Here is a 72,089-nt window from a genome sequence, read left to right on the forward strand (position 1 = left end):
TAATCACAATGAGGGTTAATGTGGTGGGGGTTGGTTAATTGTAAATTTGGAATAAAATTTAAATTTATAAAATATTTCATATTAAATTTTTATTATGTTATTAATATTACTAATATGGTTGTTAAATAATTTTTGTAGGGTCAAAACAACATTTTTGATTATTAAATTAGATATTTTGACTTTAAATTTAATTAAAATTGTTGTTACACGGTTACAACAATAAATTTATAAAAGAGGAAACTGCCGATGGATGACCCTCGTGTGGCTGATCCGAGCGATGGATGACTCTCGTGTGGTGTATCTGAGCGATGGATGACTCCTTCGGGCCATGAGTGACGTGTGTATTGTCCAAACGATGAGTAATTATCGGGAGAGATGGGTGAGTCTCCCGGGGTGGAGTGACAGCGATGGATGATCTCTCGGGGGTTCACAGCAGTGATGGATGAGTCTCTCAAAGGTCACGGCAGCGATGGGTGAGTCCCTTGGCTAGTTTGAGAGCGATGGATGAGTCTCTCGGGGGCCACGGCAGTGATGGGTGACCTGCTAGAAAGAAAATCAATTAGGGGCACGGGTGAGAATCCTCGCGTGGACCCTCCGATACTTAAGTTAATCCCTTGTAGAAGTGAAATACTTGAAGACAAAAAGTAAGTACGAGAGTGAGAGGTTACATACCAAATAAGGGAAAATACCCCCTATTTATAGCGATGGGAGGGGCATCCATGTGTCTTGTGACCCGTTTTTCTCGGCGGGTATATTAGAGGCGGTTTTGACCAAGTCTTGCGGGTTATCGGTGAGGGTGCATGGCCAAGCGCGCACACGAGCATATCCGGGTGCGCGCGCAGAAGCATCCATTAGGCAACACCGAGTGACCTCTCTCAGGGGTGTGAAGTACCCTCGAGAGAGGTCTCTCGGGGGTGGGGGGGGTGGAGCCTTCCCTAGCCATGCTGCTGCGTGGCAGAATACCCCCGAGAGAGGTCTCTCGGGGGTGGGGGGTGAAGCCCCCCCCCCCCATATCTTTAGCCACGTTGTTGCATGGTAGAGTGGGAAGCGGCCACATATTGTGTGGCGGCTTCCGTGCAACCTGGGCGGGCCCCTCTTAGTCACATGAAGCGGCCATGCATGGGGCCCCCTCCTAATTGCATGAAGCAGCCAGCTAGGCTGCATGGAGCAGCCAGCTGGCTGCATGATCTTCTGCCACGTGGCAGCTCCTAGGGTTACCACGTGGTTCTTTTTCTTCTTAGACTTTATTAGGCATAACAAAAATAAATATTCACAAAATAAAAACTTGTGCATAAGTTTTGTTGTTAAGAATATAGCCTAATTTTTTAACTTAATTTTTTTATTAAATCTTTTATTAGAAATTAAAAGGACTTAATTTTTTAATTTTATTAATTATATATTATAAATGAAAATATTTTTTTTAATTTTTTAATAATGAATAGGTGGGGTTCAAGATTTAAGCAGAGTTTAACTGTAGGTTTAATGAAGACAAATCTTAACAAAATTATACAATAATACATAATTGAAATAAATAAATACTTTTGGTCTAGTCTAGTTTAGTTGCAATAAATGATTAGTTTAGCAATAAATAATATGTTTAAATATAACAGTTGAATATCGATAATATTGTTGTTGAGTTAGTTATTTATTTAATACAATTTAAAAATTATAACTACAAATATAATGTTATTATTTGGTTAAAACTTTTGTTTTTTGGTAAAAAATTTAAAGTAGTGTATGTCTGAAAGTGCAATTAAAAATTATGTTGGTCTATAGTACCAAAAGATGGTTTTGTGAATTTTCAGGATGGTTTTTTTCGTCATACATATTATTAAATTTAATATGAAAATTCCGTTGCATCGTAAGTGGATTGATAATAGGTGTAACCCAAGAAGGGGCGGGATTAATAGAGAATTTTATGAGGGTGTCGATGACTTTATTCAATTTGCGTCTACCCAAGAAAGTTTCATAAGACTGTAAGGAAAGTTAAAGTGCCATTGTATGAAATGTGAGTACCTAAGGTTTAAATTAGTCAATGAGATGAAAAGAGATATTTACAAACATGGATTCATGAAGGGTTATTATTATTGGACGCATCATGGTGAAAAAGTGTCTGTTATGGCTCATTTGGTTGTTGAAAATAAATATTATAGAGAATATAATTTTAGGGATCAGTTTAATTCCTATGAACAGATGGTAATGGATGCGGCTGGGCCATTGAATGTGCCATATATAATATAAGATACTGGTAGTGGAAGTGGTTATCAGACTTACAATGTAGATGAAGCACTGAATGAAAATGCACAAACATTTTATGACATGCTGTCTACTGCACAAGCTCCATTGTATCCAAACTGCGAAGTAGAAAGTGAACTTTCTGCAGCAGTTAGGATGTTGAGTATAAAGTCTAAATACAACATTCCCGAAGATGGGTATAATGAAATCATGCAGTTTATGCATCAAACAATGCCAATTGGTAATCATGTGCCAACTGATTTTTATCATACTAAGAAATTGGTTTCACAGCTTAGCCTTGGTTATCAGAAGATTAATTGTTGTTCAAATGGATATATGTTGTATTATAAGGATGACAAATCTGAGATGAGTTGTAAGTTTTGTGGTCATCCTTGTCTAAAACCTATAAGAAGTGGGAAGGGAAAATTTAAAAAAAATTCTTATAAAAAAATGTGGTATTTGCCTCTTATACCAAGACTGCAGAGAATATATACTTCTACGATTACAGCTGCGAGCATGAGATGGCATCATGAAAGTCGGAGGGAACCTGGTGTATTATCTCACCCGTCTGATGGGGAAGTATGGAAACATTTTGATCAGAAATATCCTAACTTCTCCACCGATCATAGAAATGTGAGACTTGGTCTTTATACAGATGGGCTCACTCTGTATGGTAAATCGGGTCACCTGTATTTTTGTTGGCCGGTCATTGTAACTCCATATAACTTGCCTCCTGAATTGTGTTTGAAAAGAGAGTTTCTTTTTTTACTGCTATTATTCCAGGTCCATCAAACCCGAAAAATAAGATAGATGTGTTCTTACAGCCTCTAATTGATGAACTTAAATTGTTTTGGTACGAAAGTGTTCTGACTTATGATATATCAACAAAAAATAATTTTTTTCATGAAGGATACTTTATTGTGGACCTTCAATGATTTTCCTGCATATGGAATGTTATCTGCTTGGATGACATCAGGTAGATTAGCATGTCCATATTATGTGGAGAAAAGTAAAGGTTTCAACCTCAAGTATGGTGGCAAAACGTCATTTTTTGACTGTCACAGGCAATTCTTGCCTATGGATCATGCCTTTCGGAGAAATACAAGTGCATTTAGAAAAAAAAAAAAGAGTTGATAATTCTTCTCCACCACCACAGTTAACTAGAGATACCGTTTTTCAAAGAGTCTGTAATTTTTCATCTATCATCCAACTACATAACTGTGCGATGCTTGGGTATGGTGTTGAGCATAATTGGACAAAATGGAGCATTTTTTGAGAATTTCCATATTAGAAAGATAATATGATCCGACATAACTTAGATGTCATGCATATTGAGAAAAATATTTTTGACAATCTTTTCAATACAATAATGGATTTGAAGGGTAAAACTAAAGATAATACCAAGGCTAGAATGAACCTTAAAGAATATTGTAGGCGGAAAGAATTTGAACTAATAGACCGTGGCAGGGGTAAGTATTGGAAACCCAAGGCCCAATACACATTCACAAGGGAACAAAAGTTAAGTGTTTTTACGTGGATAAAAGAACTTAAGCTCCCTGATGGATATGCTTCCAAATTGGTTAAATGCGTTATAATACCCCATATTTTTGTGAAGATGCCACGTATTTTAAGTGAGTTTAAAATACCGAAAATATGTTTGAATTGGCAACGAATGACTGAATCAGTCGTAGGGAGTACCCTAGAGCTTAGATACCTAAGGTTAAAGATATATTTTTGATGAGCATCTCGAGGCGAGATTTATGACGCTGAAAGAAATCAAATCAGAAATAGTTTTCGGTTAAACTAAGTTATAGCCTAAAAAGACCGAATGATGGTAAGGGGCTTCTGAAAAATTGTATATATTGAGTAATTTTGAGTTATTAATTTTGGGATTTTAAGTATCTCGATAAATTTGATGTTTGAGGGTGTAATTGTAATTAGAAAATTATCCAAATGAAATAAGGATGAAATTAAGAACTTATGTGGTAAAAGATTGAAGTTGAGGACTTGAAATAAGGGCCAAAGTGTTATTTGAAAGAAGTTTGGGGTTTTAGCTTGGATTCCAAAGGTTCAATTCATTCTAGTTTTGGATTTCAAACGCCACTCAATTATGGCTTTGAGTCTTTGGAGTCCATGGCTAGGATTTTGACAAGTGGCATAATGTGATTGGTTGGAGAAATCTATAAAAAGGCACCATGGGTTCTTCTCAAATCATTCCAACCAAGTTTGAGGAGTGAAGCACTCTAAGAGGAGGAGCTTGCTCTAGAAAGAGAGAAGGGAGTTCGGCAAGAAGGCGGGGAGAAAGCGGCGAAGAACGAGCCTCGTCGGAGTTACGGGTCTTCGTCGGAATTTTCCAAAATCAGTCAGTAAAAAAGCGAGGTAAGTCCATTTTTTTTATAATCTTGTAGAGGGGGAAGAGAGGGTTGCGTAGGTTCAAACGGGGGTCGAATCGGAGTTAAAATGAGGAAGTTATGGCCGAAATACCAACCCGAGGCGAAGCAGTCCGAGACTGCTGTGCAGCGCATGAGATACACGCGCTGAATAATAGTTGCGCGTGAGGGCGCGTGGCTAGCCTTCTTGGGGCGCGTGAGGGTGTGTGAGGGGTCCTTTTTTCTTCAAATTTTCCAGTTATACCCCTAATTTAATACCCTTCAATCCTATGTAAAAATATTTAAGGTTAGGTTTATTAAAACGCATGTTTTCTGCAGAAACCTAGGCCGTTTGCTGTAAAATTATACCGTTGAAAAGATAAACCAACAAGGTGAGACTCCTATACTCCAAATCCTATTTTTTATTCTCTTATGAGAGACTTCTATTGCATGAGACGTGTTTCGTGAAGTTCTTATACATAAACGCTTGTTATTCTCTTACGTGAAATTATGTTGCATATATAAAATGTATTTTTCTGAAAAATATATGCTATTGGCTTTTTAACTGTTGCATTTATAAAATTCGTGTGGCCATACTATTGTACCTATTTGTTGTTGGCCAAGGGTAAAAGTCGGATATCCCCCGAGAGGCGCTATGCGTGCGCCATCGAGAAAGCTCTCGTGGGGAAGACCGTGAGCCTAAGGAACAACGAATGCGGTGCTTGCATGAATGCTATGAGGTCGGGCCGAAGTGACATGGTTAGGGACCTCCCGAGAGGCACTATGCGTGCGCCTTTGATAAAGCTCTCGTTGGAGGAGGCTAACGTGTTCACGAGGCACTTCGGAGTAGTTCTCCTTGTCTTCTCATACATTTTATACCTGGTCATGCATCGATATAAACTGTTTTTGGAGTTTCTCACTAGAAGATTCATCTTCTAATTGGACTATGTTCCTGGAATATTCAAACATTTCAGGTTCGACGAGCGGCTCTAAGGGAAAGGAGGTAGCTGAAGAATAAGTTTAATTTGTTGTCTATAGCATGTTTAGAATATTTTCATTTATATGCGAACCTATGTATGTCTTAGCTATTCGTGAACACGTTCGATCTAGCTTTCGCATTCGAGATTTTAACGCCTGCCTTAGCTATTCGATTATTGGATTTATTAAGCTGAGAATGTGTGAATTTGGATTTTTGGGATATTGTGTGATGTATGCAGCTATTGTGATATGAAAAATTTTTATATTCCTGAAATCCTAAGTTATAACACGCTCAAGAAATTTGGGGTGTTACATGCGTTGATATGAGAAATGCAAAGTTATTTGGATTGAAAAGTCATGATTGTCATGGTCTCATTGAGCGATTACTTCCAATGGCATTTGCAGCATTACCAGATCGAATTTGGAATCCAGTCACTGAGTTATGCCATTTTTTCAAAGACATTTGCTCAACAATATTGAGGATTGAACACCTAGATGTTATGGAACAAAATATACCCATCATTTTATGCAAATTAGAGCGTGTATTTCCTCCCAGATGATTTAACCCAATGGAGCATCTCATAGTGCACTTAGTTTACAAAGCAAAGGTGGGGGGACCAGTACAATACAGATGGATGTATCCCTTTGAAAGGTATGTCTGATATCATTTGAATCGTTTATTTTTAAAGATACAAAAATTTTCCTATATTGAGGAGATCTTCGAATGATTTAGGTTTATCAACACTTTAAAGAAGAAAGTCCTCAATAAAGCTCGTGTAAAAGGATCTATATGTGAGGTATATTTAATTGAGGAGATGTTCACATTTGGTTCATATTATTTTGCACCAAATGTTCCTTCAAGAAGAACGAGAGTCCCTCGAAATGACGATGGGGGAGATTCTTCATATCCACAGATTTTCGTGTTCAATTATCCAGGCCGTGCTACAAGAGCAGTGAAAATCAGGTGGATGGATGGGAAAGAGTTTGAAGCTGCCAAATTATATGTCTTGTTGAATACTCCGGAGGTCGAACCTTATATCGAGTAAGAATTAAAATTTAAATTAATATATTTATAAGTTCATATTTTGTTCATATTATTTGATTGATATATCATTTAAATTTTTTAGCATGTACACCAATCTATTATGTCAGCTATCTTCAAATATCATAGACGTAGAAATAGATAAACAAATCGAAGAACATTTTCCTAAGTGGTTTCATCATCAAGTATGTTAATTACTTCATACTAGATTATTTTTTAATTGAATTTTAAAAATACATTAAGTGATTCAAAGGTTTTCTCAGGTTAATTCGAATACTCAAGTTGGTACAAATCCATTAATTCAGAACACATGATGGGGACCGACTCCAAATGTGCGATATTAGCAAATGTATTTCGTGAATAGATATAAATTTCATACCGTCAAATGGAGTAATAGTAGATCTATTGAGAATTTTGGTGTTTGCGTGCTTGGGACAGGGGTTGGATCCTCAAAGACCTATTATTACAGAAAAATTATAGACATTATTGAATTGGAATATGCAGGCCTACCAATCAAAAGAGTAGTTTTGTTCAAATGTGAATAGTACGATCCAAGTCCTCGGAGAACCAAAATCCATGAAAAGTATGGTATTGTCGAGGTTCGATCATCAAGAAGGTATAAGAAATATGATCATTTCATTTTTGCTCAACAAACTAAACAAGTATATTACCCATCACACCCCGACACTTGCCGTGATAAACATGATTGGATGGTTGTTATTGAAACAAAGGCACGACCTACAATAATGGCTCCTGAAGCTAACATGGAAGAACCTTTCCAAGATGATGAAATATTAGAACTCCCGCAAATTGATCAAAATGATGTTTTAGAGGTAGTTTACAAGATTTAGATGGGATAATTGAAAAAATAGATGTTTCAAATATTGTTCAACAAGAAGAAGATGATGATGCAGAGGAAGAATCTATATTAGAAGACGACGGAGAAGAGTTATTGTCTGATGACATAGATAGTGATGAATTTGTAGAAGAAGATTGATATATTTATGAATATGTGAATTCACTTATATATATTATGATATAATATCTTTTGTATTTTTGAATGATTATGACTTTGTACGTTTTACCGTGTTTTTATGTTTCATGTAATTCTCAAAAACAGATGTCAGGACATTCATCACCCGAACCAAGCAGGGGTAGGGGTAGTAGGGGTAGAGGAAGACGTCGATCCTATAGGGACACACCTTCCCCAGATCCTAGTAGTGCTGGTTCACAATCTTCTCCTTCTGTCTCCAAACATGTTGTAATGACCCATTTAATGGATCTTAGATGATATTTGCATTGTGGTATAGAGCATGTCATGTGGGCCTTAATTGTTAGTTGCAATTAAATTAATAATAGCATTTTTGGTTAAATTTTTCTTGAAAGTAAATTATTTTGAGTGTGAAAATTAAAGTATAAATGTGATATGAAGTGGGCTTGGACCATGGATTTGTAACCCAAAGGAAGTGATGGGTTAAGTGGTTTCGTGGGCCTAGCATGGATGGACTTTTTGAAATGGGGCTTAGGCCCATGTGTATAATAATGAGAGATGAAATTAAATAAATGGAATTATATATATATATATATTTGTATTTTGTTGATTAAAAGAAAAGAAGAAAGAAAATGCAAAGTGACCAAATGGTCCTTGCTTTATTAAGAAAGGAAAGGGAAATGTTGTAAATTGCATAATGGAGTGAATAAAGAAATTGGAAAGAAAAAGGAATTTAAATGAGAAATGTGTAACGCCCCGCTCCCACTTATGGGTGTTACTCGTGAACAATTACCCGAATTGACCACCTGCCCAGTCTTTGGTGAAGGGTGGATCGTGTTTCAAGACTAAACGCCCTAGGTAAGAACTAGGCTCGTCCTTCCCTTCCCTCAACCCCAAGATTCTCTAACAGAATTGGGCTTCAACCACACCGCATTTGGTTACAAAGAAAACTCATGAAGATGCCCAACTGTCATTTTCTCAATTATTTTAAATTCTTTTTCCGACTAAGAATTTTACTGAGCTCCATAAAAATCACCATTTAAATCAATCCATTGATTGATTACCAATTTAGGAGGAAAAAGCTCATAATTTTCAATTTTTCAAAATTTCGGCATTATTCTCCAAAATGCCTGAAAAATCTCGATAATTTGAAAATTCCTCCGGGGCCCAAAATCAATTAAGAAATGCCCCAATTTCTCCCCAAAATCCAAATTTTTAAAAAAAAATTGGACGGCGGGGCCTACTGGCACTCTCGGGGTCCTGCTGGGCGCTGGCCACGCATGCCGCACGCCCGCCCGCACCCGGCCACCCTTGCCTGCGCGCGCGGGTCTACTGAAACTTCATCTTATCCTATTTTTTTTTTCTTGGGCCTTCCTAACCCAAACTTTGCAGAAAAACAAATTAAATAAAATACTTCACTTGCATCCAAATTTTGTCTCTATTTTCCAACAAAATCATTTTATTTTACATCTTGGTTGCTTCCCACAACACACCCAACGATGAGGCTTTCACCCAACCTAAGCCAAATGCCATAAGCCAATGCCTCATTTCAAAATAAAATCAAACATTCCAAAATATAGGTTACACACATGATCTTAGGCTTGAACAAGCCATCACCAACCAAATAATTTACATCTCATAAATCAAACACAACAACATAGGCTTCCATAAGCCATAACAAGCTCTTGGGTCTTCATTCCCATGCTTTCCCATGCCATTCCACCATTGCCTTTACTTTACCATGCTTTCACAACCTACATGTGGGTAAAAATCTCATGAGCTATTAAGCTCAATAAGGGTGCAATGCCAAATAAATATGAACATAACAAGATTATATGATACCAAATGCATACAAGTGTGGCTAGGTTTCTTTGCCCTCACAACCCTCCAAGGTTAGAGGCATCAACCCACCATTTCAACCATGTTCCCAAACTAACCTATGGCCATAAGTCTCATGAACATAAAAGAACATGCCAAATGCAACATATACATTTATGAAACATATTTACAACACACTGCAAGGCCACCCTCCCATGGGGCCATCCCTTACCTCTTTTCTTCTCTTTGAAGCTTGAAATCCTCTTCTCAAGAGAGCTTCCATCTTCATTTTCTCCCATCTAAGATGGCATCCCAAAAAAAATGTACTTTACATTCAATCATACTTAAAATAAAGAGAAGAAGGAACAAAGCTTACCTTGAATCCCTTACTTCTTCTTCTTCACTTTTCTTCCATGAGAGACTTCCTTATCTCTTTTTCTTTCTTTCTTTCTTTCTTCGTTTCTTTCTCCAAATGGCCAAAGGAAACCAAGATCTCCTCACTTTCCATTATATACTAGTTTTCCATATTTCAAGAATAAATCCTAACCATTGGATTTATTTGGTGAGAATAAATCCTCACCCTCCAAACTAACACAATCCATGGCATTAAGTCTTGCTTAAAATCTACCATTGGATCTTTTCTCACTTTACAAGACAAAATCTTAGCCATCTAAAGGAAGCACAATCCATGTGCTTTGCTAGGTTTTAATCCTAGCCTTTGATTTAATTTGGAGATTAAATATCCACCTTCCAATCATATCTCTTTAAAATCTCTCCACCCATTTGGCAATTCATGCCAACTTCTAAGATTTAATGGTGACCCTTTGATCACTTTCCAAATCCAAGAATTAATCTCATCCCTTGAATTTTTATTTCTTTCTCATTTAAATTAATGAGACTATTTTCATATCCATCACATTTGAGACATAAATACTTTCTTATGTATTTAAATAAATCTCATATTTTCCAAGGCATTAATGGTGACCATTTACCATTTTCTTTTGGATTTTCTTTAATCCATATAATCATGCCTCTCATTAAATGCTTGAAAGACCAATTAGCATTTCTTTTGCATTTAATTAAATCACCCCATTTATACTTGAACCACAAAATGCCAAGTGTCACAACATGACACTAACCTTAGCTTCCAAGTTTTAATCTCATCCTTTCATGTGGCATTACCACATTAATTCACCAATTTAGGGAAAAATAATTATTTTCTCAAATGATTACATATTCTCCATTTTTCCTATATTCCATAATTAAATTCCTCTATGGAATTAATTCCAAAATTATCCAAATACCTTTTTATGAATTATTAATCCCATATATCTCCTTATAAATACAAAATTGGGATTTAATTCATTTACTCACCTAATTCCACATAGGACTTATTTCCAATTTACCAAAATACCCTTTTATATTGGACTTCACTATCCAAATTACCAAAATGCCCATCTCTCATAGGGCACCATCATTCTCAAAATCTTTCACATTCTCAAGGGCATTTTTGGAATTTCCTCACTTCTATTCTCATTCTCTTAACACTGGTAACCCCGGGTGTTACAAAATGTCCATAATGGGCTTGGATATTTGTGTGTGTGTTTTATGTGAAGGGTATTATGGTAAAAGCAAGGGAAGAGTGGTTGGAAAACCATTCCCTCCCCCTCACCTCTCCATGCCACCTTAATTGCTTTCTTCTTCATCTCCCAATCTCTCTCTCTCGTGACCTTCATTTCTCATCTTTCTTCTCATTTTTCCTTCTTTTCTTCTTCTCCATTTTTGTTGCCCATTGAAGCTTCAAGTGGAGAGGTCCAAGTTTGGTGCTCTTCTTCTCTTTGGGATTCCATTATCAACGCAAGTTCTTCTTACACTCATATTTTTATTTTGGTGCAAGCATCCTTCTTTGTTTCTCATATCTTTGTTGCAAGATTATATGTTAATGTCTTAAAGTGGTGTTTTTAAAGCTTGAGTTGAGTTGGTTGTTTCAAACTTTTTCCAAAAAAAATGTGGGTTTCCTTCAATGGATTCATTGAGTCTTGTTCTTGGTCTCTTTGGGGCTTGTTTTCCCCATCTTTATTTCATGGAATGGCAACTTGGGGGTAGGAGATTAGCCATGGTTTGTTTTGGGGTGTTTTGGGGTCATTTTGTGTGTTTATGGGTGATGAGTTGACTATTTTTGGGGCTTAGTCGACTCATCGTAGGCCTATTTTCTCAATTTTTTAGTGCCAGCCTCGGCCCAATCGACTAATGGGGGTTCATCAGTTAACTCATCAAAAGTCGACTAATGCCTTCCCAAAAGTCGACTAATCAATTTTTTTCAACATTGTGCAGGTTGCACTGTTTTGATCATAACTTTTGATATAGAACTCAGAATTGTGATCCGTTTAGAGTGCCATAAACTAGACTTGGAGAGATTTAATTTGATATATAATATGATATATTTTGGATATAATTTGAGTTAGTTAAGGCTTTCCTAAGTCTATACTAGCCATATTGAGCTTGTTCGGGAAAGTCGATAAGTAATGTTTTTGGGCGGCATGCCCATGGAAATCTCTTCTCTTGTATGATGCATTGCTATCATTATTTTTTTGCCTCTTATTATTATTTTGGCGGGGTGGTTAAGTCCACAAGTGTGAGTCGAGATATCCCATTGAGCGCCTGGAGCGGGTGAGGTGGCCAAAAACCCGACAGGTGATGTTCCTACCACTGTGGTGGTTGATGGATTTTGATATACATATGTATGCATTCTAGTCATGGATGTGGAGGCCTAGAGGACCAATGTGGTACATGTATTTTTACCATGATCTAAAAATTGCATGAGTATTACTTAGTGGCCTTTTGTGCTATGAGTCACATATGGAAAAGAAATGAATTTTATGCCATCATAAGTTGTGCAAATATCACTATATGAGTGGCATGTGAACCTCATTGCTAAGTAAAGGCACCCAATTATTGAGGTTTTGATAATGTAGAAGGAATGATTTAAAGTTTTGTTCTAAATGTCGGGTAAAAGTCTTCCATTGACTTTTATCTTACGCATGCCTTCAGTGATCCATCTATCTTATTTCTCTTTTCCATATTTATGCTTGCTGAGTCTTGTGGCTCATTTGTTTGCTTGTTGTCATTCCAGGTAAGGGAAAATTGATAGCATAAGGGGAATCTAGTGGGGCTTGAAGTTGAGTTTCGGTGGTGTACAGAGATCTCCCCCGACCTAAAGTTTTTGGGACTTGTGAACTGTAACACCCCAAATTTCTTGAGCATGTTATAACTTAGGATTTCGGGAATATAAAAATTTTTCATATCACAATAGCTGTCATACATCATACAATATCCCAAAAACCCTAATTTTCACCTTCTTGGCTCAACAAACCCAATAATCGAATAGCTAAGACAGGTGTTAAAATCTAGAATGCGGAAGCTAGATCGAACCTGATATGGTTCTCAACCATAATACTTTATTTATCATAAAATTGTTCAAGACGTCTACAAAATATATTACATGGACATCATCAAATGATAACTGAACATCTTAAATATATCCAAAATTACATAGGTTCGCATATAAACAAAAATATGCTAAACATGATACAGACAGCAGATTAAACTTATTCCTCAGCTACCTCCTTTCCCTTAGAGCCGCTCGTCGAACCTGGAACATTTGAATATTCTAGGGACATAGTCTAATTAGAAGATGAATCTTCTAGTGAGAAACTCCAAAAACAGTTTATATCGATGCACGATCAGGTATAAAATGTATGAGAAGACAACGAGAACTACTCCAAAGTGTCTCGTGAACACGTTAGCCTCCTCCAATGAGAGCTTTCTCAATGGCGCATGCATAGCGCCTCTCGGGAGGTCCCTAACCATGTCACTTTGGCTCGACCTCATAGCACTCATGCAAGCACCACATCCGTTGTCCCTTAGGCTTACGGTCTTCCCACGAGAGCTTTCTCAATGGCGCACGCATAGCGCCTCTCGGGGGATATCCGACTTTTGCCCTCGGCCAACAACAAATAGGTACAACAGTATGGCCACACGAATTTTATAAATGCAACAGTTAAAAAGTCAATAGCATATAATTTTCAGAAAAATACATTTCATATATGCATTATGATTTCACGTAAGAGAATAACAAGCGTTTATGTGTAAGAACTTCACGAAACACGTCTCATGCAATAAAAGTCTCTCATAAGAGAATAAAAAATAGGATTTGGAGTATAGGAGTCTCACCTTGTTGGTTTATCTCTTTGACAATATAATTTCACAACAAACGGCCTAGGTTTCTGTAGAAAATACATGTTTCGGTAAACCTAAACCCAAATATTTTTATATAGGATTGAAGGGTATTAAATTAGGGACATAACTAGAAAATTTGAAGGAAAATAGGCCCCTCACGTGCCCTCATGCGCCCCTGAAAGATGTCTCATGCGCCTTCACACGCAGCCACTTCCGGCGTGTGTATCTCACGCGCTGCTGCCAGATTTCGGATAACATTGCGTCGTTTTTGTATTTCGGCCATATCTCCCTCGTTTTAACTCCAATTTGACCCCCATTTAAATCTACGTGACCCTCTCTTCCCCCTCTACAAGATTATCAAAAAAAATTAGACTTACCTTAGCTTTTTGCTAACTGATTTTGGCAAACTCCGGTGAAGACCCGCAACTCCGATGAGGCTCGTTCTCCCCGGCTTCTCCTTCAATTCCTTCCCGCCTTCTTGCTGAACTTCCTACTTTCTCTCTAGAGCAAGCTCCTCCTCTTAGAGTGCCTCAACTCTCAAATTTGTTTGGAATGATTTGAGAACAACCCATGGTGCCTTTTTATAGATTTCTCCAACCAATCACATTATGCCACTTGTCACAATTTTAGCCATGGACTCCAAAGACTCAAACCTATAATTGAATGGCTTTTGAAATCCAAGCTAAAACCCCAAACTTCTTTCAAATAACACTTTGGCCCTTATTTCAAGTCCTCAACTTCAATATTTTACCACATAAGCTCTTAATTTTATCCTTATTTCGTTTGGATAATTTTCTAATTACAATTACACCCTCAAACATCAAATTTATCGAGATACTTAAAATTCCAAAATTAATAACTCAAAATTATTCAATATACATGATTTTTCAGAAGCCCCTTACCATTATTCGGTCTTTTTAGGCTACAACTTAACTTAACCAAAAACCATTTCTGATTTGATTTCCTTCAGCATCATAAATCTCGCCTCGAGATGCTCATAAAAAATATACCTTTAACCTTAGGTATCTAAGCTCTAGGGTACTCCCTACCACTAATTCGGTCACTCATTGTCAATTCAAACATATTTTCGGTATTTTAAACTCACTTAAAATACGTGACATCTTCACAAAAATATGGGGTATTATAGGAATCTAGTGGGGCTTGAAGTTGAGTTTCGGTGGTGTACAGAGATCTCCCCCGACCTAAAGTTTTTGGGACTTGTAAGGAGGGCCAATGGCAAAGGTTAATTCTTTTGTATGTTATAAACCCTTAGCTTATTTTGAGAATTGTATGCCTTGTAAGCCTAAAGAAATATTCTAAAAAAGATTGTCGCTCCTAGTAGAAGAGAGCCGTTTATTTTGTGAAGTTTTTGGTTGTGTTTGCTTCTGTAATTCCATTTTGGATGGACTCTCTTTCGGATGTCCTATGCTAGCGGGTATATCTGGAAGTGGGCCCTGACACATGTTGTTCCGTCTACTCTTGTATATCCTCAGTCATTGCACCCACATGCTTTCATTCCCATGTCTCAGTTCCAACAACCATTTCCCTCTTTGCCATATCATATGGGTTATACAGTCCCATCCACATACCACCCACCTGAGATTGCACCACATTTTGTCATCTATCATGGGTCTACTTTTCATCCCCTAGGAGGTAACCCATACTCATTTATGCCAACACCACATGCACATCCTTCGACATCTTTTCCTGCACAGAATATTGACCTGACTCCATCTGAGCTAATTAATACCGACTGAGCTGATCACCGAGTAGAGTTATCCTGTAATCAGAACTATGATCAGTGAGTATCTTATATATATATATATATATATATATTATTTTTAATTAATTATTTGTGATTGTTATACACAAAAATACAATTTCTTATTTGATAAATATTGGTTTTATAGTATTTTCCCTGAGCTTGGCCCACCAGGTGTACAATCAAAGATTTGGAAGAGACGGCACACTGAAGCTTGGCTTCATTGGGATGACGTGCCTAAATTAACACGACAGATGTGGCTATACGAATTTAATGTAAGTATAATTGCAATTATTAATTATAGAAAGTTTCAAAAAAAAAATTATACATATTTATTTATTTTTAATTTCTTGTAGAAGGAGTTTAAGTGGCAACCCAATGAGAGTGATCGTATATGGATCACTTGGAATAAATCTGATCGGAGAAGTTTCAGAAATAATTTGAATAAAATTAAAGGAGGAGCATATAAGGGCGAATGGATGGATCCGATGGTGCGGCGAGCATTGCAAGCCAAGTGGGATGAAGACGAATACAAGAAGCGAGTAGAACAAAACAAGAAGAATCACGCCTCCGAGACTGGTGGGTCAGTCAACACAGGCGGATCCATTACTTTCACCGAGAGCCGAAGAAGGATGGTAATTAGTTTTTCCACTTAATTGTAAATTTTATTAACTTATATAATGATTTATATTTTTTTTGTATTTACTTCATATATTTGTCATGCAGTCAAGGAAATTAAACCGCGAGCCCAATGAATTTGAGATTTTCAAGAGAACCCACACTCGGAAGGATGATCAAGGACAAGAAGTGTGAGTTGATAATAGATCAAAGGCCGTCGAAGTAATTGTATTTATGTACAATTTAATTAACATTACAATTTAATATTTTTTTTATTAATTGACAACGTCAATGTTTTAATTTATGTATATATGAGGCATTCGAGAGATTAAGTATAGAGGCATCTTCAGCATCAGCCGGCGGTAGAGAGTCGTCCTCTCCACCTACAGTCGATGAATGTTAGATTTTTTATCAGGCTGTCTCTGGTAGGAACAAAAAAGGGTCATGTCTACGGTCTCGGCTCTCAAGGTAGGCAATCATTCCAGGTTAGATTCGATAGTAGCTCCAGCGGTTCATATGGGTTATAATACCCCTTATTTTTGTGAAGATGCCATGTATTTTAAGTGAGTTTAGAATACTGAAAATATGTTTGAATTGGCAACGAGTGACCGAATCAATCGTAGGGAGTATCTAGACCTTAGATACCTAAGGTTAAAGGTATATTTTTGATGAGCGTCTCGAGGCAAGATTTATGATATTGAAAGAAATCAAATCAGAAATGGTTTTCAGTTAAGTTGTAGCCTAAAAAGACCGAATGATGGTAAGGGGCTTCTGAAAAATTGTATATATTGAGTAATTTTGAGTTATTAATTTTGGGATTTTAAGTATCTCGATAAATTTTATGTTTGAGGGTGTAATTGTAATTAGAAAATTATCCAAACGAAATAAGGATAAAATTAAGAACTTATGTGGTAAAATATTGAAGTTGAGGACTTGAAATAAGGGCCAAAGTGTTATTTGAAAGAAGTTTGGGATTTTAGCTTGGATTTCAAAAGTTGAATTCATTCTAGCTTTGGATTTCAAAAGCCATTCAATTATAGGTTTGAGTCTTTGGAGTCCATGGCTAAAATTGTGACAAGTGGCATAATGTGATTAGTTGGAGAAATCTATAAAAAGACACCATGAGTTGTTCTCAAATCATTCCAAACAACTTTGAGAGTTGAGGCACTCTAAGAGGAAGATCTTACTCTAGAGAGAGAGTAGGAAGTTCGGCAAGAAGGCGGGAAGGAATCGAAGGAGAAGCCGGGGAGAATGAGCCTCGTCGGAGTTGTGGGTCTTCATTGGAGTTCACCAAAATTAGTCAGTAAAAAACTGAAGTAAGTCAATTTTTTTTGATAATCCTGTAGATGGGGAAGAAAGGGTCGCGTAGGTTCAAACGGGGGTTGAATCGGAGTTAAAACGAGGGAGATATGGCTGAAATACGAAAATGACGCAATATTGTCTGAAATCTAGCAGCAGCGCGTGAGTTACACGCGCCGGAAGTGGCTGCGCGTGAAGGCGCGTGAGCCACCTTCTTGAGGCATGTGAGAGGCCTATTTTCCTTCAAATTTTCTAGTTATACCCCTAATTTAATACCCTTCAATCCTATATAAAAATATTTAGTTTTAGGTTTATCGAAATATGTATTTTCTGCAGAAACCTAGGCCGTTTGTTGTGAAATTATACCCTCGAAGAGATAAACCAACAAGGTGAGACTCCTATACTCCAAATTCTATTTTTATTTTCTTATGAGAGACTTCTATTGCATGAGACGTGTTTTGTGAAATTCCTGTACATAAACTCTTGTTATAATCTTACGTGAAATTATGCTGCATATATGAACTGTATTTTTCTGAAAAATATATGCTGTTGGTTTTTTAACTGTTGCATTTATAAAATTCGTGTGGCCATACTGTTGTACCTATTTGTTGTTGGCTGAGGGAAAAAGTCGGATATCCCTCGAGAGGCGCTATGCGTGCGCCATCGAGAAAGCTCTCGTGGGGAAGACCGTGAGTCTAAGGAATAACGGATGTGGTGCTTGCATGAGTGCTATGAGGTCGGGCCGAAGTGACATGGTTAGGGACCTCCCGAGAGGCGCTATGCGTGCACCATTGAGAAAGCTCTCGTTAGAGGAGGCAAACTTGTTCACGAGGCACTTCGGAGTAGTTCTCCTTGTCTTCTCATACATTTTATACCTGATTATGCATCGATATAAACTATTTTTGGAGTTTCTCACTAGAAGATTCATCTTCTAATTGGACTATGTCCCTGGAATATTTAAACATTTCAGGTTCAACAAGGGGCTCTAAGGGAAAGGAGGTAGCTGAAGAATAAGCTTAATTTACTGTTGTTGTATGCTTATGTGCGAACCTATGTAATTTTGGATATGTTTAAGATGTTCAGTTATCATTTGCGAGAGGTGATGTAATACATTTTGTAGACGTCTTGAACAATGTTATGATAAAGCATTATGGTTGGGAACCATATCAGGTTCGATCTAGCTTCCGCATTAGAAATTTTAATGCCTATCTTAGCTATTCAATTATTGGGTTTGTTAAGCTAAGAAGGTAAAAATTAGGGTTTTGGGGATATTATGTGATGTGTGACAACTATTGTGATATGAAAACTTTTTATATTCCCAAAATCCTAAGTTATAACACCCTCAAGAAAACTGGGGTGTTACAGTTGGTATCAGAGCGAACCTAAGGAAAAGTTCGCATGTGGCTAGATGAGTAAAGCCACCGTAAGTTTTGGGAATTAGGTTAGGATTTTTGAAATATTTAGTGGCATACTCTTATTGCTTATTCAAATTGAATTGTGCCATGCCGTGATGATTTAATAGATCGCCCTGTCTTCTTGCCAGATGGTGAATACAAGAAGGAACAGGCACGAGAGAGGCAATGGCGAAGAAAGCAACACCAACTCGCACCTAGGAGGTGGTGTAGAAGGTCAAAGAGATGCACGAGCTGACCTCGGTGAAGGCCGAATTGATAGGATCGAGAGAATCCTAGAAGGCATGGCTGGGTGAATTTTGGAGTTGCAGCCCAAGCAAAGAAGAGTAGATTCCTTAGAGAGGTATCTACGACAAAACCCGCCATTTTTTGGAGAAAAACCGGTAGATGACCCCGCAATTAGTGAATACTGGTTGGACCAGACCGAGAAGATCCTACAAAGATTAAGAATCCTGAATGAGGACAAGGTCGAGTGTGCGACCTATATGCTGGAAGAGGAAGCTACTCAATGGTGGAGGTCTATGCAGCGAGCAATACCTAACCGGACAGGATCTCAAGGGTTGGCGACAGACGTAGAATTGGGGGAGGCACCCCAGATGTCGTGGGAACGGTTTAAGGAACTGTTCAACGAGAAATTCTTTCCCACTTGCTGGAAGTTGGCTAGAGCTCGAGAGTTTATGAACTTACGCCAAGGGCCAAATATGTCTGTGGCCCAATACGAGGCTGAATTTCTGTGGTTAATCAAGTATATGTCGTTGTATGGGATGGACGATGTGGAGAAGGGACGAAAATTCTTACAAGGCTTGCGAATAGAGTTTCAACAACTGATAAGCTTGGTCCACGTGGAGTCTTACGCGGATATAGTTTTCAAAGATATGACGGCCGAGGAGAATATGATGCGGGTGGCAGAACTAAAGGCCACAACTATTCAAACTAGAGGACAATCAGAGAAATCCCACTCGACTATGGGACCTCGGGATGGTAAAATCGTGAAAAATGGCAAGGCGTGCTTTAAATGCAAGAAGAGGCACCCGGGCAAGAGGTGCGATGGCCAAAGTATTGTCTGTTACACCTGTGGACAACCCGGGCATACTTCCAGAAATTGCTAGAAGGGAATGGTCCAAGAAGGTAAAGCTATAGCAGCAACACCAGTGAGCATGATCTACTACAATTGCAACCAGCACGGGCACATCTCGAGGAATTGCCCGAAGAAGAAAGAGCAGCCGCTAAAGATTGAAGAGGGAAAAGGGACCAGACAGGGGCGAGTCTATAATTTGACCAAGGAGGACGTAGAGGCGAATCCTGCAACAATCTAAGGTACTCTTTTCATTTTGGATACTCCTGTGCATGCATTGATAGATCTAGGGTCTACTTATTCTTTTATATCGCATGCTTTGGTTGGGAGTTTGAGAGTAGAAACCGAGTCTATGGGGTGTCTTATGGTGATTTCGACACCTATGGATAAGAGTATGAAGTCCTCAGAAATGGTGAGGGGATGCGAAATTAGCCTGAGTAATGTTCGATTCCAGGCTGATCTGATTCTGTTAGAAGTATATGACTTCGACGTAATCTTGGGGATGGACTTCTTATCCAAGTACGACGCTAATATAGACTGTCGTAGGAAGATAATGACCATAAGAAAACCCGAGGGAGGGTGGGTCAAATTTTGGGGACAAGGCGACCCTGAGGTCGTAAAGATGATTTCAACAATGAAGGCTGCAAAGCTGTTGAGCCGAGGAGCTCATGGATTCATAGCTTATGCTCAGTTAGAAGAAAGAAAGGTACCGAAACTCAATGAGGTACGAGTGGTACGAGAATATGATGATGTGTTTCTAGAAGAATTACCGGAACTACCTCCACCTCGGGAAATCGAGTTCTCAATTGAGTTAGTGCTAGGAACCCAGCCAATATCAATTCTGCCATATCGAATGGCTCCGGCGAAGATGAAAGAATTGAAAAGTCAGTTACAGGAGTTGACTGATAAAGGGTTCATTAGGCCAAGCACGTCGCCATGGGGTGCACCAGTGCTATTTGTGAAGAAGAAAGACGGGAGTCTAAGAATGTGCATTGACTACCGTCAGCTAAATAAGGCCACTGTAAAGAACAAGTATCTGCTCCCAAGGATAGACGAGTTGTTTGATCAGCTACAGGGAGCAAAGGTGTTCTCGAAGATCGATTTGAGATCCGGATATTATCAACTGAGAATTAAACCTGATGATGTTCCGAAGACGGTATTTCAGTCGAGATATGGCCATTTTGAGTATTTTGTAATGCCATTCGGATTAACTAACGCTCCAGTAGCATTTATGGATCTTATGAATAGAGTGTTCAAGCATTATTTGGATCGGTTTGTGATTGTCTTCATAGATGATATATTGGTGTATTCTTCGAATGAGAATGACCACGAGGAGCACTTGAGAATAGTGCTAGGAACCCTCAGGAAACACCAATTGTATGCCAAGTTCTCGAAGTGCGAGTTCTGACTATCCCAAGTGGCGTTTCTTGGGCATGTGATCTCAGCCGAAGGAATCTCAATGGATCTAGCTAAGATTGAGGCTGTTCGAGGATGGAAGCAGCCAACGTGTGTGACCGAAGTACGAAGCTTTTTGGGATTGGCAAGCTATTATCGAAGATTCGTGGAAGGGTTTTTGAAGATAGCTGCACCTATGATGAAGCTCATACGAAAGGAGGTAAAATTCGAATGGACTACAAAGTGCGAGGAAAGCTTTCAAGAGCTCAAGGACAGACTGACCTCAGCACCTGTGCTGGCAATGCCTAGTGGGCCCGGTGGATATGTTGTATACACCGATGCCTTGAAGGTTGGTTTGGGTTGTGTATTGATGCAGCATGGTGATCGGGGCTGTCGAACACCAATAGATTAGTTGAATAAGAATTTTGATTTGCAGCAAGGGTGCAACCCAAAGTCGTCTCCCAATGAACCTCAAGCGTATCTGTCAAAACAAGGCTAAACGGGGGGGTGGGGGAAGTTTTTGATAAAAAAACAGAAAACTAAATAAGCAAGAACACAAGAAATCGAGATGCAATCAATTGCAAACCAACCTTCTATCCCAGTTTTCATCGCCTTCTCAATAAACAATTTGTTTAGTTTTAATCCTCAAATCAGAAATCACAAAAATCCTTTAACAACCGCCAAAGATTGGAAAGAAAACCGATAAAAAGATTTCAGAAACCTCTTAGTTCCATCTATCAGTTTTGATTCCCCTTATTGCACAGATTCGAGACTGATTGTTCTTGCTTCTCAACCGAGCACAAAAACCTTAGATTCTCAAACAAAGACAATGCATGCATTCATCCAACCGGCATCAACACATACACAGATTTAAGAGAGAACAGAAACAAGAGAACAACAAAGTTAAAACTAAAAAATGATTTCCATTAAAACCAAAGACTCAAACCGGGAATAAGGGTGGTATTGCAACCGATTACAGAATCCTTAGCCTTCCATCTTGACAAGAACAATGGGGATAAGGAAATCTGGCTGCTGTTCACGCCCTTCCAAAGAATTCTCTCAAAATCGGCCACTTAAGGTGCTTAAGTAGAGCTTAAGGATGAAACCCTAGGTTACTGCCACTTCACAGCCGATTTCGGATATGTTAACGTGAGGAATGGGCTTCGGAATCTTCATAAGAATTGTAGATCAGGAAGATTAGATGAATTTGGGCTTTTGAATCACTTGATTTGGATATCGGACTCCCAAGATATGGCCTTTTAAAGAATCAGCATCTGTGCAGCTTTCCTAATTTAACCCAACTTTCTAGCCCCGACTTTGAAGTGCTGTTTGAAGGCCCAAACGGACTCGGATTTGGACAAACCATACCATTCCAGAAATCCCTAGAAGTCCTATACAATATCTCTGAAGACATCATCTTCATTCTGGAACTTTATCTTGGCCAAAATACTAAAGGAAGTGCAGGAGGTTAAATCTGCTAAAATTGCCCTTACTTCTCTTTCTCCAATTTCCAAGATATCTCATTGCCATCAAGACGTTTCATGCCCCATATCATGTTCCCATAGCCCATAAACCTGGAAAAATAAAGTAAAATAGTGTGAAGCCCAATTCCTATAAAATAAAACCAAGATGAATAAAAAGGACACAACTAATGTGCAAAAAAGACTAAATTTGAGGGCTAAATAATATGAGAATATGTGTTCTATCAATTTCCCCCACACTTGGACTTTTGCACTCCTGGGAAAAACACTAAACACTAACATTCACTCTTTCGAACAAAAAGGATGCAAAGAATGCAAAATGAGAGGCATGGCAAGTTTTATAGGAATTCAACACTTCAAAGATCATCTTTCTTACACTTCCCAAACAAACAAGTAGCATGGCAATTATACTTGGCAAGGCGAGTCAAAATAAGCAGACCCTCATAGAATAAGAACATGCTTTCAAGTTCCTCAAATGCTATGCCCAACTCCACTCAATCATAATTCCACTACCAGATATGCTCATCTTCTAAATCTCCACTCTCAGTGCTTTATGCATGCAAATCAAAAGGACTTTTATTCAAGGCTCAAACATGGTAAGGTGAAAGGGATAGGAAGATAACAATGAAAAGTAAAGTAAACCTTAGGAAGAAAACATTCAAGACAACCCAATATCAATGAAGAACTATTAAGCAAGCAGAAAATAGACACAATTTTTTTTTGAAAGGTGGGTGCGTTTTACGCTCCATCCCAACCTTTGTGAGTGCGTTTTACGCTCCATCTCACCTTGGCGAGTGCGTTTTACGCTCCATCTCACCTTGGCCTTTGGCCTTTCTATCTATTTTTCTTTTTGATTCCAAAGGACTTGCTTAATATGTTGCCATAATCAAGGGATGCAATGAATGTTCTTCAACCTAAAGAAGGGAAAAGATCACTTTTTTTTTTTTTTTTTAGTATGACGAGTAAAATGAAAGAATGCCTTAATCATCTTTTCACATGCATGAGCATTGATAGCTTCAATAAAGACTCAAAACAAGCTCTGGAGTGATACCCATAATTAGTGAATGTAGGCATAGCATAAGAAAGGACAAGAACATGCACAAATATCCCCACAAAGGCTACCTCAATCAACTCACCAAGCCAAACTCATTTCCAATTTACTTGAAAGCCCAAAAAGATAAGATCAACTTTCTAATCATGCTAAATTCTTTCAAACTCAATTTGCCTCATTTTGCATTATTTTTATTTTTATTTTTATTTTTTTTCAATTTTCTAAAACTCCTCCCCCACACTTAAACATTACATTGTCCTCAATGTAAGCATGCTGCAAGAATCAGGTATAGGACAACTAAATAAAATAAGGAGAGAGGAACAGCCTGATTTTGTCAATTGTAGGCGGCGTTGAGGAGATGCAGCTCCTCCATAGTATGCTCCCGAAAGCTCTCGTAGAATGGCTTGAGCCGCTGCCCGTTGACTGTGAATCGCTTTGCGGTTGACTCATCCATAAGCTCAACTGCACCATAAGGAAAAACATGAGTAACCACAAAAGGACCAATCCAACGAGAACGCAACTTACCTGGCATTAGTTTTAGACGGGAGTTGTATAGGAGGACTTTCTGGCCAACTTCGAACTCTTTCTTGTTGATGAATTTGTCATGAGCAGCCTTAGTTTTTTCCTTGTAAATTCTGGAGTTCTCGTATGCTTCCAATCTCAATTCCTCAAGCTCTTGCAATTGAAGCTTTCGTTGGGAACCAGCCTCTGTCATATTCATGTTGCATTGCTTTACCGCCCAATAGGCCTTATGCTCGATCTCTACCGGCAGATGACATGCTTTTCCAAAGACCAGTCGATATGGGGACATGCCAATAGGAGTCTTGTAGGCCGTGCGGTAGGCCCAAAGTGCATCTTCCAACCTTTTGCTCCAGTCTTTCCTGTTGGGCTGGACTGTCTTCTCTAGAATATGCTTGATCTCTCTGTTTGAAACCTCAGCCTGCCCATTGGTCTGTGGATGGTAGGGCGTCGCCACTTTATGTAAAACTCCATACTTTCGAAGCATGGATTGCATCGTTCTGTTACAGAAGTGGGATCCTTGATCACTGATGATGGCCTTGGGAATGCCAAACCTGCAGAAAATATGAGATCTAACAAAATCTGCAACCACAGAAGAATCATCAGTCCTGGTGGCTCTAGCTTCCACCCATTTCGAAACATAATCCACAGCCAAAAGAATGTACACAAAACCAAAGGAGACAGGAAAAGGACCCATGAAATCAATGCCCCAAACATCAAAGATCTCACAAAATAGTAAGGGTTGCTGAGGCATTTCATTCCTACGTGATATTGATCCTGTGTGCTGGCAACGTGTGCAATTCTTACAAAATGTATGAGCATCTCGAAAAAGGGATGGCCAATATAAACCTGAGTCTAGGACCTTTCTAGCTGTGCGTTGAGGACCAAAGTGACCACCACATGCAAGTGAATGACAGAAATGCAAGACTGAAGCAAACTCAATATCGGGCACACATCTCCTAAGGACTTGGTCACTACACATACGCCATAGATATGGATCATCCCATACATAGTACTTGGCCTGACTTTTAAATTTACTTAGCTGATCTCTCTTAAGATGGGCAGGGATATCAGATGCAGCTAGAAAATTAACAATGTCAGCATACCAGGGCTCAGTACCATGCAAGTGATAGAGTAACTCATCTGGGAAGTCATCTTTGATAGGCTGACAGTCCATGGTAGTGGCATCTGAAGGGGAAGGAAGCCTGCTCAAATGATCAGCCACAAGATTTTCAGCTCCACTCTTATCTTTGATCTCAACATTGAACTCTTGAAGCAGGAGCATCCACCGTATCAACCTGGGTTTGGCATCGTGCTTCTTCAAGAGATATTTCAAAGCTGCATGATCAGAAAACACGACAACATTAGAACCCAGGAGATAAGAGCGAAATTTATCTAAAGCAAACACAATGGCAAGAAGCTCCTTTTCAGTAGTGGTGTAGTTTGCTTGGGCGTTGTCCAGAGTGCGCGAGGCATAAGCAATGACGTGTGACTTCTTCTCCACTCGTTGTGAAAGGACGGCACCAACTGCATAATTGGAAGCATCACACATGAGCTTGAATGGCAAGTCCCAGTTGGGTGGCTGGATGATGGGTGGAGAAGTCAAGCGCCTCTTAAGCTCCTCAAAGGCTATCTTGCAAGACTCATCAAATTTGAATTCCACATCCTTCTGAAGCAGGTTGGACATTGGAAGGGCAATCTTGCTGAAGTCTTGGATGAATCTCCTGTAGAATCCTGCATGTCCAAGGAAAGAACGTACCTCCCGCACAGACGCGGGGTAAGGCAAAGAAGAAATGATATCGACCTTGGACTTATCAACCTCTATACCCCTCTTGGACACAACATGACCCAAAACAATCCCCTGCTCAACCATGAAATGACATTTTTCAAAATTTAGGACAAGATTCTTCTCAACACATCTCTCTAGGACTCTACCCAAACTGATCAGACACTCATCAAAGGAGGTCCCATAAACAGAAAAATCATCCATGAAAACTTCCATGCAATGCTCAAGTAAATCTGAAAATATACTCACCATGCATCGCTAGAACGTACCTGGGGCATTACATAGACCAAATGGCATCCTCCGGTATGCAAAAGTGCCAAAGGGGCAGGTGAAGGTGGTCTTCTCCTGATCCTCCGGTGCTATGCAAATCTGAAAATAACTAGAAAAACCATCAAGGAAGCAGTAATGGGACTTTCCAGCTAACCTCTCTAGCATCTGATCAATGAATGGGAGTGGGAAATGATCCTTCCTGGTAGCTTGGTTGAGTCTCCTATAGTCAATGCAGACTCTCCAGCTGTTCTGCACTCGCATGGGCACTAGCTCATTCCTCTCATTGGCTACCACTGTGAATCCTGTCTTCTTCGGAACTACCTGCACTGGACTCACCCACTTGCTGTCAGAGATAGGATAAATAATGCCAGCCGAAAGTAGTTTACTTACCTCTTTCTTGACCACATCTAGAATGGTGGGATTGAGTCTCCTTTGGGGCTGCCTCACTGGTCGAGCTCCTTCCTCTAAATGAATCCTGTGCATGCATAAGGAAGGGGATATACCGGGAATGTCTGCAAGTGACCAACCTATGGCTCTCTTATGTTGCTTCAACAGATTCAGCAACTTCTCCTCTTGGTCAGGCTGAAGGTTGTCGGCGATGATCACGGGTAGCTTGTCTCCATCCGCCAAGTAGGCGTACTTCAGATTCTCGGGCAGGGGCTTACACTCTAAGGTGGGTGGTTGTTGAATTGAAGGCACCAATCTGTTTATGTTTCCACCTACCTGCACTACATTCTCAACAACAGAAACTTCCTCTATGGGAGGCACATGAGAATCGGATATAGTATGAGAAGGCGCACTATCAACAATACTCAAAAACTCATCTATTTCAGAACAAGCATTACACTTACTGAGTCCGTCATGACACTGAGGGCAATGCATATCATCAGGAAAATCATGGATGGTGGGGAATTCAGACTCAAGATTCTACAACTCAACACATGCTTTCTCCACCATTAAGTCAATAAAGTTAACATGCAAGGCAGAATGATCTTCTAAGGGATACTTCATGGCATCAATGATATTGAATTGAATGGTGTTACCAGCGAACTCCATAGATAAAGTACCCTCATGCACATTAATTATTGTCCTTGCAGTCTTCAAGAAGGGTCTACCTAGAATAAGTGGTGCTTGTCCGGGTGTGTGATCATCCTCCATATTCAAAACATAGAAGTCAGCAGGGAATATGAAATCCTTTACCTTTACTAATACATCCTCTAATACTCCCTCAGGGTATGCTGTGCTCCTATTTGCCAACTGGACCACCACTCCTGTAGATGTCAATGTGCCTGCACCTGCCTGCAAAGAAGAATACACAGATTTAGGCATCACATTAATAGAGGCTCCTAAATCCAACATAGCATTATGAAATTGCAAATTTCCAATAGTGCAAGGAATGGTGAAAGTCCCTGGATCTTTGCATTTCTGAGGCATGGCAGGTTGAATCAATGCTGACACATTTCTTCCCAAGTTGATTTTTTCATTTCCTTTCAGTTTCCTTTTGTGGGTGCACAAGTCTTTGAGAAACTTGGCATACTTGGGAATCTGTCTGATGGCCTCCAAGAGTGGTATGTTCACCTCAACTTTTCTGAAAGTCTCCATGATCTCCTTGTCCAACTCAGCTTCTGCCCTCTTTTTATTTTGAGTGGCTCGGTGAGGAAATGGCAGTGGATGGTTGTGAGAAGTCTCTCCTCTATCTTGATCAATGGTGGTGGGCTGCTTATCCTTTTGAATGGGAGGAGGCTGATCTTCTTTTTGGCTTTCTTGTTGCTGCCCAAATTCTGGTTGTGGAGAGGGTGAGGGTGGGCTGCTTAACTCCTTGCCACTGCGGAGAACAATAGCACTTACATTGCCCCTTGGATTTGAAACTGGCTGTGAAGGCAACTGACCCGAACCTTGACTCCGTAGCTCACTGATGTTGGTTGCCAGCTGTCCAATCTGTGTCTCCAAATTTTATATGGCAGTGTCGGTCCTTTGTTGAAACTGGAGATTGTTGGCAACGAGCTGCTTCATGATATCTTCCAAGCTTGATTCGGATTTAGGAGCTAGTTGGGGTTGCTGCATTGATTGACTTGGTCTTTGTGCATTGAATCTGTGCTGCTGAGGTTGCTGCTGCTGTGGCTGGAATGGCTAGTTGGAAGGACCTCCATACCTCAAGTTCGGATGATCTCTCCACCCTGGATTATAGGTGGCAGCATATGGATCATATCTTTGTTGCTGTGGCTGGAAGGGTCTTCCTGGAAAAATGCCAGCACAGGCTTCTATATTCTCCTGCAGTTGAGGACATTGGTCAGTACCATGGGAGGATAATGAGCAAATACCACATACCTGCTGAGATTTGGACTGTCCTTTATCAAGGGCTAGCTGTCTGACCATGGAGGCCAATTCCTCCAGTTTGTTCTCTATCCTCTGTTGGTCATTGATGGCAGCAACACCAATCTCATTGGCTTGTCTCATGGGAGTGGCTGACCTGGTACCAAACTGTTGGGCATTCTGTGCCATCTTGGAGATTAGCTCTTGAGCAGCTGCTGGTGTCTTTTCAGAGAGGGCTCCTCCACTAGCTGCATCCACCAAATACCTATCCATTGGAACAAGACCTTCATAGAAGTATTGGACCAGCAGCTGGTCACTGATTTGATGGTGTGGACAACTAGAACAGAGTTTCTTGAATCGCTCCCAATACTCATGTAATGTCTCCCCATGATTCTACCTTATGCCACAAATTTCTTTTCGAATGGCAGCTGTTCGGGATGCTGGAAAGAACTTCTCCAAAAAGATGCTTTTTAGCCCATCCCAACTTGTGATGGCAGCAGGTGGTAGGTAGTATAACCAATCCTTTGCAGCTCCATCCAATGAGAATGGGAAGGCCCTAAGTTTATCTGCTCCTCATCAACTCCTTGTGGCCTCATTGTGGAGCAGACAACATGGAATTCCTTGAGGTGCTTGTGCGGATCTTCACCTGCAAGGCCATGAAACGCGTAGCAGTGACTCATAATCCTCACACCCCCATTTCTTTGGACACCAAGTTTCAGCAAAATCGGAGAAAGTTGGAAGCAGTGAACAGTAACTGTCAAAATCGTTTTTTTATCAAATCAGCTCCTATTTTGCCTCAAAGACCACCCTAAATGCAAGAAAACATCAAGGGAGGCATAAAGACATGAAAGAACATCAAGTAAGGATGAGAAAGGAAGAGGATAGAACCGGTATCTTGTTCTCAATCCTTAAATTTTGCTATCTGTCATGAAGGCTGTCAAAATCTGCTGAATAAGAGTTTGCTGAGTTTGCTGTCAAAACTGCTGAATATTGCTCTCTCTTGCACTTGGATTCAGCTTGCTGGTCTCACTACAAAACAAAGAATAAGAGTTTTCTGTCAGCAACTATTCCTGAAGGCATGTTCACTTCTTGATTTATGGTATAAACTTGGTACGTGGCGTTGTATCTAGCAGTGCCGAGTATGGTTAACTCGCTTTGGACCGGTAGCCCGCAACCAGCTAGTTTCCAACCTATATACCAAGTAGCAACCACAATCTCTGCTATTAGATTATCAAAGAATATATATATATTATTTTTTTTTTTTTGAATCAGTCTTCTTTTGACAGAAACGAGATTGGTTCCCCGGCAACGGAGCCAAAATCTGATCGGGGCTGTCGAACACCAATAGATTAGTTGAATAAGAATTTTGATTTGCAGCAAGGGTGCAACCCAAAGTCGTCTCCCAATGAACCTCAAGTGTATCTGTCAAAACAAGGCTAAACGGGGGGGGGGGGGGGAAGTTTTTGATAAAAAACAGAAAACTAAATAAGCAAGAACACAAGAAATCGAGATGCAATCAATTGCAAACCAACCTTCTATCCCAGTTTTCATCGCCTTCTCAATAAACAATTTGTTTAGTTTTAATCCTCAAATCAGAAATCACAAAAATCCTTTAACAACCGCCAAAGATTGGAAAGAAAACCGATAAAAAGATTTCAAAAACCTCTTAGTTCCATCTATCAGTTTTGATTCCCCTTATTGCACAGATTCGAGACTGATTGTTCTTGCTTCTAGTTAAAGCCTCAACCGAGCACAAAAACCTTGGATTCTCAAACAAAGACAATGCATGCATTCATCCAACCGGCATCAACACATACACAGATTTAAGAGAGAACAGAAACAAGAGAACAACAAAGTTAAAACTAAAAAATGATTTCCATTAAAACCAAAGACTCAAACCGGGAATAAGGGTGGTATTGTAACCGATTACAGAATCCTTAGCCTTCCATCTTGACAAGAACAATGGGGAGAAGGAAATATGGCTGCTGTTCACGCCCTTCCAAAGAATTCTCTCAAAATCGGCCACTTAAGGTGCTTAAGTAGAGCTTAAGGATGAAACCCTAGGTTACTGCCACTTCACAGCCGATTTCGGATATGTTAACATGCGGACTGGGCTTCGGCCTCTTCATAAGAATTGTATATCAGGAATATTAGATGAATTTGGGATTTTGAATCACTTGATTTGGATATCGGACGCCCAAGATATGGCCTTTTAAAGAATCAGCATCTGTGCAGCTTTCCTAATTTGACCCAACTTCCTAGCCCCGACTTTGAAGTGCTGTTTGAAGGCCCAAACGGACTCGGATTTGGACAAACCATACCATTCCAGAAAGCCCTAGAAGTCCTCTACAATATCTCTGAAGACATAATCTTCATTCTGGAACTTTATCTTGGCCAAAATACTGAAGGAAGTGCAGGAGGTTAAATCTGCTAAAATTACCCTTACTTCTCTTTCTCCAATTTCCAAGATATCTCATTGCCATCAAGACGTTTCATGCCCCATATCATGCTCCCATAGCCCATAAACCTGGAAAAATAAAGTAAAATAGTGTGAAGCCCAATTCCTATAAAATAAAACCAAGATGAATAAAAAGGACACAACTAATGTGCAAAAAAGACTAAATTTGAGGGCTAAATAATATGAGAATATGTGTTCTATCTCAGGTGATCGCATATGGATCACGCCAATTGAAGAGACACAAAGTGAACTATCCAACGCATGACTTGGAGCTGGCAGCGGTGGTATATGCTTTGAAGCTATGGAGGCACTACCTATATGGAGAGACGTTCGATGTATTCACAGATCACAAAAGTCTAAGGTATGTGTTCTCGCAGAAAAAGTTGAACATGAGGCAGCGATGATGGATGGAGTTCTTGAAGGACTACGATTGCACCATCTTGTATCACCTGGGGCATGCCAATGTGGTAGCTGATGCTTTGAGTAGGACTGTGCCTACTGTTATGGCCGGGTTGATGGCCCAAGAGTGGCTGTTGATTGAGGCTTTTAGCCTGATGATAGTGAGTGTAGTGCCGAAGGGATCTTCTGTCCTAGTAGCTAGCTTGGCAGTTCGGCTGGATCTGGAGACCGAGATACGTGAGGCTAGTGGAAGTGACCAACGTATACGTTTATGGGTAGACGAGCAAGGCCAGCCCAAGAGTTCAGATTTTGAGATGCGAAATGGCATTCTCAGGTTTCGGGGTAGAGTGTACGTGCCAAACCTTCAGGAGTTGAGGCAGAAAATTTTGGATGAAGCCCACAGAGCTAAGTATACCGTACACCCAGGAGCCACGAAGATGTATCGAGATCTTTGGGAAATCTATTGGTGGCCTGGGATGAAAGCCAGCGTGGCTAGGAGGGTGGCACAATGTGATATATGCCAAAGGGTAAAGATTGAACACCAGAAACCCGCAGAGTTGATGAGACCTTTGGAAGTTCCCGAGTAGAAATGGGAACAGATCACGATAGATTTCGTGACAGGATTTCCAAAGAGTCGAAGGGGTTATGATGTCATTTGGGTGGTGGTAGACAAGTTGACAAAGTCAGCGCATTTCCTACCTACGAGGATGGACCAACCAGTACGAAAATTCGCCGAGCAGTACGTGAAGGAAATAGTACGAGTCCATGGTGCGCCGGTAAGCATAGTTTCAGATCGGGACCCGAGGTTCACCTCGAGGTTTTGGGAGAGTTTGCAGGAATGCATGGGGACTCAGCTGAAATTAAGTACGTCTTATCACCCCCAGACTGATGGGCAATTAGAGAGGACAATCTAAACGCTTGAAGATATGTTGAGATCTTGTGCCCTTGATTTTGGAGGAAATTGGGAAGAGCATATGCCGTTGGTAGAATTCGTGTACAACAATAGTTACCACAGCAGCATTGGGATGGCTCCTTATGAGGCTTTGTATGGAAGAAAGTGTCGGTCGCCTATCTGTTGGACCAAAGTAGGGGAACAACAGATGTTAGGGCCCAAGCTTGTGCAACAGACTACTGATAAGATTCGAATAATCCAAGAGAGGATTCGAGCTGCGCAAAGCCGACAAAAATCCTATGCTGATCAAAGAAGAAGGGATCTAGAGTTCGAGGTCGGGGATCTAGTGTATCTCAAGGTGTTACCCCAGCATTTGGTGACGCGTGGAAGCGGTAAAGGAAAGCTGAAGCCAAGGTATATAGGACCATATCCGATCGTGGAAAGAGTCAGACCTTTGGCTTATCGATTAGAGCTTCCGCCTAGCATGTCTGGGATCCATAATGTGTTCCACGTCTCCCAACTTCGAAGGCATGTGCCAGATCCAACTCTCGGAGTTCGGGCGGAGACAATTGAGCTAAGGAATGACTTGACCTACCCAGAGTCACCTGGAGCAATTTTAGATCGCCGAACTCAAGTGTTGCGAAATAAAGAGATACCGTTAGTGAAGGTTCAGTGGAGAAATCACTTGGATGGCGAGGCAATGTGGGAACTTGAGGAAACAATTAGGAAGAAATATCCTCATTTATTCGAGGAAATGAAAATAGAGTAGGAAATTTTTATATTTTCTTCCAGAAATTGTATTTCAGAATGCAATAATTATTTAACATTCAATAATATTGAGTATGTTTCAAATTTCGAGGACGAAATTCTTTTAAGGAGGGGAGAATATAATACCCCATATTTTTGTGAAAATGCCACATATTTTAAGTGAGTTTAAAATACCAAAAATATGTTTGAATTGGCAACGAGTGACCGAATCAGTCGTAGGGAGTACCTTAGAGCTTAGATACCTAAGGTTAAAGGTATATTTTTGATGAGCGTCTCGAGGCGAGATTTATGATGCTGAAAGAAATCAAATCAGAAATGGTTTTCGGTTAAGTTGTAGCATAAAAAGATCGAATGATGGTAAGGGGCTTCTGAAAATCGTATATATTGAGTAATTTTGAGTTATTAATTTTGGAATTTTAAGTATCTCGATAAATTTGATGTTTGAGGGTGTAATTGTAATTAGAAAATTATCCAAACGAAATAAGGATAAAATTAAGAGCTTATGTGATAAAATATTGAAGTTAAGGATTTGAAATAAGGGCCAAAGTGTTATTTGAAAGAAGTTTGGGGTTTTAGCTTGGATTTCAAAAGTTGAATTCATTCTAGCTTTGGATTTCAAAAGCCATTCAATTATAGGTTTGAGTCTTTGGAGTCCATGGCTAAAATTGTGACAAGTGGCATAATGTGATTGGTTGGAGAAATCTATAAAAAGACACCATGGGTTGTTCTCAAATCATTCCAAACAACTTTGAGAGTTGAGGCACTCTAAGAGGAGGATCTTGCTCTAGAGAGAGAGTAGGAAGTTCGGCAAGAAGGCGGGAAGGAATCAAAGGAGAAGCTGGGGAGAACGAGCCTCGTCGGAGTTGCGGGTCTTCACCGGAGTTCGCCAAAATCAGTCAGCAAAAAACTGAGGTAAGTCCCTTTTTTTTTATAATCCTATAGAAGGGGAAGAGAGGGTCGCGTAGGTTCAAACGGGTATCGAATCGGAGTTAAAATGAGGGAGATATGGCCGAAATACGAAAATGACACAATGCTGTCCGAAATCTGGCAGCAGTGCGTGAGATACACACGTCGAAAGTGGCTGCGCGTGAAGGCGCGTGAGCCACCTTCCGGGGGCGCGTGAGAGGCCTATTTTCCTTCAAATTTTTCAGTTATGCCCCTAATTTAATACCCTTCAATCCTATATAAAAATATTTGGGTTTAGGTTTACCGAAATATATATTTTCTGCAGAAACCTAGGCCGTTTGTTGTAAAATTATACCCTCGAAGAGATAAACCAACAAGGTGAGACTCCTATACTCCAAATTTTATTTTTATTTTCTTATGAGAGACTTCTATTGCATGAGACGTGTTTTGTGAAGTTCTTGTACATAAACTCTTGTTATTCTCTTACGTGAAATCATGCTGCATATATGAACTGTATTTTTCTGAAAAATATATGCTGTTGGTTTTTTAACTGTTGCATTTATAAAATTCGTGTGGCCATACTGTTGTACCTATTTGTTGTTGGCCGAGGGCAAAAGTCGGATATCCCTCGAGAGGCACTATGCGTGCGCCATCGAGAAAGCTCTCATGGGGAAGACCATGAGTCTAAGGAATAACGGATGTGGTGCTTGCATGAGTGCTATGAGGTCAGGCCGAAATGACATGGTTAGGGACCTCCCGAGAGGCGCTATGCATGCGCCATTGAGAAAGCTCTCGTTGGAGGAGGCTAACGTGTTCACGAGGCACTCCGGAGTAGTTCTCCTTGTCTTCTCATACATTTTATACCTGATCATGCATCGATATAAACTGTTTTTGGAGTTTCTCACTAGAAGATTCATCTTCTAATTTGACTATGTCCCTGGAATATTCAAACGTTCTAGGTTCGACGAGCGGCTCTAAGGGAAAGGAGGTAGCTGAAGAATAAGCTTAATTTACTACTGTTGTATGCTTATGTGCGAACCTATGTAATTTTGGATATGTTTAAGATGTTCAGTTATCATTTGCGAGAGGTGATGTAATACATTTTGTAGACGTCTTGAACAATGTTATGATAAAGCATTATGGTTGGGAACCATATCAGGTTCAATCTAGCTTCCGTATTAGAAATTTTAATGCTTGTCTTAGCTATTCAATTATTGGGTTTGTTAAGTTGAGAAGGTAAAAATTAGGGTTTTTGGGATATTATGTGATGTGTGACAACTATTGTGATATGAAAATTTTTTATATTCCCAAAATTCTAAGTTATAACACGCTCAAGAAAATTGAGGTGTTACATGGGTTGTCATCGGAATTAGAACAAATGAGATTAGGGGTCACCCAGATGAACGAGGAGTTGCATTTCGCTTGGACCCAGGTGGTCGAGGTAAAAAATAAGCTACATTTCGCCCGGACTCGGATGGATGAGGAGTTGTATTCTGCTCGGGCTGAAGTGACAGAGGTGAGAAATGAGAATGTGGAGTTGGGTTAGTGGTAGCAACAGATGATGGCATGGAAGGAGTAGATGAATAGATAAATGATGGCATTACAAGCTGGCCCGTCTTATCAGCAACCTGGACCGTCGATTCAACCAGGACCGAGTAACTAGTTTTCTGATAATGAGGAACAAAATAATGATTGTAATGATGATAATTGTAATTGAATATTTATGAATTAATCAGTTTGAATTAGAAATTCAGTTTTGTTATTTTATAAATTTATATGAATTTTAATTTTTTTAAATTAATGATTATATAAATGTAAAGTTTAATTTCTATTTAATTAATTAAAGAAATTTTTTAATTATCATCCATTTTATTTATATATAAATTATATTATAAATAAATATAAAATAAACAAAATTTGAATAATAATTAAATATGAATTTTTTTATATTTAAATTTTTATTTATATAAATTTTTTATAATTTTATTTTTAATTTATGTTTACAAATTTTATTTTTATTTTGTCTTTTAAATTTATTTATTTAGAAAATAATTTTTTTATTTTGTTAATTTTTTAACAATTAAAAAAATTATTTATATAAATTTTAATAATTTTATTTTTTATTTACATTTAAATTTTTTTTATTTATTTTATTAAAATTAGCGATGGGAGTCGCACCCGTCGTTGATCAGCGACGGGTGCAACTCCCGTCGCTGATCAGCGACAGGTCTGATACCTGTCGCTGATTCCGTCGCAAAACATCTCTCGTCGCTATTTTCTATCGCTAATATTTAGCGAAAGGTATGCCCCCGTCACTAAATCCGTTACTAAAAGCTTTAGCGACAGATTTTTATATTTTAGCGACAAAAATTTTCGTCACTAAAACTCTATTTTTTTTTTTTGTAGTGATGTGCATTTGGAGGGGGGAGTTCTCAAGGTCAATTTTCACCTACCTCTTACAATAGCCTTTATGTGGATGCAGTTGGAAAAAGGAGTAAGAAAGGATGCTTATTTGGACTAGGGACAACCTATCCTAATTACTTGTTTGCATCCTTTAGTGAGGTTGTGTCCTAGTCTGAGCTCGACACTATGCGTCATACAATATCTAGCCTGATAGATGAGGTTCAAAACTAACAAGAGATGATACGTAGCCTCTTCTAGCTCCTAGGGATTGCCTAGATTCCATCAACCCGTCCTCTACCAACTGCGACCCCTCCAATTAATCTACCTCAAATAGCTACTCTAGCCACTGATACTCATTATGACCCTGTCGATGCTGTTGAGTATGATATTTTTTTATGAGTCTTGATATTATGACATTTTTATCTTATTATTTATTAGTTTTTATATTTTATGGATTGAAGATCCTTACCATGACATTTTCAAAATTTCTTAATTTTTTGTTTGCGTGTATTTGAAGAATTTTGAATGATTATTTTAAATTATCGTTTTTGAAATTTTAGTTCTTAACTTTGGGATTAAGAATTATTAGTATGATTATTGTTGGAATGATATTACATGTTGTCCATTTTGAAAGTAGGTTCAGTTTCTATCTCTATAAGCCAATTCGACCTATAGAGACCGAACAAGTTTTGTCTCTAAATACAAAGTTTAATTTTTTAGAGACAAAAAATTTGGTTTATGAATGTTTAATTAATATTTTATTATTTATGACAAAATTTAAAACCAATTATTATACAAATTTAGAGACAAAATTTAATAAGTTAGAAATGAAAGATTGATGTCTCGAATTGTGACAACACTTTTTGAGACAGCTAATTGCTCGTTACTAATTGCATTTAAAGAGAATTTTTGAGATTTAGAAACGAAAAAATTTCTATCTCTAGACCCAATATTTTTTCCTAGTATTTTTTGTAGTTTATTTTTACAATTAATTAATAGGGATATGTTAAATTTAAATCCAACGATAAGCAAAGTCAGAAGCAATATGCAATAAGTGTGTTAATGAGTGAATAAAAATATAGGAGGTACTTAATTAGGACGGACAAAAGAAAAAGATAAAAAAGAAAACTAGCGAGAATAGTGTGGAATAATAACTACCACCATTCCTAAAAATACTCAATGGCCAAATTAAGAAGGCAGAAGGAATAAAAAACGTTATTATTTGTGGTTCCAGAAATCAGGTCCGCATGCATGCAGAGTAGTCGTCCCATCAACCCAGGCAGCGGCGGCAATGGGAAGCAGCGTCGCCGATTCCAAGACTACCACCACCTCTTCCGCCCCTTCCACTGCCAGTAGTTCCTCCTCCTTACTGATCGAAATCAATGTGATTTCCGCGCAAGACCTAGCAGCCATCTCCAAATCGATGAGAACATACGCCATTGTGTGGCTTGAACCCGCTTTGGAGCGCAAGCTGAGCACTCACGTGGACTCGCAAGGCCATTCCAACCCCACCTGGAACGACAAGTTTGCCTTCCAAGTTGACAACGACTTCCTGCTTTCCGACGACTCCGCCGTCATGGTCGAGATCTACGCGGCCTCTACCTGGTTCCGCAATAACCTCGTTGGCACCGTCCGCGTTCTCATCACTGACCTCATCCACCCTTCTCGGAACATTTTCGGTGGCACCCGATTCGTCGCCCTTCAAGTTCGTCGTGCTTCCGGCAGCCCTCAAGGCATTCTCAACATGGGTGTTTCCCTCCACAATGGAGCCTCCGTCGATTCAGACGGCAAGGCGCACCAGCTGGTACGCCACAACTTCTCTAGCCTCACCCTTGAGGACTACTTACCCCCCATAAATGGCTCTATGGTGAATGGGTCCGCCGTGAATGGATCAGAACTTTGCTCCGACGTGGGGCCGTCGGCTTCAATTGTGGCGGCAGCTATAGCCAGCAAGGGATCACCATGTCGGGCGGTTAATCCAACGACGACGGTAGAGGCAACAGACCAGGAAAGGGGCTTGGGGATGGTTCAAAACGACGTCAATGCGGAGGACACGGGGAGCTCCATATTGGAGGACTTGACGGTGGAACAGGCCATGGCCAAAGGGTACAGAACGAGGACATTGGAGAGGTGGCGGATGGAGTTGCAGCCACTGAGATCTTCGGGCGAAGAGGAGGAGGAGGAGGAGGTGGAGATGAGGCTTGCGCGTAGGCACTCAGACGGAGGACTCTTCTCATGCATGGCGGTTGGGATTGAGTTCACCATCGTATGTGGGGCTAATAACAATAAAACAAACAACCACCTTAGAAACAAGAAGCGTAGTGCTGGTTACAATAAACCCATCGTCAAGCGTAGTCCTTCGCATCAAAACCTCAGCAGCTACAGCTAATTGATTAATTAAGACACTTATCTTTAGCTTGATTCCTCATCATGGCATGGCTAGTTTCCGTCGTAAAAGAGTGTCAATGCATGATCTAATTATAAATAATATGCAGCAGTGACCCCCCAATGGATATATATGAAGAATACGTAGGATTTTTCTTGTTGTTAAAGCAGAAACCATGAATGCCCTGGCCTCTGAGTCTCTCAGGTGTGGGTACCCTGGAGTAGCCTCCGAGAGAGTCTCCCGCGTACTATTCTGTTGGGAAGGTGTTCCAACGTTCCCTTATTGGACTTATTTCTCATGGCCCTATCCTTATCTTGAGATTGAACCCACTTTCTTGAACACAACAATACGCATTATTATTGAAAATGCCCTTTTAGGTCTCTAAATCCAATGTATTCTCATTAAACTTTTTTTAACAAATTGTAATTTTTCTCTTACGTCATTCTCATCCCACGTATTGTAATTTTTTTGGAGGCGTTTTGGCTGTTGTTTAATTCTACTGGTTGTCTTTTTTTAGCTGCTCTAGCAGGTTCTCATTTTAATTAAGCGTGTGGTACTCGTGGAGTTTCTTTCTTTTTCTTTTAGGTTATTTGATTTATGTCTCAATGGGTTGGGTTTAGATTAAACTCATCAAATTTAAACTTAACCCATATTTGATAAAATGATACTAAACCTATTGTTGTCAAAAAAATAATAATTAGAATTTGCAATGCAGAAATGTGGAGTTGAGCTTTCGATTTTTGCATGTCACTACAAAAAATCAGAGTTTTAGCGACTGAAATTTTCGTCACTGAAACATTAAAATCCGTCACTAAAATTTTTAGCGACGGATTTAGAGACGGAGGCCGATCCATCACTAAAGTTGGCGTTGCTAAAATTTAGCGACGGAATATAGTGACAGAGGTGTTGTGGGACGGATTCAGCAACGGGTAAGAAGCTCGTCGTTGGTCAGCGACAAGGGCCACTCCCGTCACTAATCAGCGACGGGTCCCATTTTCGTCGCTGATCAATTATTTTTTAAAAAAATTAATTGCGACGGGTAAGCAACTCGTCGCTGATCAGCTATAAAATAAAATAAAAATTTAAACGTAAATAAAAATTTTAAAATTATTAATAATTTACATAAATAAAAAAATTTAAAATGTTTAAAAAAACAAAAATTTTAAATTATTTTCTATAATAATTTTAATAGATAAAATAAAAATAAAATTTTTAACGTAAATTAAAAATAAAATTTTAAAAATTTACAATAAATAAAAAATATATTTATAAAAAAATTCATATTTAATTATTATTCAAATTTTTTTATCTTTTATATTTATTTAAAATAAAATTTATATATAAATGAAATTAATGATAATTAACAATTTATTTTAATTAATTATTATAAATTAAAAATATTTTATTTTAAAAAAATTAAAATTCATATTAATTATTAAAATAACAAAACTGAATTTGTAAGTCAAACTGATTAATTCATAAATATTCAGTTACAATCATCATCATTTTGTTTTCTAATCATCAAAAAACTGATTACTCGGTTCTGGTTGAATCGACGGTCCAGGTTGCTGATAAGACAGGCTAGGTTGTTGTAACGCCATCATTTGTCTATTCATCTGCTCTTGCCACGCCATCATCTATTGTTACCACTGACGCAGCTGCACATTCTCATTTCTCACCTCTGTCACCTCGGTCTGAGCAGAATGCAACTCCGCATTCATCTGAGACTCGGTGGATTGGAGCTGATTTTCCACCTCGACGACCTTAGTTTGAGCAGAATGTAACTCCTCGTTCATCTGGGTGACCCTCAATCTCATTTGTTCTAATTCCGTCGACAAACCATATGAACCATTGGAACTGCTATCAGATCCAACTGGGAATGACTGCCTACCTTGAGAGCCGAGACTGTAGACACGACCCTTCTTATTCCTACCAGAGACAGCTTGATAAAAAATCTGACGTTCGTTGATTGTAGATGGAAAGGATGACTCACTACCTCCGGCTAATGCTCAAGATGCCTCTGCACTTAATCTCTTGAACGCCTCCTATATAAATTAAAATATTGATGTTGTCAACTAATAAAAAAAACCATTAAATTGTAATGTTTATTAAATTGTACAAATTTAATACAATTATCGCGATGGCCTAAAATCTATTATCGACTCACACTTCTTGTCCTTGATCATTCTTTCAAGTGTCGGTTCTACTAAAAATCTCAAATTCATTGGGCCCGGTCTAGTTCCCTTGCCTGCATGACAAATATATGAAATAAATAAAAAAATAATATAAACCATTATATAAATTTATAAAATTTACATTTAATTAGTAGAAAAACTAATTACCATCCTTCTTCGGCTCTCTGTGAAAGGAATGGATCCACTTGTGTGGACTGACTCACCAATCTCGGATGCGCGATTCTTTTTGTTTTGTTCTACTCTCTTCTTGTATTCATCTTCATCCCACTTGGCCTATAATGCTCGCCGCACCATTGGATCCATCCATTCCCCCTTATCTGCACCTCCTTTAATTTTGTTCAAATTATTTCTAAAACTTCTCCGACCAGATTTATTCCAAGTGATCCATATACGATCACTCTCATCGAGTTGCCACTTAAACTCTTTCTACAAGAAATTAAAAATAAATAAATATGTATACAATTTTAAATTGAAACTTTCTAAAATTAAGAATTGCAATTAAACTTACGCTAAATTCGTCTAGCCACATCCGTCATGTTAATTCAGGCACGCCATCCCAATGAAGCCAAGCTTCAGTGTACTGTCTCTTCCAAATCTTGGACTGTACACCTAGTGGGCCAACCTCGGGGAAAAAACTATAAAACCAATATTTATCATGTAAGAAATTGCATTTATATGTAAAACAATCACAAACAATTAATTAAAAATAATATAATTAAGATACTCAATGATCATAGTTCTGATTGCATGATAACTCTACTCGGTGATCAGCTCGGTCGGTATTAATTAGCTCAGATGGAGTCGGGTCAACATTCTGAGCAGGAAAAGATGTTGAAGGATGTGCATGTGGTGTCGGCATAAATGAGTATGGATATGAACCTCCTATGGGATGAAATGTAGACCCAGGATAGGGGACAGAATGTGGTGCAGTCTCAGGTGGGTGGGATCTGGGTGAGATTGTAGTATAACACATATGATATGGCATAGATGGGAATGGTTGTTGGAACTGAGGCATGGGAACGAAAGCATATGGGTGCGATGGTTGAGGATATAAAGGAGTAGACGGAACAACATGTGTGGAGACAGAAGGAGAAGACTGTGAACCAACACTACTAGGATCTGGGAAATGTGTGTCCTTATAAGATCAACATCTTCCTCTACCCCTACCCCTGCTTGGTTCGGGAGATGAATGTCCTGACATTTGTTTTTGAAATTACATGAAACAAAAAAACACGATAAAACGTACAAGGTCACAGAGATTAAAAAATACAAAAGATATTATATCATAATATATATATTTAAATTCACATGTATTCATAAATATATCAATCTTCTTCTATAAATTCATCACTATCTATGTCATCAGATAATAACTCTTCTTCGTCGTCTTCTGATATAGATTCTTCATCTGTATCATCATCTTCTTCTTGCTGAATAATATTTGAAACATCTAAATCTTGTAAACTACCTCTAAGGTCATCATTTTGATCAATTTGCGGGAGTTCTGGTATTTCATCCTCCTGGAAAGGTTCTTCCATATTAGCCTTGGGAGCCGTTATTGTAGGTCGTGCCTTTGTTTTAATAATAATCATCCAATCACGTTTATCACGGCAAGTGCTGGGGTACGACGTGTAATACATTTGTTTAGCTTGTTGAGCAAAAATGAAAGAATCATATTTCTTATACCTTCTTGATGATCGAACCTCAATAATACCATACTTTTCATGGATTTTGGTTCCCCTAGGACTTGGATCATACCATTCACATTTGAACATAACTATCCGTTTGATTGGTAGGCCTACATATTCCAATTCAATAATATCTAAATTTTTTTCGTAATAATAAGTCTCTGAAGATCCAACCCCTGTCCCAGGCACGCAAACACCAAAATTTTCAGTAGATCTATTAGTACTCCATTCGGCGGTATGAAATTTATATCCCTTCACAAAATACATTAGCCAATACCGCACGTTTGGAGTCGGTTCCCATCCTATATTCTGAATTAATGGATTTGTAACAACTTGAGTATTCGAATTAACCTGAGAAAATATTTGAATCACTTAATGTATTTTTAAAATTTAATTAAAAAATAATTTAATATGAAGTAACATACTTCATGATGGAACCACTTAGGAAAATGTTTCTCGATTTATTTGTCTATTTTTGCATTTGTGATATTTGAATATAGTTAATGCAATAGATTGATGTACATGCTGAAAAATTTAAATGATATATCAATCATTTAATATGAACCAAGAATAAACTTATAAATATATTCATTTAAATTTTAATTCTTACTCGATATAAGATTCGACCTCCGGAGTATTCAATAAGACATATAATTTGGCGACTTCAAACTCTTTCCCATCCATCCACCTAATTTTCATTGCTCTCACAGCACAGCCTGGATAATTGAACATGAAAATTTGTGGATATGAAGAATCTCCCCCATCGTCATTTCAAGGGACTCTCGTTCTTCTTGATGGAACATTTGGTGCAAAATAATATGAATCAAATGTGGACGTCTCCTCAATTAAATATACCTCACATATGGATCCTTCTCCACGTGCTTTATTGCGAACTTTCTTCTTTAAAGTGTTGAGAAACCTAAATCATTTGAAAATCTCATCAATATAAAAGAATTTTATTATCTTTAAAAAATAACGATTCAAATTATACCAGATGTACCTTTCAAATGGATATATTCATCTGTATTGTACTAGTCCCCCCACTTTTGCTTCGTAAACTAAGTGCACTGGGAGATGCTCCATTGGGTTAAACCATCCGGGAGGAAATACATGCTCTAATTTGCATAAAATGATGGGTATATTTTGTTCCATGACATCTAGGTGTTCAATTCTCAATATTGTTGAGCTAATATCTTTGAAAAACTGGCATAACTCAATGACCGGATTTCAAATTCGATCTGGTAATGCTACAAATGCCGTTGGAAGTAATCGCTCCATGAGAACATGGCAATCATGACTTTTCAACCCAACTAACTTTGTGTTCCTCATATCAACGCCCTTACCTAATCTGGAAGCATATCCATCAGGGAGCTTAAGTTCTTTTATCCACATAAAAACACTTAACTTTTGTTCCCTTGTGAACGTGTGTTGGGCCTTAGGTTTCCAATATTTGCCCCCGCCACGGTCTATTAGTTCAAGTTCTTTGCGCCTATAATATTCTTTAAGGTCCATTCTAGTCTTGGTATTATTTTTAGTTTTACCTTTCAAATCCATAACTGTATTGAAAAGATTGTCAAAAACATTTTTCTCAATATGCATGACATCTAAGTTATGTTGGATCAGATTATCTTTCCAATATGGCAATTCCTAGAAAATGCTTCATTTTGTCCAATTGTGGTCAACACCATACCCAGGCATCGCATAGTCCTATAACTGGAGGATAGAAAAAAAATTACAGACTCTCTGAAAAATGGTATCTCCAATTAACTGTGGTGGTGGAGAAGAATTATCGACTCTGTTTTTTCTAAATGCACTTGTATTTCTCCAGAAGGCGTGATCCATATGCAAGAATTATCTGTGACAATCAAAAAATGACGTCTTTCCACCATACTTCAGGTTGAAAGCTTTAGCTTTCTCCATACAATATGGACACGCTAATCTACCTGATGTCATCCAACCAGATGACATTCCATAGGTAGAAAAATCATTGACGGTCCACAATAGAGCAACCTTCATGAAAAAATTATTTTTAGTTGATATATTATAAGTCAGAACACCTTCGTACCACAATAATTTTAGTTCATCAATTAAAGGTTGTAAGAACACATCTATCTTGTTTTTCGGATTTGATGGACCTGAAATAATAGTAGTCAGAAAAAGAAACTCTATTTTCAAACATAATTCAGTAGGCAAGTTATATGGCATCACAATAACTGACCTACAAGAATACGACCGACCCGATTTACCATATGGAGTGAATCCATCCGCACAAAGACCAAACCTCACATTTCTAGGATCGGCAGAGAAGTTAGGATATTTCTGATCAAAATGTTTCCATACTTCCCTGTCAAACGGGTGAGACAAGACACCAGGCTCCCTTCGACTTTCGTGGTGTCATCTCATACTCGTAGCTGTAACCGTAGAAGCATATATTCTCTGCAGTCTTGGTATGAGAGGTAAATACCACATTTTTTTTTATAAGAAATTTGTTTAAATTTTCCTTTCCCACTTTTTATAGGTTTAAAACGAGGATGACCGCAAAACTTACAACTCATCTCGGATTCGTCATCCTTATAATACAACATACACCCATTTGAACAACAATCAATCTTCTGATAACCGAGGCCAAGCTGCGAAACCAATTTCTTGGTATGATAAAAATCAGTTGGCATTGTTTGATGCATAAACTGCATGATTTCATTATATCCACATTCAAGAATGTTGTAATCAGACTTTATACTCAACATCCTAACTGCAGTAGGAAGTTTACTTTCTACTTCGCAGTTTGGATACAATGGAGCTTGTGCAGTAGATAACATGTCATAAAATGCTTGTTCATTTTCATTCGGTGCTTCATCTACATTGTAAGTCTGATAACCACTTCCAGTACCAGTATCTTGCATTATATATGGCGCATTTGATGGCCCAGCCGAATCCATTACCATCTGTTCAAAAGAATTAAACTGATCCCTAAAATTGTCTTCTCTATAATATTCATTTTCAACAATCGAATGAGGCACAGCGGGCATTTCTTAACCATGATGCGTCCAATAATAATAACCTTTCATGAATCCATGTTTACAAATATCTATTTTCACCTCATTGACTGATTTAAACCTTAAACACTTGCATTTCATACAGGAACACTTTAATTTTCCTTCTAATCTTATAAAACTTTTTTGGGTAGACGCAAATTGAATGAACTCGTCGACATCCTCATAAAATTCTCTATTAATCCTGCCCCTTCTTGGGTTACACTTATTATCAATCCACTTACGATGCGACGAAATTTTCATTTTAAATTAAATAATATGTATGACAAAAAAAACTATCCTGAAAATTCACAAAACCATCATTTAGTACGTAATTTATAATTGCACTTTCAAATGTACACTACTTTAAATTTTTTAGCAAGTAACAAAAGTTTAACCAAATAATTAATAACATTATATTTGTAGTTATAATTTTAAAATTGTATTAAATAAATAACTAACTCGACAACTATATTATTGGACATTCAACTATTATATTTAAACATATTATTTATCATTAAACTAATCATTTTTTACAATTAAATTAGACTAAACCACAGGTTTTTATTTATTTCAATTATATATTATTGTATAATTCTGTTAAGATTAGTCTTTATTAAACCCAAAGTTAAACCTTGCTTAATTAAATCTTGAAACCCACCCATTATTATTAAAAAATTAAAAAACATATATTTAATATTTTAAATTTATAATATATAATTAATAAAATTAAAAAATTAAATTATTTTAATTTCTAATAAGAGATTTAATAAAAAATAAAGTTAGAAAATTAGGCTATATTCTTAATTAAAATTAAAGTTAAAATATCAAAATTAATTAAGAAAATATTGATTTGGCCCTAAAAAAATTATTTAACAACCAAATTTATAGTAATATTAATAACTTAATAAAAATTTAATATAAATTATTTTATAAATTTAAATTTTATTCCAAATTTACAATTAACCAAACCCCTATGAACCAAAGCCCCGACCACACTACATCTAAAACCCTAATTGTGATTATTATTAATTTAATTAAAATTATATATTATTATCTTATTTTATTAGGATTATACAGTTAAAACCCCTATTATGCAAAATAATTTTATTTAATCCTTCTAAAATTATTTAACTATATTATTAATATTAATAAGATAATTTTTTTTAAATAATACTAAATATAAAATTAAAATTTTATTTAAAATTTATTAATAATTTATTTTTAAAACACTCACCCACTTGAACCCTAATTGGCCCATTTTATTATTTAATTATAATTTTTTAATAATTAAAATTAAATTTTTAATTTAAATTTAACATTAATTAAACCTTATATATCTTATATATCCCAAAATATGAGACATGTAAGAAAATTATATAACTCTTCAAACTTTGCCATTAATTTTTGGCATCGCAATTCATTAGCATTTAAAAATATTAAATATGAGATAAATTAATTTGATATCTCATAATCCTCGCAATTCATTTGCCAAATATAAATGAAACTCCATACCTAATGCCAAATATAAATTAATTTATGAATTTTGTGCAAGCAATTGCAATTATAGTGGGATCAACATGGAATATTTCATGTTTGATTTCAGTGCTTGTCGTGCTAGTGACTAGAGCATTGAATTAAATGATCACATCACAAATTAAATCATTTTTGAGCTACAAATTAAATCACTTCATAAATTTTAAATTAAAACATTCAAGAATCCACTCATTTAATGTTTTAATTTTAATTCTAATGTTTAATGTTTTGATTTTTCTTTAATTCTAATTTGCCCAAATAATATTGATTAAATTTTCAACGATTTAAAAACTAAACAAAATCACCTAATATACATATATTATTAAAAATTAAAACTCCTATTCTTATTATTCATTCTATGTGTAAAAAAAAATGAAATTAAAAACAATTTCATCCACAAAAAAAATTATGTTTTAACTTAGAAACAAAAAAAATTCCAGACAAAATTTTACTCAAAAATTTTAATTTTTTTAAATTTGTTTAAAATCATTATAAAATTTATATCTATTTTTAGATTGAATAATTATTTTTGATATTAAAAATAATGATTACAAAAAACTCATATTTTTTGATTTACAATTTTTTTATCTATTTAAAATATCATCTACCTATTTTTATTCATTTATCATCTTCCTTATAATCTAAAATCTAAAGTATAAAAGGCACAAGGAGAAGAAATTATCATTTTTCCTCTATTAAAACTCTTACAAATTATTTAATTTCCTATGTTAAAACTCCTATTTTTATTCATTTATCCTATTTTTAATCATTTTACTAATTATTTAATATTTAATTTTTTATATTAAACATTTATTTTTAATTTAACACCCCCTAACAGCCACCCCTCCCCCAAGTCATTAAGTTTTTAACTATATATTATTTTAAATTTAACTTATTTATTTAGATCACAGAATACATAATAATAATTTATACAGAATATATCATAAATGTAATATCCCGAAATTTGAAAATAAATAATAATTATTCAAACCGGTGTTTGAGGGCATTATTGAATATTTAATAATTTAAGAGGAAGTATTTATTTATGTGGTTTGAAGAAAATAGGGAATTAAAGGTAATTAATTAAATTATTTGGAAATGGTAAATTATTATTAATTATTGTAATTAATGTGATTATTAAATATTTGAGGATTTAAGGAAAATAATTATTATTGGGGAGTATTTATGGAAATAGTAAAATAAATTTATTTGTGGATTTTTGGAAGTTTTTAGGTGTAAGTGAAATAAGAAGACATTGGAGTTTGGGGGTGTGTGTGTGATTAATGGAAGTTATGGTGTTGAAATGGAATTTTTGAAAGTGGCAGAGAATCACTTTAAGTATAATTATGTATGCACATATGTTGAGTGAGGGCAGCCAGCGTGGACGGTTGCGCGCGCGAGGGAGCAGCTAGAGATCGCGGGTTTGAGGCCTGGGGCTTGTGCGCGCGAAGGGAAATTTTGGCTGATTTTCAGCCAAAGCCTTGCCCAAAACGACGTCGTTTTGGGCAAGGCGGTGGGTGCATTGAGGCTGCCACACGGCAGCCACTGGTGGTCCATTTCCTTTGCTTTTTAAGCTGTAATTTGTAGCGAAAATTGGAGAAAAATCGGGCATCTTCGAGCAGCAGCCAGAGGAAGAAAAACAGGGAAGAAGAAGTGCGCACTAAGGGCCATTTTTGGAGAAAAAATTGGGGATTGAACTCAGTTTAATTGCGGTTTAATTAGTCAGGTGAATAGAGAATTATGTATTAAACATTCTGTACGGTTGAAATTTCATTTTGGGCCCAATTTTATTAATTTTGAGAGTTATTCTATTTTATAGCGTGTATTATTTTGGTGGCATTTAAGCTTAAAAACGATGTAAACGACTAGATACAGGCAAGCTCTCATCTACCCTTACGATTTCTTTTCATTTTATGAACCCCACGCATTTCCTTAATTCATTTCGGTGTCGCGTATTAATTATATACATTGAGGATGTTATTGGCGTGATTTAATTTAAATTAAATATAAGACTCGTTGGGATTTTATTTACAGTGTGCCTACGTGGAATTTTAGATGGCTAAATTATTTATATTACACGGTTATATTTAATTAATGCGATCCACGATTTTATTAATCGCAATTAAACGTTTTACTTCACAGCAGAAGTGTAAGAAGGGCATGAAACGGCCGTGTAAAGGCAAGCTCCTAACCCCCTCCTTGTGTTCTTTAATTCCCGTGAGAGACTCTGTGGTTTCTCATATTTTATCCCCTTCCTTACTCTAATTCGGCGCTTAGCATTATTTATTGAATTATTATTCATTTGTTTTAATTTAAATTAAATCCGAAACTTCTGGAGTTTTATTTGTTGTGTGCCTATGGGGGTTTGTACTGCTCCCATTCCTTTCGGAATGTTGCTGAACCCAGCTTGGGGACTAGGTTTCTAGACGTGTGGGTTTATTTATGGTTTTCTCGAGTTTGTTTATGATTCGGTTAGAGCTATCGAGCAGTGGGGCAAAGGTTGGCTGTTTGGTGACGTTGGGGTAGACTATTGTACGGCCCTGAAGTGGATCGTCGTGTGGACACTCCTAGTCACTGGCCGTTAACCGGTGCGAGGCACTGTTGATGTAAGGCCCCCACCCAGGTTCCCAAAGAACCAGAGCGAGTGCCTTATTAAAATAGAGACAACCTGATCCGGAAGAATCTGTCATGCATGCCGCTGATAAATATCAAAAGAAAACTACTAAAAGAAACTTTCCATCCCGACATGCATATCAAAACCTCAATCTGGTATACAACAATTAATCTCTAGGCTTACATAGCCTAGGCATGCATAACATACATCACTGGCACACTAGCCAAAAAAATAAACACAAACCATACAGACCCAAATAAACTGAAGAAAACTATAGACCGGAAGCGACAAAATAGACAAAAAGAAACTCCCAGGCTAACAACTACTAGGTCTGCATGGCCCTGTACACTGTCTAACCCAGAAGTCGGGAACTGCTAGACTCGCCCATGACCGGGTCCTTGCCTTTACCTGGAATGAAGAGAAATAAGGTGAGTCCAAATGACTCAGCAAGCTCATAAGAAAGGAAGGCACAAGAATAGGAACTAAGAATACACTTGCCTCTTAAGTACATAACAAACTAAAACTCATGCATAACATGTCATGTAGGCTCATAAACTGAAGCAGGTATCAACTGAAAAGTAACAATGCTCACATACTGGATCTTGGGGCCCAAATAAGGAATGCACTGGCACCTAAGTCTTGATAACAAACCTGTTACTGCCCTGAAGGCAGACTGTCTATGAACTACGAGCTAAAGCTCGCTCGAGTGAGAGCGACCACACTCGCTGGTACGCATAAGCGTCCAAAATAAAAAACTAGGCATGCCGAGGCGTCCTTAAGTAAAAACTAGGCACGCTGAGCGTCCTTAATAACTCAGTCCGGGAAAGCCCGACACCGTACAACTGTATCTCAAAAACCAGCACCAAAACTCATGCAAATGCAACATGTAAGGGGTGGCATAGTAGATCGAACAGGATACAAAGCCACCATAAGCCCTGTATCCCACCAAGCCTTGCCCAACTAGTAAATCACACACCAAATGCAAATGCTTGTGCTTAACAACTAGCAAATAAATAGCATGGTTGTGTGACAAGCACTCAAGCCAAATGGAACCCTCAATGCATATCTCAAGCCTTTACATGCATAAGAAAGAACTAGATTTATGCTAAAAATAAAGGGATTCACATGCTCAACTCTCATCCACAACAACCTCTAATGAGAACTTAGAAACCTAGCTTCATTCCTGCAATAATCAGAAGGGAGAATCAAGCCCTTCAAAGCTCACAATAATGGACTGATAAAATATTATCCAAATGGGTTGAATTATATACCAAAACGAAGCCTATCAAGTCTAGTTTATAACGCTTCAAACAGTTCATCAATCATAGTTTTCTACTAAAAGTTATGCTCGAAACAATGGAGCATGCGCAGGCTGAAAACGTGAAAGATCGGTCGACCGATGGAAAGGATCGGTCGACCAACAGTGACCTGGACAGCCAATTAGTCGACCGATTAAGCCCTTGGTCGACCAACAGAACCCTCTACACATCATCTGTCGACCGATTATAGACAATTGGTCGACCAATATCGAGGAAAACTCTCGAAACATCCCCAAATGCATGCCAAATACCCAAAATCACCCATATAAACCACTCTCCTTCAAATCCCACCACAACCGCCATGGATTATAGGGTGGAAGAGACCCTATTTGAAGTTCCAAGACACTTCAAGTGAAACAACTAAGGGTTGAGGGAGATTTACAATCATTTCTACATGGCTATCCACATGGGTTTGGGTTTTGCAAATCATGGAGGTATTCAACTCATATTCTCAAAATACCAAGATTTAAGAGTGTATAAGAAGATTAAGAGAAAAAGAGCTTGCCTTTAGAACTCCTCCTCCTTGCAAGACTTGCTTGAGATGATTTTCTCTTCAATATACTTGATCCTACACTCAAAATGGAAGAAAAAGGAGAGAAAAGGGGAAGAGAAGCAATCTTAATTTGATTAATCACTCTTGGAGGCTTCAAATTCAAGAAAGAATGGAAGAGGAAGTACCTACTCACCTTGGCACTTCTCTCCCTCTCTCCCGTTCGGCTCTCTCTTTCTCCCTTTCTCTACTTAGGGTAAAATAAGACCTTTTTATCTATATATATAATTACACTCTTTATTAATTTACCAAAATGCCTTTTTTCATTTAATAAGCTAACTCCTTAATATGAAAGGGTAACTTAGACATTAACTAAGCACCACAAGTTGCAAAGAGATAATCCGACACATACCTCGGAATATAGTGGGTCCCACTTCACCAAAGTCAAACATTTGACTTTTCTCCATTTTCTTGGAAATAGCCTACAATTACACATGACAATCACCAAAACTTATCCTTCTCATAATATAGATGCCTCATTGCAAAATATAGCACCCGGACCCACTAATGGGTCGTTATAGCTGACTAGCTCTGCTAGTATGTGATTTACTACATGTTTAGATTCATTATATTACTGTTCATGATTTGATATGTACATGGGTACGGGTTGCATGTTAGGATATTCATTTATTAAGTATGCTTGGACACGGACATTCTGACTTGGTTAGGTTGCATCCAGCACAGGCATATGCATCTCATGTGGTTTACTATGTGGGTGGAGCATGGCTTGATGCCTGGATGTATGGGCGCTAGTGTATCACGTTGATGCTCACTACGCCATTGCACTTTTATGTGCACTATATTGTTACTGGTAGTTATTAGTTCTCAGATGGGAGGATCGTTCCGAGGGAGCCTATGGCTTGGGTGTCGGGAGTACCGACACAGACACACGGGTGATGGAAGCACCGACTCAGGACAGCGCATGCAAGTTTGTTAGAGATTTATGTTGCCTTTCAGGACAGCGGCAGGTTGGTATGGGACTTGGGTGCCGTGTGTCTTGTGTGGGCCCCGAGGACCGGCATGTGATTTCATTATGCTATACTATTGTGTGGTAGCGTCTCATGGCTTGTGTGTGCTTGGGGGTTGGTGTTCTGGGGGAGAGTTTATTGGTTCTATACAGCCTTCAGCCTTTCTTTCCTTATGCTTGCTGAGTCTCTCGACTCACTTTGCTTTCCATCATTCCAGGTAGTGGTAGCGTGGGCCATGGCAAGGGAGTCATCTTTTAGCGGCATAGTCGGTATGGTGTACAGGCAGTCTCGTCAATCCCTGTCAACTCTGATGGTTGAGTAGGATTTACTCTATTATTTTTATTGTGCCAGGTCATCCCTCGAGTTTCGTGTATGTTGGCATAGGAGTCTGTTTTCATTTATTGATCTTATGACCGCAGTGCTACCAGTGTTCCCGTAGTGCATGCATATGTTTAGTTTTGCTTCCGTTGCTCTCATTTTTGAGTATGCATGCTAGGGTGGCTTTGACTTGTGTTCATTCTTTTTCTCCTCCCGTAGGCGCTCCCGTTCGGGTAGTCCTGGTGGTTGGGGATATTCGGGCGGGGGTGCTTACAATAAACCCTCCCCCCCTCCCCCAACTAACAGCCACCCCTCCCCATCCCCCCACACAGTCACTAAATTTTTAATTATATATTATTTTAAATTTAATTAATTTATTTAAATCACATAATACATAATAATAATTTATAAATCATAACAGAAATAATACTAACAAATATTTAAAATTATAACAAAAATAATACTAACTGATTATTTATAAATCTGTTATAAATAATACTAACAGATTTGTTATTATTTCTGTTATTATTTTTGTTGTAAATAGAATATTATTTCTGTTATATATAAATTTGTTAGTATTACTGTAGCGAATACTCATCAACATAAATAACATAAATAAATATAAATAAACATATTATATTCATTACTTAACAAATATTAACATTAATAAATAACAATTAATTAATATTATAATAAATACTAACATTAACAACTATTTACAACTTAACAATTAATCAAATAGTGCCTATTATGTAAACAGTTAACAGAAATATTAATATTAATAACATTAACAGAAATATTAATATTAACAACTATTTACAACTTAACAATTAATCAAATAGTACCTATTATGTAACAAACATTCAATATTGTAATTTAAATTTTAAATAATTAACAACTAAAAATAAAAAATACCTTCAAATTTTGATGAGCTTCGAATGTAAATCACACTAAAATAAAATCACTATCGCGATTTCAGTGAGAGTGAGACAATGAAGAACAGATGAAAATACAGAGAAGAGATGAGAGGATCGAAGGGGGAGGGGGAGGGGGGAAGCTTTAAAGGGAGAGGGAGAGAGGGAAGGGGAGTGTAACACCCCACTTTTCCAGATATGCAATAACCTAAAATATAATTAAGACATCACCTACGGGCGTTATGAAAACCCTTACCAACGGAAGTATTGGATCGAATCTGCAAGCTTAACTAAAGCTAAATAAAGGGGTTTCCACTAGATTTCCTTTACAAGCATAAGAAATGCATATGACCTTCAATACTCCATAAAACACAACACATCATAGCAGGTACAAATGTAGGACACCCATACACACCCTTTACAACCTTGAGTATCCTAGCTGCTATTTACAATACATCACTTGGATTTCATGGGTACATAATGAAATAAAAAAACCCAGAACTAGCCAAACACCACCTCCTTGCCCTTACTCGCACTGGAACCTGTATCACCTAGTACATCTTATATACCTGGAACGGTGAATGTTCCAAGGGTATAAAACACCCGAGTTAGATAATGACATCTAAGTGAGTGATACAAGAAAGAAAATAGTGCATGCAGGTGTAATATATAGATATGCCACAATCTTTCCAACAATAGCCATGCTAGGGTGCTGCCATGAACCTCTTGGCCCCCTTACACGAGCACGAGATAGACATGCTGAAACGTAGCCATGGTCGACTCACTCGGCCCTTTTACACAAGCATGAGATAGTCTCCTATGATAGTAGATGCTGGGGTGTTGCCATGTCTGAACCTCTCGGCCCTTTTACACAAGTACAAGATAACCCTATTACGCGAGCCCACATAGTTAGCCCTCTTACACGGGTCCCCGTGGTAGTTCACATATGACAAACCACTAACAAGCCACAATCATCAAACAACATGATGTAAGACAAAGCAGAAGGAATATGCACAAACCGAGGGAAAAATGATATGCATGCCACGACCCTGTCCTATTGCACGGACACGATTTCCCACGATGACCCATCAATAAACCACAACCACAAACTCTATGATGTGTTCAAAGATAGGAAAGATATGCTTGAAACAAAGGAAACATAAGATGTAAGCCAGAATCCATCCACAAATGAAACCAAGGATGATCAAGAGGAAGCAAGAAACGTGCATGAACTACTCACAAATGAAACCAAGAATGATCAAGAGGAAGCATGCACAAGAACCACTCACCTTGACTATCTACCCAAGAAAGCACTGTTCACAACAAGTGGGAACAGTTTTCTTGTGGTTTTCTGACTGATTGGTATGAACTTCGAGAAAGGCCCTGAAAATTCTCTCAAGGCTTATTCTCTCTCAACTTTCTCCCTTCTTTTTGACAGCGTTTCCTCTCTCAAACTCCCTTCCTTTTCCTCCTTGCTTGGTGCCCAAAATGAATAACCCCAAAGCCCTTATTTATAGGAAACTTTGGCGAACCAAATCGCGCCACGTGTCGCGTCATCATTCCATCCATGTGCACCCAACCAAAGTGTGCCACGTGTCCCTGATATTTTGAACCTTCACATGTTTAATTAGATTTTCCAATATTCCCATCATTACAACCCACATGGTTTAATTCATTTTTCTACATTTCCCATCATTACACCTTTAATTATCGACTACATCCCACATGATTAATTGCATTTTCCACATTTCTCATCATTACACTTCAAATCCTATCTCCAAGTGGCCAATGAATACTTGCCACATGTCCTTAGAGATAATGTTTGAAGACTTTTGAAAACTTGGAAGCTAAGTAAGCTTTTCCTTGGCCAATCACGCAATGCCACTTCAGAGGGTCATTATGAGTCATCATGTGAGCTTATCTTATCTTCCAAGTGACCTAATGGTTGCTTGCCATGTATTCATGGAGATTTGTGCGTTCACATGGAGATTTGAGTGTTCACACTATGCTCATCATTACACCCATAATCATTACACCCCTAATTATAAGATTTCAACAAATCCAATTGTGACACCTAGGGGGGACACTTGGCCATTCATGATTTTCCCATGGATGATATTTTGGGCTGATATTTCCAAAGTTTCAAGAAACGACGCTTTGGCCCTAACTTTTTATGTAACTGCACTTAGACCCTTGCAACTTGGTTCTCGGGCTATTTTTAATTGTACTTTTTGGTCCCTGAAAAATGGATAAATTACACTTAGCATCCCAAGATTTTAGGTAAATTACACTTTTACTCGAACTTCAGTATTTATGATTTTGTCACTAGTTTAGAAACTGAATTTTTGCCTCAAGGCTTCTATAATTCCTTGAAAGGACTTATTTTCTCAAGTATTAGAACCTAATAACCTCAGGTATTACATCATATTTGAGTTAAAAATCTGGGATGTTATAGGGAGGGGGCGGGTGGGGTGGGCAGTGTTCGTCAGAGTCAGCGACGTGCACTGCCCGTCGCTAATTAGCGATTGCGCCCCAGTATTAGTATATATATTTATATATTTAATATAAATATATATTAATATATAATTTTAAAAATAAATAAATATTTTTAAAATACTTTAAAATATAATTAATTTATAGTTATTTAATTTTACAACATTAAACTAATTAAGAAAAAAATATTTTACAATCAAGAGAGAAGAAAAATGAAAAGAAATTAATAAAAATAAATAAATTAAAATTATTTAAAGAATAATGACCAAAAAATAAATAAAATATTTTTTAAGAATTTGTAAATTTATTATTAATTGTAGAAGAAGAGATAAAAATGTATTTTTTTAAATGATTAATAATATTTATGTTATAAATAAATATAATTTTATTAATTAATTAAATTAAAAATTACATATATTTTGTAAACTAAAAATGATAAGTATTTTGAGAGGAAACTAAAATCAACAATCATCTGCGACGGACAGTCACCCATCGCAGATGGAGAATTAGTACCGAGTGATTGTTAGTCGCTGGAAAATAAATTTTTAAAAATTAATATATTTTTTTAAATAATAAAATTAATATAGTTCTTTTATAGATATTTGATTTTACGACTTCACATTAATTAAAAAAATAAGTATAAAAGATAAAGAACTAGGAAAAAAAATAATAGAAATAAAATACTAAAGAGTAATTATTTTATTCCAAGTGCATTTAATGCAGCTTAACTGTCTTCAGTAGTTCAACTGTTAACTATAAATACTTAGATGCTACAACATTAATTAATTATAGGGTTAGAGAACGTTCATTACAAGTGTTCAAACTTACGAGTTCTTATATTTTATCTCTAATGCTTTAAATTGACACAAATTTTCAATTACTATTGTTGCATTTATTATTATATGTTTTTTTTGTAAGCCTTCAATCAATTGAGAAATATTGTCACTGAAAAGTTTAATTCTCATATTAATTATCTCAATTGAGAAATATTGCATTTTCAAATCAAATTTTAAATTTAATTTAAATATTTTATAAATTTCACATTAAATTTTTATTAATATTTTGTTAAATGTTAATTTCAACAACATTACTAAATTGCTGAATTATGTAGCATGACATCATATAGTTAATGATGAAATTTAAAACAAGTGAAACGTATGTATCATCTAAATATCGTGGTTATTATTTTTATTTTATCTGCATATTATTCATTTAAAAAAATGGGTATTCGCTAAAGGATAACATATTACTCAATAATGAAGATTAATATCTTTAAAAAATATGTGTATATAGGGCACATTTAGTGTAACGCCCAAGATTTTAAAACTGAAATATAATGTAATACTTGGGATTTTTAGCTTCTAATACTTGAGGAAATATGTCCTTTCAAGGGATTATAGAAACCTTGAGACAAATGATCAGTTTTTGAGCTAGTGGCAAAATCGTAAATATTGAAGTTCGGGTAAAAATGTAATTTACCTAAAATCTTGGGGTATTAGCGTAATTTATCCTTTCTTCGGGGGCTAAAATGCAATTAAAAAATAGCCCGGGGACTAAGTTGCAAGGGCCTAAGTGCAAATTATCCGAAAATTTTGGGCCAATGTGCAATTCTTGAAACCTAAAAATATTTCATCAAAATATTTCAAACTAAATAGTTAAAGTAACCAAATATAGCTAACTAGTGAAAGGTGTAATGATGGGATATGGAGAAAATCAATTAACCATGTGGGTGTAATGATAGGATATGTAGAAACTCAAATAACCATGTGGGAGTAATGATGGGAAATGTAGAAAATAAATTAACCATGTGGAGTAATGATGGGAAATGTAGAAAAATGAATTAAATCGTATGAGATGTAATGATGGAAGTGTTGAAAATGTAATTAAGCATGTGAGGTTCAAAATATCAAGGACACATGGCAAGCTTCCACTGGTCATTACAAAGATAAGATAAGAACACATGGATATAAATGATTATATGGGACACATGGCACCATTTGATAAGAACACATGGATAGAAATGATTATATAGGATATTTGGCAATGTGAACACTTGGGAGTCATGATGAGTCCCAAATAATTACATGACACGTGGCAGGTTATGATTTGTTGGATAATTCTATAAATAGAACCTTTGGGTGAGTTTTGGGTATTCCAAATCAATCGAAGCTAAGTTTATGCCATATTGAGAGGTGTAAAGGTGAAGCCTTAAACATTCAAATCTCATCAAACTAAGTTGAGGTAAGTACATTATGAACTATTTATGATGTTTAAGCATGTCCATGAACTATGTTATGTGGTCCCTCATGTTATGTTATGTTCACGCAAGTTTCGGGACCGGAGCTCGGTAGCGCTACGCACGAGGGTTCTTACCCCTGCAAGTTGGTGGAACCTTTCGTGTCTCCATATGATATGTTATGTTATGTCATGACTTGTTTAAATACATATGATGGTTCTCTTGTACTTACTGAGATTTGCGTAATCTCACCCTTTATATTTCCCCCCCAGGTGATTATGAATGAGGAGATCGAGACGTGGAGCGTGGTGGATCAATGAAAAAGAATTTTTCAAGAATTTAAGTTTTAGTTTCCTTTTGAAACAAAGTTCTTGGGGTTGAACTCTGATCTTTTCGTATATGTATGCCATAAAGCATGTCTTGGATTTTTATCTAATTTCAAGGAAGTATGAGTTTGGCTTTAAGCTCCGGACATTTTTATATATGTTATTGCTATAAAGAATCTTCGCGAAGTCTCGTTTCTTCTGTTGAAACCATGTTTCCATGTCAAACTTTATATTTACACAAAACGTGCTTTGAATTTTTATTATGTTCTAAACTTTACTTAAGTTTATAGAAGTCTGGTTTCTCCAATTTTTCTGCGCTAAACCTTAAAGTTCGTTCGAATATTATTATTTATTGTTAAGCATGTAAGTAAGTTACGGGTGTCACATTTAGATTTTAATTTATGTACTATTATGATTTTTTTGTACAATCATTTTAATTTTTTGATTTTTAATTACAGTTATTTATTTATATTTTTAAGTTAAATTTATTTTTATATATGTATTTTAAATTTAATTCAACCACTTTACTTTAATGTGTAAAAAAAGAAGAAGATAAATACAAGTAAATAGATGTAATCAAAATAATGTAATATATCAGTTATCATAATTAAAAATGTATATTTAAATAAATTGCGTCAACAATATAAATTTAATTACTAAAATGTGAAATTAAAGTTTGAATTTCATATTTTATAATTTTTTTTCAAATTTTTACACATTTTTTAAAGTGTAAAAATTATGTTTTGAAATTACAAGTTTTTTTTTTATTTTCTTTTTTTCTTACGACATATTTATTCCATTGCTAAAGTTTGTTAGTTTTTTAGCGACGAGTTCCTTCGCTAAATTCAGCGCATGCCCCAAAATTGAACGCGTGTCAGGTCCTACCCTCCCCTCATGAGCACGTCGCGTGGCAGCGCTGGGATATTAATCCCAGCAATAATTAAAAGTGTTGCACCTTGGAATCGAACTATCAAAGTTTTGCGACAGATGCATTCCTATCTCTAAAGTTTTGTATTTTAAATTTATATTTTTTTTCTTTTTTTGTGACGGATGCATTCTCGTTGCTATTTTTTAATTTTAAATTTATTTTTTGGTTCTTTTTTAACAGATCTGCTCGCCACATGACAGCATTGGAATATTACTCCCGCTATTATCTCAAACTCTTTACTGGATTCGAACCCCCAACCTCTCATGATTAAGTTTGGCGCACGAGCTATCAATCTGGAAGTTTACTTGTTTATTGATATACATAAAATATATTTATAGTATTCTCTTCCATATATTTCAAAAATATATTTATACACCAAAATTTCTCAAACTTATTTACTGATATTAATTTTAATATTAATGTTAGTAAAGGGAAATGAATATTAATTTTAATTTTATTTAATTATTAATTCAAATAAAACTTTATTAATTATTATATTAGCATTAAAGAATTATGTTATGTTTAAATGTAAAGTTTTTAATTAAATTTTTAACTTTTTTATTTTTTAGTGATGTGGTTCACTAGTCGCTAAATTTTAATTTTTTTTAATTTCTTTTATTTTTTAGCAACGGGCTAGGCCCGTCACTAAATTTTAATTTTTTTTAATTTCTTCTATTTTTTTAGCAACGAGTTTAGCCCCGTCGCTAAATTTTATTTTATTTTTTATTTTTTAATTTATTTTATTTTTTAGGGACAAGTTCAGCCCCGTCGTTAAATTTGACTTTTTTTAATTTTTTTTTAATTTCTTTTATTTTTTAGCGACGGGCTTATCCCTGTCTCTAAATTTTAATCTTTTTAATTTCTTCTATTTTTTAGCAACGGGTTGAGCCCCGTCGCAAAATTTTAATTTTTTTTTAATTTCTTTTATTTTTTAGTGACGGGTTTATCCCCGTCACTAAATTTGAATTTTTTAATTTTTTTTAATTTCTTCTATTTTTTAGCGACGGGTTGAGCCCCGTCACTAAATTTTAATTTTTTTATTTCTTTTATTTTTTAGCGATGGGTTTATCCCCGTCATTAAATTTGAATTTTTTTTTAATTTTTTTAATTTCTTTTATTTTTTAACGGGGTTGAGCCCCGTCGCTAAATTTTAATTTTAGTTTGATTTTTTTTTTAATTTCATAAATTTTTTAGTGACGAGTTTGGCCTCATCGCTAAATTTTAATATTTTTTTAATTTCTTTTACTTTTTAGCGACGGCCTGTCCGTCGCTGATTCTGTCACAAAATTTAGTGACGAGTTGTCTGTCGCTAATTACATCGTCAAATTAAAAAAATATTTAAAAAAATTAGCGACGGAATAGTTTCGTCACTAAATTCCGTCGCTAAACACTAATTTTCTTGTAGTGTGTCGCCGATCCTTGGAAGAACACAGGTGCTCCAAGAGGAAGAGACCTTTGGGAAGAGATGAAGGTTCTAGGAGGAAGAGTCCTTGGGGAGGAAGGAGAGGCTTTGGGAGGAAGGTTGCTTTGAGAGGAAGTGGAGGCTATAGGAGAAAGGGTCTTTTGGGAGAAAGGAGTGGCTATGGGAAGAAATGGGGGCTCCAAGAGGATAGTTACTTTGGGAGGAAGTAGAGGTTTCGAGAGGAATGAGCGGCTTTGGGAGGAAGTGGGGGCTTCGAAATGACCTTTCCTCTCGGAGCCTTTCCATTCTCCTTCTAGAGCCACTTATTTTTCTCGAAAAACCTTTCATCCTGCAGCCCCTACAAACTCTTAGAACCTTTTCTTCCTCTCGGAGGACCTCTCCTTCAAGATCCTTCATCTCTTCTTAGAGGTCTTTTCCTCTTATAGCACATGTGTACTTTCAAAGACAAGTAATAGGCAAAAACCTCAAGTTCGACTCTGCGTTCCAATTAGTGTTAGTGCCATAATGCTAGATTTAGATGGCATCTAGCAATTGTAATTATGAAACTAATGATATAATTTTTGTAAATATAATAAAATATGTTTTCATATTTTAAGGTCATATTTTCATTCATACCACTCTAATCTTTATATATATGAATGAGTCCATTGATTTCTTGATGAAGGTCTTTGTGATGACCTGTTATACCTGTGTTATTGGTGTTAGAAAATATGGAAGGTTGGTAGAAACTTCTGAAAAAGTTCTCTTGAGATAAGTGGATCTATGGAATAATGGTACCCTGTGAGAGGGGCATTTTAGTAATTTGAATAATAAAGTCCAATAAAAGGTAATTTGATAAATTGAAAATAATTCCTAGGTGGAATTAAGTATGGTAGTGAATTAATTTCTCAATTTTGTAATTATGAGGAGATAAATGGGATTAATAATTCACAAAGGTTATTTTTAGTAATTTTGGAGTAAATTCCATAAGGGAATTAAATTTTGGAGAATGGGAAAATAATGAATATTTAATTATTGAGAAAATAATTAATTTTCCCTAAAATGGTGGATTAATGTGGTGAAGTCACATGGATGGTTGAGATGGAAGCTTGAAAGCCAAGGTCTAGAGATGACACTTGGCAAAGTCTTGTTCAAGTAAAATAAAGAGATTTAAATAAATGCAAAAGAAATGATATTAGTCTTTCAAGCATTTAATGAGAGGCATGATTATATGGATTAAAGAAAATTCAAAAGAAAATGGTAATTAGTCACCATTAATGCCTTGGAAAATATGGGGTTTTAATTAAATGAGAAAGGAAATAGAAATTCAAAATGATCCAAAGATGGAGGATTATTCTTTAAAATGGGAAGTGACCTAAGGGATGAGATAAAATCCTTCAAGTTGGCATGGATTTCCAAGTGGATTGAAGTGGTCTAAGAGAAGAGATGAGGTGGAAGGTGGAGATTAAATCTCCAAAGAAATCAAAGGCTAGGATTAAAACTTAGCAAAACACTAGGATTGTGCTTCTTTGGAGGGATGAGATTTGTTCTCATAAAGTGGGGAAAGATTCAAAGGCCAAGAATGAGTCTTATATGGATTGAAATCAATGGCTAAAATTGGTCAAGGCAAGAAAGATCCAATGGCTAGAATTTGTTCTTGGAAAGATGGGAGAGCTAATATAAATAGGCAAGTGTAAAGAAGACTTGTCTTTTTTGGCCATTTGGAGAGAGAAAGAAAGAAAGAAAGAAGTCTTCCAATGGAGAAGAAGAGCAGAAAGGTAAGAAGATTATGTTTTTAGCCATTTAAAGGCTAGATTTCTTTCTTTTTATTTCTCCTTCAGTAATATATATCTATGTTGTGCAAGGATCTCTTAAGGAGAAGAGTTGGTAATGAAGATAGGAAGTTATTGAAGCTTTAAAGAATGAAAAAAGGTAAGGGATAGCCCCATGGGATGGTGGCTAGCAAGGTTGTAAGTATGGTTCATGAGCAAATATGTGTGCATTGGCATGTTGTTTGTGTTCAAGGACCTATGGCCATGAGGTTGTGCGGGGTAGGGTAGGTTAAAGCCTTAAACTAAGGTGGTTGTGAGGATGTGGAAGCCCTAACTTTGTTGCATTGCATGCATTGGCATCACATTTTATATTCATATTCATACTTATTGTCATTGCACCCTTATTGAGTTTAATAACTCATGAGGTTTTTACCCTCACATATAGGTTGTAAAGGCATGGAAAAAATCAAGGCAAAGATGGAATGGCATATGGATGCATGAGAATGAAGATCTAAGAACATTGTATGGCTTATGGGAGCCTATATGTTGTATTTGATTCATGAGTTGTAATTTATTTTGTTGGTAAGGGCTTGTTAAAGCTTAAAACCATGGGTGTATCTTTATTTGGATGTTGTTATGTGAACAACAATAGGGTTGTGTAAGTCTCATTTGTGAAATGAAAGGAAATTTTGGATGTTGTGTATGTTGAGATTTATTTTGGTGTTGAAAAAGAATGATTTTTTGGTTGGAAATGTGAAGTTTTGTGGGATTTATTTATAAAATTTAATTTCTGAAAATTTGGGCTAGGAAGCCTAAGAGAAAAAAAAAAATAATAAGCGTAGAGTGAGGATGGCAGGTGGCAGCAGTTGGGGCCGACAGGGGGCCACAGCGGGCAGTAGGCGAGGCCCAGCGCTTGGGGGTGCGTAGGCTCGTGAGGGCTTTGGCGCGTGCAGGCAGGCGCGCGAGTGTGCGACCGAGCTCGACAGGCGCGTGCGGCCCCCAGCCAGAGCACTGTAGGGCCCTGTGCAGGCCCCGCCGACCAATGGTTTTAAAACATTTTGAAATTTTGGAATTTTGGGGTATTTCTTGGTTAATTATACCCCGGAGGAATTTTCAAAAATAAAGGAATTTTTAAGGCATTTTCGAAGATAAATGCCGAATTTTTGGAAATTTAAATTATTTGAATTTTTCCTTGAATTTTGAGAAAATCAATGGGTTGTTGGAATTTTGAAATATATGGAGCTCGGCGGAATTCTTGGAAAAAAAAAAAGAAGAAGAATTAAAAATGATGATTGGGAAAACTTAATGGAATTTAATTAGCCAAGTGTAGTATGGTTTAAAGTCCAAATTTACTAGTTAATTCTGGATTGAGGGAAGGGAATGACGAATCCTAGTTCCCACTTAGGGCATTTCATGTTGAAACATAGTCCACTCTTCACAAATGGCTGGGCATGTGAGCAGTTCGGATGATTGTTCACGAGTGGCACGCGTAAGTGGGAGCGGGGCGTCACACGATCGGCTCCCACTTACGGTCACCATCGGTGAATAATCAATCGGATTACTCACACAACAAATCATAATCTGAAGAGACGGACTATGTTTTAACGAAAAATGCCCTAGGTGGGAACTAAGCTTCGTTCTTTTCTTCACTCCACTTGAGAAATCAGTCCCTAAACAATAAAAAGAAAAATAGCGGACGGGACCCGAAACCCTAGTGAGCTTCACCTTTTCTTTAGCTTGTCTCACAACAAGCTAAAAGTGACCTAGGCACACAAAACAACATATCACAAATCTGTTGAGTGTTAAGGATTTACAAGAAACTTTATATCGAACCTTATACAATTCAAAACTTGGTTCAGCCAAATAAAAGCCACATACAACAATTAATTTGCACAATCACCAATACACTATGCTGATTACTATCAACTAGATACCTCTACATTCCAAGTACAAGAAATGGTCATGACTTCCAACATTCCAAAAATGACTCAACACATCATTGTAGGTACAGACGTAGGACACCCACATACACACACCTCTCACAACCTTGAGTACCCTAGTTGCTATTCACAATACATTACTTAGGTTACAAGGGCACATAATGAAACCAAAATCCCAAAGCTAGTGAAGCTCCACCTCCTTGCCTACGCTTTGATCTGAAACCTGAAACACTTGATACTTCTGATAAAGCTAGGACGTTGAATTTCCTTGGGGTATGAAACACTTGAGTTAGATAATTACATCTAAGTGAGTGAATCAAAAAAGGAAATATATGTGCGTGCAAAAGCAATAATGCTATTATGAAATTCACCCATGTGGTAGCAATGCTAGGGTGTTTCAATCACCCCCGCAATCATCATAGTCACCCCTAGCTCACCATAAGAGCACGAGATCTTCCATGATGGCCCAACAACTAGCCACAGTCACCAACATGAACATGATATATGACAAAGCAGAAGGAATATGCATAACCAAGGGAAAATATGACATGTAAGCCATAAAGGCATGATATGCAAGCCAACATCCACACCTAAGTGAAGAAACAAATGCTCAAAGTGTCACAAAACATGCAAGAATCACTCACCTTGATCATTTTCCCTTCAATAACACTGTTCATAGCCCGATTTCGAGCACTAGGGGCTGTTTCTGTAGAAATCACTCATTTCAATGAACTAAACTTTAAATATTTTTACATGGGTTTGTAGATAATTAAAATAGGAGAATAATAGTAAAAATTTTAGGTCAAACGGAGGCCGGACGAGTCCTCACACGCGTCTGAAAGAATAGCCATGCGCGGCAATGCGCAACAGCAGCTAGCGTGTGCGATGCACGCGCCGTCTTCTTTTCTATTATGGATTCTGCAACTAAAAATTAAAAATGCTATAACTTGCTCATTTTTGCTCTGATTTGCTCTCTGTTTGAACCTAGGACTCCCCTTTTCGTTCTCTACAATCCTACGGAAGAAAATCGACTAACCTCTTTGTTTTACCCACTGTTTTAGCTGATTTTCGGTGAGATGTCTCCACCCTTCTTCTTCTTTGCTTCCTTTGAGTCTTTCCTTCTTTGCTTCACTTGATGCACTCACTACACTTGCTATACTTCACTTTGACGTAGGTCTTCTCCCCCTTTATATAATCTCCCAAGACACCCCAAATCTCAAGATATCCCTTAGCTTTTAAGTTACATCCTTTTTTTCTTCCCAAGTCATCATTACTAACCCTTGAATTATCCCTTTGAATTTTCTTAAATTTCCATTTCCTTCCAATCCCAAGCCTCCAAGTTAAGCCCCCACATGACTTTAGGATAAGTATCCATTATTACCATTATCTCTTTTCTTTCCAAGTCCAATCCCATTCCTCCAAGTCATGCCTCCATATGACTTTTGGGTAAAGGTTCATTATTACCATTATCTCTTTTCTCCAAATCCAATCTCATTCCTCCAAGTAATGCCTCCATGTGACTTTAGGATGAGGACTCATCATTACAATCATTCCCTTTAGTTGGAAACAAACTAACCCTTTTATAAGTTGTGACATTTTCACTTAGGCTCGGTTTCCTCCTTTTCCTTATTACGTTAATGCCTTGAAACCACTTCTGTTTACACTTTAGCCCTCAGCTTCCATTAGAAACACTTTTTCCTCCTTAACCATAAAATCCTACCTTGTTAACTCTTTCCCTAGGTACTTCTGACCCCCTTTACATTCGTAATTCAATAGAATTAAATATTTCTCTCATTTCCCCTAAATCAAATACCATTCATTTTGCTACTATAATTTCCATTACAACATCCATGCTTTATATCAAGTTATGGGGTATTACATCCTTCCCCCCTTAAAAGAATTTCGTCCTCGAAATTTTCCTTCTTAGCTCACTCTGAATCTACTTCCCCAAGAAAATTCCTCAAGCAATCATGGAAACCTCGGCCTTTTCACATAGAGTTGCCAAGGCATGCTCACTACTGCATTAGCATTTGCGTTAGCAAGGGCAGAATTCAGGATAATCAAATCAGAGCCAATTGTTCACAATTTTGGGTAGTACAACAATCTGCATACCAAACCGAAGTCTAGGTCAGTAACCAGAATAAAATTTCCCTTCCCTTAAGGCCATGTATGGGAACCGTAATCCCATTGCTTACTATTATGGGAAAACACATTTCCTAAGAAAGCTCACAACACGTCACATGCCCATATCGGGGAAAACATTCCATTCACAATTACGACCTACCTTGACCCATGTATGCAATTTACCATTCCATCACCTGTAACACCCGGTGTAACCGGTGTTAAGAGGATGAGAAAGGGAGTAGGAAAACTTCCAAAAATACCCTTGAGGAGGTGTTAGATCCTTGAGAATATGGGTGCCCTATGAGAGGGGCATTTTGGTAATTTGGAAAGTGAAGTCCAATAAAAAGGGTATTTTGATAAATTAAAAATAATTCCTATGTGGAATTAGGTGTGTAAGTGAATAAAAATCCCAATTTGGTATTTATGTGGAGATATATGGGATTAATAAATTCACAAAGAGTATTTGGAAATTTTGGAGTGATTCCATAGAGGAAATTAATTATGGAAAATAGGGAAAATACAGAATATGAATTTATTGGAGGAAATAATTATTTTTCCCTAAATTGGTGAATAAATGTGGTAATGCCACATGGATGGATGAGATGAGAACTTGTAAGCCAAGGTTAGTGTCTTGTTGTGACACTTGGCATTTTGTGGTCCAAGTTAAATGGAGAGATTAAATTAAATGCAAAAGAAATTAGTTTAGTTTTTCAAGCATTTAAAGAGAGGCATGATAGTTTGGATTAAAAGAAAATCCAAAAAGAAAATTAAATTTATCTCCCATTAATGTTTGGAAAATATGGGATTTATTTAAATGAGAAAGAAAGCATTTATGTCTTTCAAGTGGTCTCTCATGTGATGGTGGAAATTAGTCCCATTAAATTAAATGGGAAAGAAATTAATTATGTCTCTCAAGTGTGATGGTTGGAAATTAGTCCCATTAAATTAATTGGAAATAAAAAGAAATTTCCAAGTGATCCAATGGTTATGCTTAAGTCTTGAAAAGGCAAATTAATCCAATGGATGAGATTAATCAAGAAAGGAGCACATGGATTGTGCTTTCTTGTGTTTTCTTCAAGAGAGAAGGCTTGTTTATTTAAAATGAATGGTGGAGATTCAATTCTCCTTAAGCACATGGATTGTGCTTTTAATGAATGGTGGAGATCCATTCTTGAAAATGGGAAAGGGTAGTATAAAATAGCAAGTGTGGAAGACTTGTCTCCCTTTGGCCATTTGTAGAGAGAATGAAAGAAAGAAGAGATGAGAGGAAAGGAAGAAGAAGAAGAGAAAGAAATCAAGTAACTGCATTCTTCTTTTCTTTATTTAGTGTTCTTATATGCAAAGAAAGTGAGTTCTTGTTTGAATGTCATCTTAGATGGGAGAAAATGAAGATAGAAGCTCTCTTGAAATAAAGATTTAAAGGTTCAAGAATGAGGTAAGGGATGGCCCCATGTGGTGGAGGCCTTGCATTGCATTGTAAGTAGGTTGCATAAATTTTTATGTATCTCTTTGCATGCTTTACTTGTACAAGAGACCTATGGCCATGGGGGTGGGAAAGAAGTGGTAGGTTGATGTCTCAAACCATGTTGGGTTGTGAGGATGGAATACCCTAACCATGCTTGCATGCATTTGCCATTATATAGACTTGTTATGCTTGTATTTACTTTGCATATGCACCCTTACTGAGCTTTTGAGCTCATGAGGTTTGTTGGACCTCTTTGTAGGTGTTGAAAGCCTCATGGAAAAGGTGAAAATGGGAGAGAAATGGCTATGAGTGTTGAAGGCTAAAGTTGGGTAGCCTATGTATTTTAGTTGGTAATGTAAATAAATTGTATTTTATTTTGGTTTCATGTGTATGAAGCTTCCATGTTGAGTATGGTAGCTAAGAGAGGAAAATTTTTGATATGTTGAGGTATGTTGTAATAAATAAAAATAAGATGGATTTTGTTTCTGAAATGAGGCTTTGGAATGAGAAAAGTGGAGGATTTGATGCAAATTAAGGGTGTTTATTTTTTTGGAAATTATGGGTTTAAAATCCCAAAGAAAAAGAAAAAAAAAAAAGAAGTGAAAAGGCAACAGCAGGGGCAGCAAGCAGTAGCCCCCCGCGCGTAGGCAGGGCCGCGTGGGTGGCCGGGCACGCGCGCGGGGCGGCAGCGACCGCGCGCGCAGCTAGCACCCAGTGGGGCCACGCGCGGGCCCTAGGGTGCACCGTAGGCCCCGCCGATCGAATTTTTTTTAAAAATTCGTAAATTTGGAAATTTTGGGGGAATTTCTATATTGATTTTGGGCCCCGAAGGAATTTTCAAAATTAAGGAATTTTTCGGGCATTTTTGGAGAAAATGCCGAAATTTTGAAAAATTAAAAATTTGAGTTTTTCCTCTAAAATTGGTAATCAATTAATGGATTGATTTAAATGGTGATTTTTAAGGAGCCCGGTAAAATTCTTGGTCAGAAAAAGAATTTAAAATAATTTAGAAAATAGCGGTTGGGCATCTTTAAGAGTTTTCTTTCAACTAAATGCGGTGTGGTTGAAGCCCAATTTTGCTAGGGAATCCTGGGTCTGAGGGAAGAGAAGGACGAGCCTAGTTCCCACCTAGGGCGTTTCGTCTTGAAACATGGTCCACCCTTCACTAAAGGCCGGGTAGGTGGATAATTTGGGTAATTGTTCACGAGTAACACCCGTAAGTGGGAGTAGGGCATTACATCACCCCCTTTCCAAACCTTCGGATTCCTAAGCCCACTTAGCAGACGATGCAGTAGTCACACTCCTGGTACCGACATTTTCTCATGCTCGAATTCTCTCGAGGATAACAAGTCAGATATCGGTCAACAAATACAACCAAAAACTAATCTAAGTATGATTCGAACACCTCAATCATTAACTCACAAGGGTTACGGTGCGTTAATCCCAAATGTCATCACTAGATACTCATAATAATCTGTAACATGATCTAGAGAAACCTTGCCACACCTTTCTTTTAATTCTCAATTACATTCCTTAGAATCACAAACCATACTCAAAGTTATAATTAACACACATTAATTAACAATATTCCTCGCCTCACAACTACCTAACTTACTATTTGGCATCCCTTATTCTACCAAAATTTAGGTTGACACTTGCATGTGAATGGGCAGACCTAGGGTTGACTAACTCTCACATTAAGGGGAAATTGATGTACCTTGTACAACCGTTGGGCTTGTGTTGGCATCTTCTCCCGTCAGATGACACACCCAACCTCGTTGTGGTTCTTGGCCTCCCTGGTTTGTCTGAGATTGATTGACTTCCCTTCTTTGCGAGCAGTCCTTAGAGAGATGGCCCGTCCATTGGCAATTAAAGCACACGGGTCCTTTAGGGCAATCTCTAGACATGTGGTTATTTCTGTTAGATTTGAATAGAAATGGCACCAACACCAAGAGGGGGGATGAATTGGGTTGTTTTAAAAATTTGATTGAACTTGAAAATCCTTTTGATGAAAATCGAGATTGTAACAGCCCACTTCTTCAAGGCGTGTTATGCCTTAGGAAATTTGGTTTATATATATATATATATATTTTAAGTTACATTATTCCCTAAATTCCCTAAGACCTTATCTAGTGCTAGACAAGATGTTTACACTAGAGAATAAATACAAAGCGGAAGCTGAATCGAACCTGCTCATGGCAATACATATATGAATAACTGGACATAGCATTTATTACAAAGTTATTACATAAGCTTCTGAAAATAAAATAAATGTACATAATTCTTAAACTATTCATTTACAACATAACATGATACATTTCCTCGTTTCCTGACGTCTCGCGTCACTACACATCTCCAACTTCGGTATCATCACTGCAAGTCCCAACTTGAACGTTGAATGTTCCAGGGGCGAACCCAAGTTAGATGATGAACCATCTAAGTAAGGGTACATAATGCTATGCCATGTGTGTATGCAATGTCTTACCTCGTAGGTGTCAACTGCACCCTCATGCTACCTACCATTTTAGCGGCCACCTCTATCGAAGCCGGGGTGTATGGGTGCACCCTTGGTAAGGCAGCGGTGCCAATTCGTACTCCCTACGGCCTCATATGAGTGTGATCAATGACATCAACGTGTATTTATGCATTTCATAATCATGTCAAGGATGCAGTCTACGTGTTGGGTACATATCATAGCATGTCAATATGATGTAAGCATTCTCGAAGATAAACATTTATAATCGTACTAAGTTCGAAACGGTACACTTACGGCCAAGTTGCCTTGAAAGACGTGTCGGCCTCGAAAATCATGCCGAGCGGCTATTTCTCAATCTTCTCGCCCTCAAGGACTCCTAAAACATAAACTCATTTTTAGAATGTTATTTTACTGTTTTTCCACAATTTCTATAATTTCTCTTTTTTTCTAAACCTTATTTCTTCAAAAATTGCATAAAAATTATCTAGACTTTCATAAAATCTAATTTCTCTTTACTAATATTCATTAAATAATATTTCTAAAATTCTGAAATTTTCTTGAAATTTTCCAACTTAAATTCCTATTTTTCCCTTATTTCCATAATAGCCAAATTCCCTAAATAAATAATTATTACATAATAATTATCTAAACCTTCAGATTATTAAATTTCCCTTCACTAATATTTCTTAAATAATGCTTCTAACGTTCTGAAATTTTCTTGGAATTTTTAAAATTAAAATCCTATTTTTTTCTTTACTTCCATAATAGAAAAACTACTTAAATAATTAATAAAATTAGCATTTCTAGAAATTTTTTCATAAAACATGGCATAAACAAAATTCCAGATTTAAATAAAATTTTTACAAAATTTTATTTCTTTTATTTTTATTTTATTTTATTTTATTTTATTTTCTTTTCTTTTTCTCTT

At 37.2% G+C, this 72,089-nt stretch overlaps 2 protein-coding genes across 2 annotated transcripts; one reads left to right on the forward strand and one right to left on the reverse strand.

The window, feature by feature from the left end:
• Nucleotides 1-27,267: 27,267 nt before the first annotated feature.
• On the reverse strand, nucleotides 27,268-28,926 carry LOC127810916 (uncharacterized). The gene is made up of 3 exons (XM_052350527.1): nucleotides 28,669-28,926; nucleotides 28,493-28,611; nucleotides 27,268-28,252 (listed from the first exon to the last, which is right to left on the reverse strand). Exons 1-3 carry the CDS (start codon nucleotides 28,924-28,926, stop codon nucleotides 27,268-27,270), a joined length of 1,362 nt encoding a protein of 453 aa, XP_052206487.1.
• An 8,844-nt stretch (nucleotides 28,927-37,770) lies between these two features.
• Nucleotides 37,771-38,868, forward strand: LOC127811045 (uncharacterized). Its single transcript, XM_052350753.1, has one exon. It carries the CDS (start codon nucleotides 37,771-37,773, stop codon nucleotides 38,866-38,868), a length of 1,098 nt encoding a protein of 365 aa, XP_052206713.1.
• The last annotated feature ends 33,221 nt before the right edge of the window (nucleotides 38,869-72,089 follow it).

This window comes from Diospyros lotus, chromosome 1 (genome assembly GCF_014633365.1).
Source record: "Diospyros lotus cultivar Yz01 chromosome 1, ASM1463336v1, whole genome shotgun sequence".
Lineage (NCBI taxonomy): Eukaryota > Viridiplantae > Streptophyta > Magnoliopsida > Ericales > Ebenaceae > Diospyros > Diospyros lotus.

Bases quoted from the DNA above. Each gene is read 5' to 3' on its own strand.
- LOC127810916 (XM_052350527.1), bottom strand. From the start codon at position 28,926: ATGGATAGGTATTTGGTGGATGCAGCTAGTGGAGGAGCCCTCTCTGAA. The intron at 28,612-28,668 runs GTATGTGGTATT...CCTCAACTGCAG, and splicing joins GACAGTCCAAATCTCAGCAG to GAGAATATAGAAGCCTGTGC. The intron at 28,253-28,492 runs GTATGGAGGTCC...AACCAACATCAG, and splicing joins AGAGATCATCCGAACTTGAG to TGAGCTACGGAGTCAAGGTT.
- LOC127811045 (XM_052350753.1), top strand. From the start codon at position 37,771: ATGGGAAGCAGCGTCGCCGATTCCAAGACTACCACCACCTCTTCCGCC.